The sequence below is a fragment of the Dipodomys merriami genome, unplaced genomic scaffold (assembly GCF_024711535.1).
Source record: "Dipodomys merriami isolate MVZ:Mamm:240054 unplaced genomic scaffold, mDipMer1.0.p SCAF_21, whole genome shotgun sequence".
Lineage (NCBI taxonomy): Eukaryota > Metazoa > Chordata > Mammalia > Rodentia > Heteromyidae > Dipodomys > Dipodomys merriami.
This window is the reverse complement of record NW_027203493.1, coordinates 8,492,684-8,562,328: the sequence shown is the minus strand read 5'-3', so window position 1 is coordinate 8,562,328 and position 69,645 is coordinate 8,492,684. Positions and strand designations below refer to the sequence as shown.

General features: G+C 48.9%; 4 protein-coding genes across 6 annotated transcripts in view; all 4 read left to right on the top strand.

Moving 5' to 3' along the window:
• The first annotated feature begins 315 nt into the window (after positions 1-315).
• Positions 316-739, top strand: LOC138833739 (E3 ubiquitin-protein ligase RBX1). The gene has a single exon (XM_070032035.1). It carries the CDS (start codon positions 323-325, stop codon positions 647-649), a length of 327 nt encoding a protein of 108 aa, XP_069888136.1. The 5' UTR covers positions 316-322; the 3' UTR covers positions 650-739.
• A 13,366-nt stretch (positions 740-14,105) lies between these two features.
• On the top strand, positions 14,106-21,725 carry Slc35c1 (solute carrier family 35 member C1). 3 transcript variants are annotated; one of them, XM_070032514.1, is made up of 3 exons: positions 14,106-14,444; positions 15,886-16,412; positions 19,862-21,725. In XM_070032514.1, the coding sequence occupies exons 2-3, from the start codon at positions 15,917-15,919 to the stop codon at positions 20,419-20,421; spliced, it is 1,056 nt and encodes a 351-aa protein (XP_069888615.1). In that variant the 5' UTR covers positions 14,106-14,444; positions 15,886-15,916; the 3' UTR covers positions 20,422-21,725. The 3 variants fall into 3 exon arrangements, with proteins under 3 accessions (XP_069888615.1, XP_069888616.1, XP_069888614.1); XM_070032515.1 differs by having other exon boundaries at positions 14,106-14,449; XM_070032513.1 differs by lacking the exon at positions 14,106-14,444 and having other exon boundaries at positions 15,512-16,412.
• Positions 21,726-31,427: 9,702 nt separating this feature from the next.
• Positions 31,428-64,069, top strand: Cry2 (cryptochrome circadian regulator 2). Its single transcript, XM_070032511.1, has 12 exons — positions 31,428-31,679; positions 39,735-39,843; positions 42,827-42,969; positions 44,792-44,976; positions 45,560-45,648; positions 50,896-51,036; positions 52,495-52,806; positions 53,057-53,208; positions 53,325-53,527; positions 53,795-53,887; positions 54,240-54,381; positions 61,772-64,069. The coding sequence occupies exons 1-11, from the start codon at positions 31,465-31,467 to the stop codon at positions 54,377-54,379; spliced, it is 1,782 nt and encodes a 593-aa protein (XP_069888612.1). The 5' UTR covers positions 31,428-31,464; the 3' UTR covers positions 54,380-54,381; positions 61,772-64,069.
• Positions 64,070-65,971: 1,902 nt separating this feature from the next.
• Positions 65,972-69,645, top strand: part of Mapk8ip1 (mitogen-activated protein kinase 8 interacting protein 1) — a 19,836-nt gene continuing 16,162 nt past the window's right edge. The window contains exon 1 of the mRNA XM_070032507.1: positions 65,972-66,228. Within this exon, the coding sequence (XP_069888608.1) occupies positions 66,128-66,228 (101 nt within the window). The 5' untranslated portion in view covers positions 65,972-66,127. The remainder of the gene's footprint in view (positions 66,229-69,645) is intronic.

Sequence of the window (69,645 nt, the reverse complement as noted above, 5' to 3'; positions counted from 1 at the left end):
TATCTCAATAAGCCACTAGAAAACTGGTAGTGGCACTGTGGCTCAAGTGGTAGAGCACCTACCTTGAGCTGAAGAGTGCAGGGACAGCGCCCAGGCCCAGAGTTCAAGCCCCACAACTGACAAAAAAAAATGCATGTGTTTCTGGATCACGGCCTCAGACCACTATGGAAATGTCAAGGAGGGGGAAGAGGAATACCAGGGTTTGAACTCAGGGACTGAGCTCTATCCCTTAGCTGGCCCTCTACCACTTGAGCCACAGCTCCACATCCCACTTTTGGGGGCTTCGTTGGAATTTAAGAATCTCTCAGGGTGTGTTTCCAAAATGGCGGCGGCGATGGATGTGGACACCCCGAGCGGCACGAACAGCGGCGCGGGCAAGAAGCGCTTTGAAGTGAAAAAGTGGAATGCAGTAGCCCTGTGGGCCTGGGATATTGTGGTTGATAACTGTGCCATCTGCAGAAACCATATTATGGATCTTTGCATAGAATGTCAGGCTAACCAGGCATCTGCGACTTCCGAAGAGTGTACGGTTGCGTGGGGAGTCTGTAATCATGCCTTTCACTTCCATTGCATCTCTCGCTGGCTCAAAACACGGCAGGTGTGCCCTTTGGACAACAGAGAGTGGGAATTCCAAAAGTATGGCCACTAGAAAAAGAATTCTTCCATCAAGCTTAACTGTTTTGTTATTCATTTAGTGACTAGCCCCTCTTTACTTAATTATACATTAGCTAGAACGGTGTCTTTTCTCCTTTGTCTTTTCATTTTGCTGTTCCTGCAATGATACTGAGTTCTGTGTCAAATAAAGTCCAGTTGGATACTAAAAAAAAAAAAAAAAAAAGGAATCTCTCAGCCTTTTCTGCCTGAGCTGGCTTTGAACTGCCATCCTCAGATCCCAGCCTCCTGAGTAGCTAGGATTGTAGGTGTGAGCCACCAGAGCCCAGGGGCCAGCAGCTTTTTCACAAGAGGTGTTTGCCTCATTTCCAGCCTAGCCCGCCAACACACATGAGCATTTTTACCTCACCAAACCTGACTGCAGCTGCATGCAGGGTTTAGATTCTGGGGGCGAGGTGGCCCAACCCTAGATGAGCTGCCCTAATTGTGCTTAGCCCCAGAAAGGGTAGAAATGCTGACTCACACCTAGACTGGCACATGGATGGCAAAGTCCAGCCTCTCCCACCTTGCAGGACACAGAGCCCACCTGAAGGCCTGAGCCGCCCCAACCCCTCCTCCACCACCTTCTCTCGCTATCTAGAGAGCAGAGCCCCTGCCCCCCTACCCCCCAGCTTTGCATCCATGCTGGGGTCCCAGGCAAACAGGGCTGCAGGATAAAGGAAGAACCATCTTAAGTTCCAAGCCTGTCTCAGACCATCTAACTGTTCTTTTGTCAAGAGCCTTGTGCCAGTGCAGCTCCTGTCCACTGCTTCTGACTCTCCTCTGCCTGGCCTGAGCCGGACCCCATGAAGGGAAGGGAGAGGAGGGAAGGGCGTGGAGGGGATGGAGAGGAAGACAAGGGAGAGTCCAGCCCTCACCCTCATCCAGGTTACCGGGTTTTGGTAAAAGTGAAACTCAGAAAGAGCCACCTGGAAGGTGGCCTGATTTTAGGTGTGATAAAGAAGAAGTTTGGAATGTGTTCTGGTCAATGTCAGTTAAACCCAAAACCGGTACCTGGAAAAAGGGAAGCTGAGAAGCCTCATGACTGTAGGGTCTTGGTTCCTGGAGTGACTGGAATTATAATCACCATTTTTGTCATCACTAACTGCTAGCTCTGCTTCTGTACATTGCTTCTTCGCCAATTGTCAAACTACCACTGGCCACCAGGGGTGGCTTGGTTTTGAGCTTGGTTGCTGGTCAGTCACTAAGGCTAATAAATGATTCCTAGCCCATTTGACGGAGTGTTGGTGACTCCTTTCACCGATCGAGGGCTCGAGTCCCACCGGCCCCAGGAAGTTGGGATACTTCAAGCACAGCCCAGGACCAGCTGTTTCCAATCCTGATTCCCCTGGCACGTATGGGCCCTTGAGTAAGCTCCTATCTGGGACCCCTCGCTCCCTTCACTTTCCACCTCTGTACAATGGGTACAGTGACATCACCTCTTTCGTGAGAATGGACGATTTCCTGTCATAGCGACTCACCCAAGTGCTGACAAAGTGCGGGAGGTGTGGAATGGGGCAGATATATATATATATATATATATATATATATATATATATATATATATATATATATATATATACTCTGAGGCCTGGGGCGTGGAAGAGCTTGGGTCTGGGGCTTTGGTAAACCTGCCCTGCTGCAAGTTCCTCCCCACCCGCCTCTGCCCCAGCAGAGTTAGAGGATGCAGAGGGAAAGTCTTCTGGCTGATTCCCCAGCAGGGTGAGCAACAAGAGGAACCCCCTGGCCGAGGCTGGACAGCAGACCCAGCCCTGACTCCTCATGTCCATCAACCACCTCTGCCTCTGAGCTCCTCTTACTGGAGGGGTAGATGGGAGATTAAGGTCTCTTTGTGAGAAAAACTGTCCTTTCAATGGACTAGCCACTAGCTCCTTTTCCCGAATAGTTTGTTGGAGGTAAGAGTCTCACAGGCTTTATTGCCCCTGCTGGCTTCAAATGGCAATCCTCAGATCTCAGCTTCCTGAGTAGCTAAGATTACAAGCGTGAGCCTCTGTATTTTCAACCATTTTTTGTCCCTCAGACTTTTAATTTTCTGTCATATCTCAATGCAGATCAATTTAGGGTGGTTTCCCTTGTATCGATTTCAGAACTTTTTTCTTCCTTGTGAAATTCTGGGGTAGCAAAACAAGTATTTTTCCTTTAAGTGATCTAAAGAGTTCCCAAATAAATGCTTCCTTGAGATACTAACGGTCTAAGTGGAATTAAATTATTTTCTTATGTTAAAAATGCTACTCTGCCAAACAATTCTGTAAAAGCTGGAATTATAAAAGATAATTTGAATCTCTATTTCCCTGTTTACTATTCTTATTTAAATTCATATAAACGTTTGTTGGTTCTAAAATAATAAAACATTCTTCCTAAAGTTATCTAGCTAATACACTCTCTTAATATTTATATGAACTATTTTCCTATTTATTTAGATATCTGAAACTTGACAATTACTTTTGCACACCAAATTAACAGCTTTCTGTTATCTTTAATTATTGTGCTATTTTTCTCTGGAATGACAAATACGTGTGTTCACCAACTGATTGAAATAATTTTAATATATAAAGCATAAAGGAGAGTTTTGGGCAAAAGTGACTTCTAAAATGCTTTCCTATGCTTGAAAATGAGTGTTCAGATATTAATAATAATTAAAAATGGTCTACCATGTTCCTGATGTAAGAACATTGGTTAAGTATGATATCACTACTTTTTTTTGGCAGTCCCAGAGTTTGAAAAATGCAAGGCCTTCCACTTGCCCAGCTGGTGTTCTACCACTTGAGCCACACCACACCTCCAGCCCTACGTTTTTTACCAATAGTTTTGAAAATGGAGTTTCACAGACTTTGGAGCCTGGGTTAGCTTCAAATCATCATCCTCCAGCCTCCTAAGTAGCTAGGATTACAGGCGAGACACACCTTTCATTGATCACAGGATCACTGATCATTCACAATTCAGATGTGTCAAAAAAAAAAAACACCACCTAGATGGACAACGGATCATTTGATTCTCCAAAGGCTGAATGAAGCCCAGGTGCGGTAGCTGGAACATGCATTGTCCCTGGAGGTGCTCTGTGACTCAAGCCTGGGTCCCTAGGTGGCGCTGTGGGCTGGCGGAGGAACTTTGGGGAGGTGGGTGCTGGTGGGATGTTCTTAGATCACAGGGCGTGAGAAGTGCTTAACATGTTCCTCCTTGAGTTCTTATCAAGAAGATTGTTCTGGAAGCAGCACCCTGGCTCTGCCCATCCTCTCTGCTCCCACTCCCAAGACCACTACAACCCACACCTCACCTCTACCATCTGCCACCCACCCTGATATCTTCATCTGATGGAGCAAGCACCAGTGCATGCCCTCAACCCTCCAAAACTGTGAGCTAAGTAAACCTTTTATCCTTATAACGCCAGTGGCCTTGGGTATTTTGTTGTAGTAAATAAACACAGACTAATGCACCACATTAAATATAAGAATCTGGCTGCACTGGAAGGCTGAGGCCACACAGTGCACACTGACTTAGCATAGGTCCCATCTAGATTGAGGTGTTTTGTTTGTTGCCAGTCCTGGGGCTTGAACTCAGGGCCTGGGCACTGTTCCTGAGCTTCTTTTGTTCAAGGCTAGCACGCTATCACTTAAGCCACAGAGCCACTTCTGGCTTTTTCTGAGTAGTTTATTGGAGATGAGAGTCTCACGGCCTTTCCTGCCCAGGCTGGCTTGGAACCGTGAACCTCCTGAGTAGCTTGGATTACAGGTATGATCCAGCACCCAGCACCTGGCTGGGTGTCTTTTATAGGAAAGTAGGCAGGGGTAGCCTCTCCCAGGATGCCATGAACAGCTCCACAGCCTCTAACTCTTCACTGAGTCACCAGATCTTTTAACACCATGTGCCCTGCTCTGTGTGATGCTCCAGGAACGCAGTGGTAAACAGGACAGGGTCTGGTTAGAGAGTAAGAAGTAGTTGTGTGCGGGAGATGTGAACACATGAATGACCTGCCCAGAGCTTGGCTGACCTGCAGGCACGCCCTTTGTCATAGGACCTTGCACGCTCCTCCCACTGACTCTGGGCTGGCCTAGGGAGCTTTTCCTGACTCTTAGATGTCTGACTACCACAAATAGGAACAGTCCCACACTAGCCCTCTGGAGGATACAAGGCTAAGGGAGGAGAGCCCAGTTGTGCCAGCTGAGGTCCACCAACCTGCAGCCAACTGACCCATCACATTTGTGAAAAGGGCCCAGCCCAGAGCAGTAGAACTTCCCAATAGACCCATGGATTCCTAAGTTAAATTTTGGAAAGGAAATAGGTAAACACTATACCTTAGTATAGTGTTTTACCTTAGTATAGTGTTTACATACTTTCCACATTTTCTTTTTTTCCAGGAAAGTTTTTATGCCCCAGAGAGAAGAGGCATAAAAACCTGTCATGGCAACACAGCTTGCAAAATGGACTTGAACTTAGGTCTGTCTGACTCTAGAGGATAAAGCTTAGGGAGTTATGTTCCCCCCCCCCCACCAATATAGGGGTTTGAATTCAGAGCCTTGTACTTGCTAGGTAGACATTCTACCCCTGAAAACACACCAGCCCTTTTTCTTTTCTTTTCTTTTTTGCTTTTTATTTGCTTTCATTCTTTTTTTGAACAAGATCTAGCTTTTTGCTCAGGTCAGCCTGAACTGGGATCTTCCTGTCACAATTGCCACATGGATGGGATGACAAATGCTTGCCATCATGCTCAGCTTTTATTAGTTGAAATGAGGTTTGATAAACTCTTCCCAGAGAGAGCAGTCCTCCAACTGTGATCCTCCTCATCTCTGCCTCCTGAGTAGCTGGGATTATAGGAGTGAGCCACAGTGCATGGCTTCGGAGGGTAAAGTGCTCATTGCTATATTATGCTATGAGGGGGAGGTAAAAGGAAAAACCGAATAAGAGAATTCTTCTGGATTCTGTGGCTCCAGAAGGAGGCACGTTTAACTCTGTTCTCTTACACATTCACTCATTCACTTACATAATCTGTAAATTTACCTTGGTCTTATGCTTATTCCATACAATTCAAAGCCTAGTGCAAGGCAAAAGTTTATCGGCATGGGCAAGTGAGGGTTGGCAAGCAGGAAAAGCATCCAGAAGATGCTGATTAAGTTTAACCCCATTACCCCCAATAGCACACCTCACCAACACCACATCCCACCTGCCGGGCTCACAATAAGACACAGAGGAAGAAATAAGCCATGCCCTGCACCTGCCTGCTGGGACCTGTTGCTAGTGCCATGGTATTTACACATCCTGGTCCATGCCTCCTGCAGTCCTACCTGCAGAACCCATCCCCTAGGGAGGAGCTGGTGTGTGGCAGGGATAACTACCAAGATTAAAGCCTGGCTAGGTCCTGGCTTGGACAGGTGGTGTTTCCTGGGGTCCTCCCTCCTTCTGATGCTTAAATTTCACTGGCTAGCTCTGAGTCTACCTAGTTAGGCCCAGGATAGCACTTCTCAGTCAAGACATGAGCTACAGCATTGGCTCCATAATTATTGGTCAGGTCATGTGACCTGAGTCAGTCCAATCTAAGTCAACCTGAAGACTTTATAAATTTTATATTAGTTTTTAATTTTTTGAGTAATTTTTGTGCCTGCCTTACCTAAGTTTTTACTTTTATTTCAATATTAAGGATCAAACCAGGATAAATTTTTTAATCGCTAGCTGTGTGCCGATGGCTCATGCCTGTAATCCTAGCTACTCAGGAGACTGAGATCTGAGGATCACGGTTCAAAGCCAGCCCAGGGAAGGAAAGTCCCTGAGACCCTTATCTCCAATAAACTACCAGAAAACCAGAAGTGGCGCCTTGGCTCAAGCAGTAGAGCGCTCACTCACCTTGAGCTGTATAGAGCTGAGGGACAGCGCCCAAGCCCAGAGTTCAAGACTCATGACCGACAAAAAAAAAAAAAGAAAGAAAAAAAATTTAACTGCTAAGCATAAAGTACAAGAACTATACAAGAACTATGTGATACTTCGATATATGCATACCTTGTATAAAGTTTAAATCATGGTAAATCTATCTATTTGCTGGGCACCACTGGCTCACATCTGTAATCCTAGCTACTCAGGAGACTAAGATTTGAGCCAATGAGACTCTTTATCTCCAATTTGTCACCAAAAAGCCAGAAGCGGAGCTGTGGCTCAAGTGGTAGAACACTAGCCTTGAGCACAAAAGCTCAAAGACACTGTCTAGGCCCTGAGTTCAAGCTTATATATATATACATATATATATATATATACACACACACACACATATATGTACACATATATACATATGTGTATATATGTATATATGTATATGTACATATATATGTATGTATATATACATATATGTGTGTATACATATATTCACATACACACATATATGTATATATATTTCTTTGCACTAAAAGAATTGAAAATTTCTTCTAGCTTTTTCAAACACAAGTGGAATTATGATTATCTGTATTAATAATACTCATTTCCTATCTCATTGTTAAAATCTCAAGAGCTTTGAGGAACAGTAGCTTTTTCCCCTAGCCAGAGTTAAGCCAGACTGATGTAAGGTCCAGTCTAGTTGAAGCCATTTTGCCACCAGATGGGGCCTAAGAGCAAAAGACAAAATTTAAAAAAGAGCCCAGCCCAGGATCTATGAAGAATTTGTTTGAGCTGCTGGATCAAATTCCACCTCCCAGCACCTCATCCAGCACAAGCACAATACATTGTTATTTTCAGCAGTCAATGGAACTTGCTCCAAAATAGGTCATATTTTAAGCCATAAAACAAGTCTTAGCAAATAGAGAAAAATTGAAATAATTCCTTACAGTGTATCAGATCATAATGGAACTAGAACTCTACAGAAAATATTCAAACACATGGAATGAACAACATATTATTGAATGATGATGATGAGAAAGGGAGAAATAAAAGGTTCTTGGAATCTAATGAAAATAAGAACATAACCTACCAGAACCTCTGGGAAATAGCAAAGGCAGTACTTAGAGGAAAAGTCAGAGTTATAAATGTAGATCAAAACCAGAATTCTCAAATAGCCTCGAACTTTTAGGGAAAAAAAGGAAAAAATAAACAATATCCAAATGGAAAGAAATAATAAAGATTAGTGTAGAATAACTGAAATAGACTTTAAAAATAGCTATACAGAGACTCAATGAAACAAAAAGTTGATTCTTTGAGAAAAAAAAATAATAAGATTGATAACCTTAGTTCCTTGACCATTAAAGGCAAGGGTAGATTCAAGCTAATAAAAAATTGGAGATGAAATTTTTAAAAATAGCACAACAAATACTTAAGAAATCAAAGTGTCATGAGAGAATAGTTTGAAAACATATATTGAAACTGGAAAACCTAGAAGAAATTTTTAGGTGCAGTTGATCCACAAAAATTGAATAAAGACATATAAAATACTTAACTGGGTCTATAACAAGCAATGAAATTGAAGCAATAGTCTCCCAATAAAGAAAAACCAGAACCAGATGGATTCACTGCTGAATTCATACAGTGGAAAAAGAGCTAACACCAATACCCCTACAAACTCCATGAAATAAAAAATAACACTTCTAAACTCATTCCATGAAGCCAGTATTATATTCATTCAAAATTAGAGAGAGAGAGAGACAATAATTATAAACCAATCTATTCAATGAATATTGATACAAAAATTCTCAACAAAACCTTAAAAAGATCATATACCATTATCCTGAAGGCAAGGATAGTTCAATGTATATTATTCAGGAAATATATGAACAAGAACAAGAACAAAAAGCATATGATCATCTCAACTGACACAGAAAAAAGTCTTTGACAAAGTTTAACATGCTTTTATGCTTTTATTTTTTTTAAACTGAAGGAACTAGAAATAGAAGGAAGATATCTGAACTTAATAAAGGCTTTATTACAGTGAAACTACATTTAACATTAAATAGTAAACCAATAGCCAACATTAAACATGTAAGCAGGGAAAAACTGAAATAATTTCCCCTGAAGTCAGGAGTGAAATAAGGATGTCCATTCTCCCCACTCTTATTCAATATGTTTCTAGAATTCCCGCCCAGAGCAGTATGGCAGAAAAAGGAAATAAGGCCCTACCACCTCCCCATCCCCACAATGAGGGAGGGCCACCCCCCTCTCCTACCAGCATATGGGAGATCCAAGTCTTAGCATTCAGAGATAAGGAAGAATAACCAGAAAGTTCAGCTCATACAACAGGACTAACTTGAGCTCGGAAGAAACTGCCTGAGTTAAAATCCAGCTGGAGTTGTGCAGGCTAACTTGCATATGAAACACCTGGCCTGACCCCAACCTCCCTACAAATTCAAGTTGTTACTTCAGTGCCTTTAGCTAAGGATGATTGATAAGGGCTATTCTACCTGGCCCAGCTGCTAAGCTGGGGGAAACATCCCTTCCACCACTCCTGAATGGAGATTGGTAAGGGCATATTCCAGAAATTTGGGGTTGGAACACTTTTCATAACTCTTCCCCTTTTTTTCTGGTCCAAGACAGGGACTCAAACTTGATAACTGATGCTTCCATTCATTGTCTGATACTCTACCAAGTGAGCCACACCTCCAGCCCCAACATTTTTGATAACTCTAGATCTCAACATACCCAGTACATCCAGCATCATCCAAGCTTAATCGCCTCACAGGAGCGGACCAAGCCCTCAAGGTGATGTGTTTCCTGATGGTTGCTTCCACAGAGGAGCCTCCTCACGGCTCATTCTCTACACCTTGCCCAGTCTCGCCAAAATTCCTTCCTCCATGTTTTGCCAACAAATCCTTATCCCTGACCATGGGGCTCATGCTTTGGGATTTGTCCATCCTAACTTTGGGTCTCCCACTCCTGAATCTTGTCTGGAAAATGGATCCTGGATTTGAAATTCTCTACCCACCTTCTGTTCACTCCCCAATAAATGAATGCCTTAAAAAAAATTGTTGTCCCAGCCTCAGCGCCCGTCCAATCTCAGCGCTGAATTGTCTAGGACAGCACTGATTCAGTGAAGACAAGGAAGGAAGGAAGGAAGGAAGGAAGGAAGGAAGGAAGGAAGGAAGGAAGGAAGGAAGGAAGGAAGGAAGGAAGGAAGGGAGGGAGGGAGGGAGGGAGGGAGGGAGGGAGGGAGGGAGGGAGGGAGGGAGGGAGGGAGGGAGGGAGGGAGGGAGGGAGGGAGGGAGGGAGGGAGGGAAGGAAGGAAGGAAGGAAGGAAGGGAAGGAAGGAAGGAAGGAAGGAAGGAGAGAGAGAAAGGGTAATAAAGATAGAATCATCAAAAATAAAAACTAAAAAAGAGAGGGAGGCTTCTTATTTCCATACCATGGAGTTCATTTCAATATTTTATTTTATATAAGTATGAAGAGGCACTGAAGCATTATGCCTTTGTGTTCCTCTCATAAGAGTAACCTCTCTTGGTTTCACTGTGTGTATCTAAAATCCTGTATATTTTATCATATCCCAGGGTATTTTAGATCTATTTTCTGCATATCAGAGAGAACATGTGCCATATGTCTCTCTGAGCTTGGCTTACCTCACTTAACATGATTTGTTCTAGTTCCATGCATTTCCCTACAAATGACATTATTTTATTCTTTCTAATGGCTGTGTAAAATTCCATTGTGTATATATGGATGGTGTGTTCAAATGTATGTCTTCAGAAGGGTTGGGGAGGGTACAGAAGTCAAGGGAAAAAGGGTGAAACAGTGCAGCAGGGGAGCTCGCTGAACACTGATGAAAGTGAACTATTCAACTGGTGGGTGGAGACGGGAGGGAGGGACTGGGAGAGAGTGAGGGAAGAGAAGGCACTGTACAAAAGGAAATATATCATTACCTGACTCATGTAATTGTAATCCCTCTGTATATCACCTCTATAACAATAAACTAAATTAATAATAAAAATATATAATGTGAGAGAATGAAGGAAGGTGTGACACTGCTCAAAAAGAAATGTACTCTTGGTGAGGGGAAGGGGAAGCGCAGAAACAGTGGGACAAAGGGTGAACTAATACAGCAGTCATACTCACTAGACATTATGCTGGAAATGAACTTTACAACTTGTGGGGGAAAGGGGTAAGGAGGAAAAAACATTTTTAAAGATATGTACTCTTTATGTGACTTATGTAACCATAACCCCTCTATATACCACCTTTACAATAACAGTAAATATATGAAAAATGTAATTTAAAAAAACAAGGAAGGAAGGAAGGAAGGAAGGAAAGCAGGAAGGAAGGAAGGAAGGATAGAAGGAAGGAAGGAAGGAAGGAAGGGAGGGAGGGAAGGAAGGAAGTCATGCAGGCAGGCAGATTTCTGTGATTGGTAAAGCACATCTGTGGATGTATTGTGAGGGCATTTCCAGACAAGATTAAATTAGGGGAGAAGCTCTGCTCTGATTATGTGCATGACACCAATACAAAGACGCTGGGATGGAATAAAGCAGGGGTAAGCTAGAGCCCTGGCTTGCTTTCTCTCTGCTTCCTGGCTCCTGAGATGTGAGTGGCTTTTGCTGACCCCTCGATAAGAAAACTAAAATGATGAAATGAGAACTAAAGTATATCCTTCCTCTCTTGTTTCTGCCAGAGACTTGTTACAGTAAGGAGAAAGCTGAGCCACAAAACCTTCCTCTAACATGCTCTGAACTCCGTGGTTCATCTATGCATAGAAGAGTCTCCAGCTGAACACCTATGGCACTGATGATTTGGAGTGAGTAAGAGAGAGGATTTGGGGAGGCAATTGGCAGAGTCTGCCATACAAGGTAAAATCAGGTGGGACAGTCAATCTCTGCCTGTTCCCAGGAGCTCCAGGGCCCTGCAGGTTTAGACCCATGGTCCTCTCTCTACCTTTGATCTGTTCATAGCATATGGCAGAAATGGTCACCAGCTAACACCATGAGTTCTCTCAGTCAAGGTTACACCCATGAGGGCCGCCACATTTGCTTCCTGCTTCTCCAGTCACACCTTTTGTTCTACCTCTTACCATATCCACACACCAGCTTAATTACTCTTGGCAAACACTTCACCCTTAACCTCACCCTCTAAGAATAGTTTAAGCAATTCACATGTCTAAAGACGAATTCAAATGCAAGGAGTTTGTACAAAGTACAAAGTACAAAGACTCCCAAGTCTTTGGACCTCTGAACCCCCATTTCCTGATCCCTCTCTTATGCAGTAAGAAGGATTAAATCTGGGGAATTTGCTGAGCTGGCCTTTTACAATCTCAGTCCAAGGGACTGAGGTTCAGTGTTAAGGGAGAGACGAGATGGAGACATGCTTAGTGCAGAGGCTGGTGGAGAAAGATGTTCCACACATCCAGCACTGACTCTCCCAGGATGCTCTGTCAAGTTTATTTCTCTTCCCTCAGGACCAAGGGGGCAAGGACCAAGTAGATAACTTGGGGTGGGGGCTGGGATAGTGTGGGTGGGTGGGTGGGTATGCACCAGTGCCAGGACTAGGGTTCAAATTCAGAGCCTGAGTGCTGTCCCTAAACTTTTTTGCTCATCACTGGCACTCTACCACTTGAGCCATGGCTCCACTTCCAGTTTGTAGTAGTTAGAGATACAAGTCTTTATAGACTTTTCTGCCCAGACTGTAATTCCCAGATCTTAGCCTTCTGAGTAGCTACAATTACAGATGTAAACCATCAGCACCCAGAAGTAGACTACTTAATTCCTTTAATGTGCCTTTCAGATAATCAACCAGGGCCTCTCATTGCCAAGGCTTCCCTGTTTATCATTCAACGTATTTGTTTTGATGAACTATCAGGACTAGAATGAAAGGGATGAGGGTTAGCAAAGCATGTCTCTTGACAAACAATATATCACCATCTTCCAAATGTGAAGATTCTCCAAGTAGGGTTCAAGAGACTAGCAGATGCTGTTAGTCTTTCTTTTCCCTATGATGAGCAGATGGCAGCTTCCAGATGGAGGGGATGTAGTCTGTCAGGAGGAAGCAGGAAGTCCCGCCCCTGGAGGAGGAGGAGCATCCCCCCCCCCCCCCCAGCATCCTAGAGCCAGGGCCAGGAGAGGGGCCCCTAAGCTCTCCCACTTCCCCATAGCCCTTCAAGGAGTTTGGCCCTGAGGATGGCTTGTGGGGTTAGCATGTAAGTGTTCAGGTACCTTTTATAGATTCTTTCAATTATGAAAATGTTCAAACATACACCAAAGTAAGAAAACTGTTACAATGAACTCCCATGACCTGTGCCCAACTTCAACATTTTGCTCATCTTGTGCCATTTATTGGTCGTTTTTTCTTATCTTGGTCGTTTATATTTGAGGTTGTAGCCCTGAAGCATGGAATTCTGGGGTTACAATATGCCAGGTCCAACCACTCACTCCAAAGACAGCAATAGTAATGGTGAAAAAACAGGAAAGGATTGTTACCAAAATGGTGACTATAGAAAGTAACTATTTCTAAATTATTTCTATCACTGGGCGCTGGTGGCTCACGCCTGTAATCATAGCTAACCTGGAGTCTGAGATCTGAGGGTGGCAGTTGGAAGCTAGCTCAGGCAGAAAATTTATTTCCAACTTCCTCCAGAAGTGGAGGTGTGGCTCAAGGTGACAGAGCATCAACTTGGAACCAAAAAGCTAAGCAACAGTGCTCAGGCTGAGCTCAAGCCCCAGTATTGTCTCTCTGTGTCTGTCTCAGTCTGTCTGTCTATCTTTCTTACACACACACACACACACACACACACACACACACACACACACACACACACACACACACACACACACACACACACACACACACACACACACACACACGGCTAAACTTTCCCCTAGAATTTTCTCTCCCCCGTCTTCGAACATAGTCTGGATCCATTGTGCATGAGAGTATGACTATCTTTTATTTTCTTTTCTTTCTCTTTTTTTGTTGGTTGTGGGGCCTGATCTCTGGGCCTGAGCGCTGTCCCTGACCTCTTAACCTCAAGGCTAGTGCTCTACCACTTGAGCCACAGCACCACTTCCAGCTTTTTCTGCTTATGTGGTACTAAGGAATCAAACCCAGGGCCTCATGCATGCAAGGCAAGCACTCTACCACTGAGCCACCTTCCTAGCCCAGCGACTATCTTTTCATGGCATAAGAAGTCTATCAGAGGGGCTGGGAAGGTGGCTCAGTGGTAGAGCGCTTGCCTTGCATGCATGAGGCCCTGGGTTCGATTCCTCAGCACCACATAAGCAAAAAGAAAAAAGCCGGAAGTGGCGCTGTGGCTCAAGTGGTAGAGCGCTAGCCTTGAGTTGAAGAGCTGAGGGACAGTGCTCAGGCCCAGAGTTCAGGCCCCACAACCGGGCCAAAAAAAAAAAAAAAGAAGTCTATCAGATATAAATAAATAAAATCCCCTGCTTCCTTTGCTCAGGGAGAGTCAGTCACAGCACAGCACAGGCCAAGGAGTCATAAAATTACCATAATCAAATTCAAAGTTTAAGGAAGCAGAAGGATCCCCAAACATTCGCTTTTCTTGCAAACAGGAGATTCCGGGTCGGTAAGAGTAGATCACTCTTACCTGAACCCTTCTTCCTGTTTCCTTGTTCCTCCCTTGCGAAGCTAGGCTAGAACTCCATCCTCTTTGTAGGGAAGGCTGCCTCCAATCCTCGAATCCAAAGCTACCGGAACTACAGCTAGACCTGCTGTCAGTTTGTTTTTTGACAAACGGTACTAAGTGGTGTGTGAGATACACATTACAAACAGGCCAGCTCCTCCATTGGGCCACACAAGCTAGAGTTCTGAGCAAGAAGACCCAGTGGTCTAACTCAGCTCCGAGTTTCACAAGGAAGAGAACCCGGACCACAGAGGTGAGGTGGGAGAAGGGGGTGAGGGGTGAGGGTCAGGGGCGCGGGCGGCAGAAGTGGGGAGGAGGATTGCCAACGTTGGGCAGGGACCCAGAGGGGTCAGCCCTGGGGATGGGGGTGAGACCCACCTCCGGTACTGGCCGTTCCCCCGCCCCCGCCCCGTCCTTCTCCAGGCGCAGATCGGAGCCAGTGACCCGGGATGCAACCGGGTTCTGGGACGTGCCAGCGGCGGGAACTGAACCCCGAAGCGCCAGGCAGGCTGGGGGAGGGGGGGCGGCCCGGGACAGCCTTCGAAAGAGGAAGGGGCCTTCTCCCACCATCCGCGGGATAAGTGACCCCGCCGCCCCTAGGACGTGGCAGGCGGGCCTCGGGAGCCCCGGGGCGCGGGAGCAGGAAGCTGTCCCCGGGGCGCGCGCCGCAGGTGCAGCGGGCGGCGTCAGGGCGCGGGGCCGGGATCCTGCGGACGCCGAGCAGGCGCAGGGGGGTCGGTATTTTCGGGGAACAGGGCAGGGCCCCCGGGCAGGACAGGAGCGCGGAGCTCGGCCCCGGCCCCGGGACGGACTCCGGGCTGGCAGCGGCGGCGCGGCCTCGGGGAGCGCGGCCGGGGTCTCGGGCTCCGAGGAGGGCTCTGGAGGCGGCGAAAACCGGGTCTGGAAAACAAGATCTGGAGTCCGAGGACTGGACGCGGGGTCTGGGCTCGGGGAGGGACACGAGCCGGGGGGGGGGGGGGGTCCTCCGGGAGCGGAGGGCGGTGCCCAGGCCTTCCCGAGCGCACCCCGGGTTCCGGGAGCTCCGGAACGCGGACCTGGACCGAGCTCAGGGTAGAGCTCCAGGAAGAGGGCGAGGCCCTGGCACCCAGGGAAACCCCCTCCCTCCAGGATGCCGAGGGTCCCCGTCACCCTCCGTGAGCACTAGAGCCAGAGAGCCGGAGCCCGGCGGCGAGCCGCGATTGTGCCCCGGGCTGCGACTTCCAGCGCGAGGCCGGGCGCGCAGGTCCTTTAAGACGGGGCGGGGGCGTGTCCGGAAGTGAGGCCTGGCCCCGCCCCCCCGGGAGGCGCGGACGTCCGGAGGTTCCCGGGCCCAGCCGGAGCCCGCGCCCGGGGCCGCGGCCCGGGGTCCCCCTCGTTCCATCGCCGCGCAGCCCGCCCTCCTCCGACGCCTGGCGACCCCCCTCGTCCACCCTGAGCCTGCACCCCCTCTCTCCTTCCCCTCCCTCACCTCTCTCTCTGCGACCCCTCCCTGGTAACCGCCCCCATCCCAGAGGAAGGGGGACCCCCCAGGGCTGCACCCCAAACCCCAGCTCCATACCAGAGGAAGGGGGACATCCTTGGGCTGCCCCCCTCCCGTGTGACACCCGGGGCAAGGCTGGCAGAGAGACGCAGCTGGCCGTCCTGCGCCCCGAGACTGCATTCTGGTGACCCTTCCCTTCTGCCGCCATGAACAGGGCCCCCCTGAAGCGGTCCCGGATCCTACACATGGCGCTGACTGGGGCCTCCGACCCCGGGGACCAGGCGGAGGGCAGCGGGGAGAAGCCCTTCCTGTTGAGGGCTCTGCAGATCGCTCTGGTGGTGACCCTCTACTGGCTCACGTCCATCTCCATGGTGTTCCTCAACAAGTACTTGCTGGACAGCCCCTCCCTGCGGCTGGACACCCCGATCTTCGTCACCTTCTACCAGTGCCTGGTGACTGTGTTGCTGTGCAAGAGCCTCAGCACGCTGGCCGCCTGCTGCCCCAGCACGCTGGACTTCCCGACCCTGCACCTGGACCTCAGGGTGGCCCGCAACGTCCTGCCCCTCTCGGTGGTCTTCATCGCCATGATCACCTTCAACAACCTGTGCCTCAAGCATGTGGGCGTGGCCTTCTACAACGTGGGCCGCTCGCTCACCACTGTCTTCAACGTGCTGCTCTCCTACCTGCTTCTAAAGCAGGCCACGTCATTCTATGCCCTGCTGGCCTGTGGGGTCATCATTGGTAAGTGACCCGCTGGGGCCGCCTGGGGATGACCCCTGCAAGACAACTCTTCCAAGAAATCTCTAAACTTCACCTGTCCCAGCCACCTAGGGCCCAGAGACAGCTGGCCAATAACTTGGTTTTGGTCACCCAACCAAATTAGGGACCCAGCCAGGGCAAACATAGTTAGCAATGGCAACAGCAAGAGCAACACAGGCACACAGATCTGAGCATTTCACCATAGTAACTCAGCTCACCCTAGAACAGGGTCGGATGGCTAGAATAGCCAGAATTTACAGAAGGGAAGACGAGCACAGAGAGGTGAAATAACTTGTCCAGGATCACACATCTAATTACTAGCAGAGATGGGAGTCTGAATGCAGTCTGGCTGTGTGGAGCCAAATGCATCTTTTAATAAAGATACCATCACTATCTGACCTTGATGAGGACAACTCCCACGTTTTTGGTTTTGTTTGGGGTCTGTTGGTTTTTTGTTTGTTTGTTTGTATTTGGGGGCAGTACTGGGATCTGAACTCAGGGTCTCTCCGGGCCTCCCTTGCTAGACTCTAGCACTTGAGTCACACACACCCCAGCCCTGCTGATTTCTGCTTATTTTGGAGATGGAGTCTAGTGAACTTTTCTGCCCAAGCTGGCCTCAAACCCCAATCCTCCATATTGCAGTCTCCTGAGTAGCTAGGATCATAGCCATGAGCCACTGGCAACCCTCAACACATATATTTTGACAGGCCTTAACCTTCTTCCCAGACTTGATCATCAGAAAATAATTGGGAGGCTGGAAATGTTGCTTAGTGGTAGAGTGCTTGCCTAGCATGCATGAAGCCCTGGGTTTGATTCCTCAGTACCACATATACAGAAAAAAAAACAGAAGTGCCACTGTGTCTCAAGTGGTAGAGTGCTAGCAAAAGAAGTTCAGGGACAATGCCCAGGCCCTGAGTTCAAGCTGCAGGACTGGCAAAAAAAGAAAAAAGACAGAAAAGAATTGGGCGGAGGGAGCTCATTGTGCTAATCATTCCACCTTAGCATCTCCTTTCTTTACCCAGAAGTCCTCTGGGTGGTAGCATTTAATGATCATCTCCTTACAAACTAGCTGAGGCTTAGAGAGGTTATACTAGTTGCCAGAGCCACACAGATAGAAAGTAGGTAAGCTAGAATGCAAACCCAGATGGGCCAGGCTCCCAGACCTGTGCGTCTAACCATTCTGTTCCGTTTTTGTACATTGGCTGTTAGAGCGAGGCTGATACAGGAGTATTTAAACTAAATTGTTCTTCTGACCACATTTTCGGTGCCTGATAACCACATATGGCTACGGGCTGTTACTGAACTCTTCCACTACTGCACACATCCTATTGGTCTGCTCACTGGGTTGGGGGCCTCTGAGTTTGGGCCTCGCTCCCTGGGACAGCCTCCTAGAAATGGGCACTTTTTCTGCACCTCCTCAGGTTTTGGCCCATACCACAGTTTGTCTGACTTGGCCTATATACTCTTGTCTGGTGTTGCAGTCCCAAGCTGAGTGTCCTGGTTATGGGGAGGTTGGGGCCCATCCACACTATCTGTCCTAGAAAATATTTTCCTTGCTTGACCAGTTGTTGGATCTAGGGCTGCTTGGTGTAGGCCCAGGATGGGTGGAGAAAGAAAGGAGTTCCTCCCCGCAGAACCCCGTACCACCTACACCTTCTCCTCATGGGGAACTGAGACCCTCTCAAGTACCCCAGGATCCCACTTCAGTCCCACCAGCTCTGCCAGAAAAACAGTGACGTGTCCTCCCTGTAGGCAAATGTGAAGTAAGTCCCCAGAGTAACCCAAGATGCTGATGGAGAGGTAGGATCAGGGGACAGTGCCTTCGCCAGCCATGGTGGCCTGCCAGGGCAGGGCCAGGAGGCAGGGTTGCCATGACCCCAGACCTGGCCCATCACTGCACGTTCTTCCTCCTGTGTGTGGGGGGAGGGGCAGGGACCTGTCTTCCCTCTGAGATCTAGATCCTTGAGGTCTTGATCCTGAGGTTCTGCATTCAGAGGTTAACCAGCAGGTGGCTGGGGTGGGAGGGGTCTCTGCTTAAGCAGGTGTGGGTGTAGTGCAGCCCTCTACCCTACGCGCAGCAGGTCTGTGAGTACCTGTGGAGTGGAGGCGTCTTCCAAGGCAGAGACAGAGGCAGATCCCTTTGTGTGTCCAGTGTCCACAGTGATTCTGAGGTAGGGTCTTGCTATATGGCCCCGGCCATCTCAGAGCTCCTGAGTTCAAGTGATCATCCTGATTCAGCCACCCATAGCAGCTGCGATTACAGATGCGTGCCACCGTGCCTGAGTCTTAGCTCTTTTAATACTTCCACTCACCTCCATCACAACCTCTGTTCATTTGTTAAACAGAGAAGTGGCTCAGCTCTTGCTGGCCTCTGGGCCGGGCTTCGGGGTTACAGGTCTAGAAAGGGGGAAGGGCCCTCAGCCCCTGCACTCCATGTCAATGGTATGTGGTGGCAATGGAGAGGAATAGAGAGGAGGGCTGTGTTGAGGGGACAGTAGAACATTCTGGAAAGGGGGAGAGTTTTCTGGTGTAGACAGTGAGGCTGATGAGATATGAGGGGACAGGCAGCCATCACAGGAGAGATACAAGGCTGACACAGGCACAGGACACCAGCGTGTGGAGCCCAGGGAGTGGAGACTTGCCATGGTACCACGGGGAACCACAGAGATGCTGAGCAGGAGGCAACCCAAGAGCAGAGTCTTAGACTGTCCCAGGTCTCAGGCCACTTCAGGCCAGGAGCCATTCTCATTGAATGCTCCAGGATGGTATCTAGGGAGGGAAAGCCAAGGTTAGCCAATGTCACCATCACCGTACAGCAGCACTCACCCTGGAGAACACAGTTACTGCCCAGGGCCCCAGGCAGGCACAGCTGTCTGTTTTACAGCCCTCATTACAATGATTACAGTTGTAATGAAAGAAGGTAACAGTCCCTACCGCCCCATCCCACCCCTCCCCTATTAGAATAGAGGCTGGGGGTAGAGGATTGAGGTCCTACTTGGAGCTGCTTCCCCAGCCCCTGTGTCTTGCAGGGAGCAAGGGGCCACTGAGACCTGGGATGGGGTTAAAGAGAATGGCATGGAGAGAGCTGCTGCACAACCTGTGAACTTTGGTATCAAAAATGTGTCCTTCTCCACCCGGGGCCAGTAGCTCACACCTGTCATCCTAGCTATTCAGGAGGCTGAGATTATGCAGATCATGGTTCAAAGCCAGCCCTGGCAGGAAAGTCTGTGAGACTCTTATCTCCAATTAAACACCCAAAAAAGCCAGGAGCAGAGTTGTGGCTCAAGTGGTGGAGCGCCGGCCTTGAGCAAAGAGGCTCAAGGACAGCACCAGGGCCCTAAGTTCAAGCCCCAGGACCGGCATGACAATCGATGTGTCCCTCCCCCTCACATCCTCTCACTCCTCCCTCTCCCACATCTCTCCTGCTACAGGAGGCTTCTGGCTCGGCGTGGACCAGGAGGGAGCCGAGGGCACCCTGTCCCTGACGGGCACCATCTTTGGCATGCTAGCCAGCCTCTGCGTCTCACTCAATGCCATCTATACCAAGAAGGTGCTCCCGGCTGTGGATGGCAGCATCTGGCGCCTGACCTTCTACAACAACGTCAATGCCTGCGTGCTCTTCCTGCCCCTGCTGCTGCTCCTCGGGGAGTTCCAGGCCCTCCGAGACTTTGCCCAGCTGGGCAGCGCCCACTTCTGGGGCATGATGACACTGAGCGGCTTGTTTGGCTTCGCCATCGGCTACGTCACAGGGCTGCAGATCAAGTTCACCAGTCCCCTGACCCACAATGTGTCTGGCACAGCCAAGGCCTGTGCCCAGACGGTCCTGGCTGTGCTTTACTATGAGGAAACCAAGAGCTTCTTGTGGTGGACGAGCAATCTGATGGTGCTGGGCGGCTCCTCTGCCTACACCTGGGTCAGGGGCTGGGAGATGAAGAAGACTCCAGAGGACCCCAGCCCCAAAGAGGGTGAGAAAAGTACTGTGGGGGTATGAGCTCGTTCGGGGACCCTGGGAATGAACTCAGGCAGGAATCCGTGGGCCCAGGTTGATAGGGCATGATCAGCGTACAGACCTGATACCTGATCAGAGTCTGGGGGCCCCAGAGGAGGCCCCCAGTCCTGTCAGAACACTGGCAGCCCACCCCAGGGCAGTAGCGTCCCTCCTTCCCCTCCTAGGCCGGCCTACCTCCACATCATCTCCAGGGAAAGGGACAGGATGGGACAGGATGCAGCCTTCAGGGGCAGTCTTCTTGATACTCGGGAGTTGGGGTGTCCCTACCACAGCCAGCGGAAGGGACCTGGGAAACCCCAATATCTCCAGGGTCCTGTAAAAGCAGGCAGCCCTTGGAGGGCAGGCTGAGGGAGGAAGGGGACTAGCACAACCTCTATAGCCATGATCGCCCCTGGCAGTCTCCCCTGCCCAAGCAGGCTAAGAGAAAAGGCTCGCCCTCTGCACCCCATATCTGCGGCTTTAGCACTTGGGGACCACATGTGTTTTATAGGGTAAGTAGGATGCTCAGTGGAGCATCTCCCAGTCCTTGGGCCTAGATTTTCCTGCCTGGCTCCTTTGTCCCTTAGGGGGTACAGGTGACACTTGCCGCCCTCTCCTGGTCCCTGGCACAGCTTCCTGGCTCAGGCCTGGTTGCTGCTTTTCACCCCTCCCGGTTGTCTCCCCCAAAGCCTTCATCCTCAGGTGGGACTATGGGGTTAGGGGACTGATTGCCCCATCCCTCCCACATCCCTGGTCCTGAGCTGCCTCCCTTGAGAAAGGGATCATCACATACCTTCTCTCCTAAGGCTGCACCCAGGGGACCTGCCTGTCCCCTGCTTAGCCCTCCCACATGCTGGGTGGCTGAAAAACCACCCAAGTTGATTTCTCCAAGTTCCTGAGGCTGCACGTTCAAGTTCAGGACATCTGGCCCTCTCTGTATCATTTGATGGAAGCACAAACTAATTCTAATTGTGAGGTCTCTCCCCCAACTCCCCCTCCCCCATCTAATCACCCGTAAAGGCTCCACTTCCTTGTGGGCAAGATCTCCTAACATGCGTTTCAAGGGGCCACAGCATCCAGACCATGGCACCCTCTATCACTCCCTTTTGTCCTCAGGGTGTCTTTCACTCCCCTGTCCCTCATGTCGACCATTGTCACCTCCTATCTTGTAGGGGGTAATTTTTGACGTTTTGGTTCTTATTATAAAAACCTGGGGCAAGTGGTCCCTCTCCTGCCCCTGCGTTCTAATGAAGTCGGGATGGCCAGATGGCTGAGCTGGATGTGATTTAATAAAAGCCTGAGCAAGACATCGTGTGTGTATGTGCGTGCGTGTACACATGTTGAATCCCGGGCCCCCATGGGAAAGCTGGTCCCCTCCTTTCCAGGCTCCCAGCTGCCTGCAGGGGTCAATCCATCTGCATCCTAGTACTAGCTGTCTCAGACCAAGTGCTGAGTGCTGTCACTGGCCCCTTCCCCATCTTACAGATGAGAACACAGCTCAGAGAGGCTCCTGAGATCTAGGGAGAGGTCTCGGCCTTCCACCTGATTACCCACCCCACACACACCCCCCACCCCTGGCCACCCCTCCCCCCCGGCCACAGCCACAGCCTCCTTTGGAGGACCTGCTGTCTGCCAGGAGCTGGGTTAGAACTTCTTGCAAAACCCTGAGTCAGGGCCAAACCTGAGCCTTGTTCTGACTAGTAGAAGACAGGGGAAAAACAGCCAGTGAGGAACTCACATAGATGAGGTCAACCACCACCCTACTGGGCAAACAGGACCAACACGCCAGCCAGCCTGCGACAGCCAGAAAAACAATGAATCCGTGTTTTAAGCCCCTAGTGTTTGGGGTTGTTATACAGCAGAGGATAACTAGCACGTTAGTCTAAATACATGGGATGGTGTTATTTGAGGGCAACTGGGTTGTCTTGTAGAATTTCAAGATCAGAGAAGATTCAGGAAACCAGAGTCCAAAGGCCATTGTAGCAGGAGTTCACCAGCCTCCAGCCAGACCACCCCACCCTCAGGTTCCTAGTGAAGGGTATGGCAGGGCTACAGCTCAGCAGCTCTTACTCACTAGGGTGTTCTCCCAAAGTGGAAAAGAAAATGATGCTTGCAAAGTTGTGATTTTCTTCTGGACTCTGTTTAAAAAACTGCCATTCAGCCGGGCACCAGTGGCTCACGCCTGTAATCCTAGCTACTCAGGAGGCTGAGATCTGAGGATCATGGTTCAAAGCCAGCCTGGGCAGGAAAGTCTGTGAGACTCCAATGAACCACCAGAAAACCAGAAGTGGTAGAGCACTAGCCTTGAGCTGAAGAGCTCAGGGACAGCACCCAGGCCCAGTGTTCAAGCCCATGACAAAGAGTTTGATCATGACATTTCTATACCTGCAGAAAATGTACTTTGACTATATTTATCTGCACCATCCCCCAGGATGGCTTGTGATTGGTCTAAATCCTTTCAGTAATCCTAAGCAAAGACAAGTATTTAATTCAAGCCAATTTTCCCTTGTAAAGGAGAGTTTGATAGGGCTAATGGATCTGCTGGAGCCATTTTGCTGCTATGAAGGCACACCAACACCTGAGGACAGGTAAACAGAAAGACTTCAGGAAACAGGGTGCCTGACCTTAGGCTTATTTCACTTAGCATTCTAACCCTTACTTTAGTTCCTTAATGCTCCACCCCAGGACCTTTGTATTTACTGTTTGTATATACTTTGTATATACTTCTACCTGCAATACCTACTGCCTCTTCAGAGCTCAGCCCAAACACTGTCCAATAGAACCAAATCTAGACTTAGATAGGGAGTGACTTTAATTTGCAAGACTATTGCATGAGGACTGTAGTTAATAATAGTGTGCTTGTAATTTGCGAAGAGAGTAGATCTTAAAAATTCCTACCACAAATAAAAAGGTCACTAGATGAGGTGATGTGTACACTAATTGGGTTACTGTGGTAGTCATTTCACAACATACTCATAAATCAAAACCACACTATATACTTTATGAAATGTTTATTTCCTAATTATATCTCAATCAAGCTGGAGGGAGGAAGGGAGGAGAGCTGGAGGGGAGAAGGAGGGGCAGCAGAGGATCACTTCATCATCAAGCACTTACCCAAAGTTAGACAGCATATTACAGGAATACCTTGACTCATCTTGAGTGTGTGTGTGTGTGTGTGTGTGTGTGTGTGTGTGTGTGTGCGCGCGCGCGCGCGCGCGCGTGCATGCACATGTGCATGCACGTGTACACGTTCACATGTGTGCTGATTCTAGTGCTTAAACTCAGGGCCTGGGCACTGCCCCTGAGCTTTTCTACTCAAGGCTGGCATTCTGCCACAGCTCAACTTCTGTTTTTTTGGTGGTTAGTTGGAGAGAAGAGTCTCACAGACCGAATTGAGATCCTAGCTCCCCCCACCCCCCACCCCCCCACGCCAGGAGCTAAGATTACAGGCCTGAGCCACCAGCACCCAGCCATTACTCACACCCATGCCATCAAAGCCACTGATAAACACAGAAGGGGAAGCTGTTGTGGGGAGACTGTTTGAGAGTAAGCCTCTTTTTAAAATTATTTTGGAAGAAGTACACTCCCAAATGATAAAAGGGAGAGGGTAGTAGGCATGTTCTCACGTGATAAAAGGGAGAGGGTAGTAGGCATGTTCTCACGTGCTCTGTGCTGTGCATGACCGCATGTGTTGTGGTTTCCACCCCTGACAGTGCAGCACATTGGATTTCACCAGCATTACCCTATGCCACGTGCTTCCAAGGTATAAGGGCTGTGACACAGCGGGTGTCAGGGACTTTCTTTATAACCTCAGAGACTGCCATTGTACTACAGGAGATCCATGCGTGACTTTAATTACGCAGCCCCGGAAAGAATGAAGTGCCGGCACATGCTACATGCTAAGTGGAGGAACCAGACCCCAAAGGACAAATATTTTATGATTCCATTTGGATGGTGTCCTAGACCTGGCAAGCTCATAGAGACAGAGGCTTGGCTTCAGGGCTTGGCTAGGGAGGAACAGGGAGTTGCTCTGTAGGGTGATGAAAACATTCTGGGAATGGAGAATGGCCAGGGTCACACAACACTGAACACCCTTCATGCCGCTGAGTTGTACGCACTAAATTGGTCAATTATATGGTACGTTTACAGGATTTGACAGGCTCTTGAGTTGGATCTTCCTTTTTAGTTCTGAACACTGCACATTAATGTTGTGTTTAGAAACTTTACATTGTGGACGTATGCATTTATAAGTTGTGTGTGTGTGTGTGTGTGTGTGTGTGTGTGTGTGTGTGTGGCCTCTTTCATTACACTCACCATACATACCTATAGGTTGTTCTTTTTTTTTTTTTTTTTTGGTCAGCCATGGGGCCTGAACTCTGGGCCTGGACACTGTCCTCAGCTCTTCAGTTCAAGGCTGATGCCCTACCACTTGAGCCACAGTGCCATTTCTGACTTTTTCTTCTTATGTGGTGCTGAGGAATTGAAGCCAGGGCCTCATGCATGCGAGGCAAGCACTCTACCACTGAGCCAACTTCCCAGACCTAGGTTATTCATTTTTACTACTGTATAGTAGTCCTTTGCTTAGTTACACCATAATTTGTTTATCTAGTCTACTTGAATGGGCATTTGAGTTGCTTCTGATTTAAAAATCTCACTAATACTCCTGTGATCATTCCTGCTCCTCTTTTGGTGCACATGAGCATAGATTTCTTCTGCTGTGCTGTTAGGTATTGGCACAGATTTCTTTTACTATTCAATGAACAAAGTTCACAGACAACAGGGGATAAATGCAAAACATTTTATTCAGAAGTCTGTCAATGGAAGGCTGGTGCTGCCCCCTCCCTGGCCTTCCTGCGTCCTCTCTGCTAATGGTCTCCTCTCTCTCTGAGTCTAGGGGTGTTTAATACCCTAGGATATACTCTGATTGGTTGTCCCTATGCAAATGAGGCATAGGACAACTGACCAATCAGATAAAACCTGCTGACTTGCTGTGAGTCAGGTCCATTGCTTATATTCCCTCCTCTACTCCTAGCTAAGATTGTTCAGAACTAGGAATACTAGGGAAGGGATATTCTATTTTCTGGGACTGAGTTTTTGAAACAATTGTGCATTTTCTGCTTTCTGATCTCAGCTAACCAAGCTGCATCAATGCATCAATGCATTCCACGACAAGAAGTTCTCCTGGGGCCCTCTGCTCTAATTAATCTACCAATCTTTTAAACTTTCTAACTATATCTGCCTATTAGTATGTGCTAGGTGTAAATTTGGTTGGGTGTAGGGTACAAGGTTCACTATTCATAAGGCACTAGGTTCTCAAATTTGGCACATATGTCAATTTTATTAAGTGGTTGTACCAGTCATGCTCACATCTATAATCCTAGCTTTTCAGGAGGCTGAGATCTGAGGCTCTTTGTCAAACTCAGCTCCAGCAGAAAAGTCCTTGAAACTCTCATCTCAAAAAATCAGCAGAAAGCCAGAACTAGAGACATGGCTCAAATGGTAGGTAGAACACTAGCCATGAACAACTAAACCCAGTGAGTACAAGGTCCCAAGTTCAAACCTCAGTCTCAGGAAAAAAAAGAAATTATTAGTGTTACAAGTATTTTGTACCAGCCTGAAGTTTATTTTTCGCCTTGTTAATGATTTTTATAGAAAATATTCTTAATTCTAATGCAATTTATCAGTATTTTCCTTTGTGGATACCTTTTCATGTTTGGGGCAAGAAATCTTGCACCTAAGGTAATGAAAAAATTCACCTGTTATTTACCTTTCACAGTAAGCAAATGATATACCTGGAATTAACGTGTGTGTACTTGGCAAATGGAGCCAAATCTTATATTTTTACAGTAGGAAATCTGACAGATCCATTGTCATGACAGGAAAAACCACCTTTCCCCTCCTCTCTACAAAGACATTTTTTTTGGGGGGGGGGTCCAGTCATAGGGCCTGAACTCTGGACCTGGGCACTGTCCCTCAGCTCTTCAGCTCAAGGCCAGTGCTCTACCACTTGAGCCACAGTGCCACTTCCAGCTTTTTTCTTTTTGCTTATGTGGTGCTGAGGAATCGAACCCAGGGCCTCAGGCATGCAAGGCAAGCGCTCTACCACTGAGCCACCTTCCCAGCCCTACAAAGACATATTTGTCATGTGTGAGATGCTCAGATTTTGCAGGTCTGTTTCATGATTCTGAAGTCGATCTTATTCCAATTCCATCTGCACCTGTCCTTCTTATTCTCACTTCCATTTTACAAATGAGCAAACGGAGGACCACAGAAGTTAGAGAGAGCTTCTGTATTTTAAGGAAGTATTTAATTTAATGGATCCTGGCGGAGCTAGAAAGGGAACTCAGAGAATTATACAGTCTATGCTTTCAAAAAGCTTTATAGCTTCTCAGTCTGAATAGTTCAAAAGAAAAACATGCTTGTCCATAGCAGGCTTTGGGTGTAGTCTTGCAAGCAGACCCAGGCCCTCCACAAGGACTGCACCCGGGACTGGAGCTGCCCCTTCCCTGTCTCGCCACTAGAGGGCATGAGTAGCTTAACCTGGCTGGGGAAGGGCCTCTCTGTGTTGTACTACCCTTCCATCACTCATCAAATACTTACAAAGCACAAGTCAAAGCCAGTGCAGAAAATTTGATCCAGTCTCCCTACAGGACTTTTATAACAACAACATAAAGACAAAATGGGACTTACCTGTTTTCTTTAGAGAAGAGAGTCAGCACCCACTTCCTGGCTAATTTGTCTCATCCATAATCCTTTCTTGAGCCTTTCACTCTCTAGTGTGATTTTTTTTCCTTCTACTGTAGTAGAACTCCTCATGACAACCTCTTTTCAGAGGTGCTTGTAAATATGGAGATAAACAGGGATGAAGTCATCAGTTCTGATTTTCCTAAGGAGAAATAGCACAAGCAAAAGCTGAGCACCCTGGTTCATACCTGCAATCCCAGCACCCTGACAGGAGGATCATATTCCTGGCCAGCTTGGGCTACACAGTGAGACTCTGTGGAAGGAAATGGGAGAAGGGAGGGGAAAGGAAGGAGGTAGGGAGATAAGACTATAGTACCTGATTGTTTTAACTCTTTAACAATCAATATTTGACTTCCAAATTTTTTACCCTTTTAAAGGGTAAAACCCAAAAGTGGACTTTGCACAGCAGTATTCTATCTGGTGCTAGATTCATTTCCTGCTCCCTGTGTGAACTCTGTTAATATGCCTAAGCAATAGGCATTCAATGAATGAATTCATCTTTATCAGTTTAGTGATAAAACTCAAAGCAGGCAGAACAAAGACAATACACAGCAATTGAAATGTGCTCAGCGTTAGGAGGCTTGAGAAAGGAATGGCCTGGGACCTCAGCTTTGATGAAAGCTGTTCATTTAGATGCAGATGGACCAAGTCCAGAAGGCAACTTGAGGACAGGAAACAATTGACTGGTGAGATTTGGGGAGACTGACTACTTATCTTGGTTCTTTATGATTGGTGTAATTTTGAGGACATGAAAAATGAGTAAAGTCAGGCGCCTATGGCTCACACATGTAATCCCAGCCACTCAGGAGGCTGAGATCTGAGGATCGCGGTTCAAAGCCAACCAGCCTGGGCAGGAAAGTCCATGAAACTCTTTTTTTTTTTTTTTTGTCAGTCATGGGGCTTGAACTCTGGGCCTCAGCTCTACCACTTGAGTCACAGCACCATTTCTGGTTTTCTGGTGGTTTATTGGAGATCAGAATCTCACAGACTTTCCTGCCTGAGCTGGATTTGAACCATGATCCTCAGATCTCAGCCTCCTGAGTAGCTAGGATTACAGGCGTGAGCCACCAGCACCCAGCTCCATGAGACTCTGATCTCCAATAAACCATTAGAAAATCAGAAGTGGCGCTGTGGCTCAAGCGGTAGAGTGCCCGCCTTGAGCTGAAGAGCACAGGGACAGTGCCCAAGCCCAGAGTTCAAGCCCTACTACCGACAAAAAAAAATGAGTAAAGCCTTTTAATCACTCATGATACCACAAATTACATCTAAGATTTTTTTTTGGGGGGGGGAAGTCCGGTCATTGGTCCTAAACTCTGGGCCTGGGCGCTGTCCCTCAGCTCTTCAGCTCAAGGCTAGCTCATTCTACCACTGGAGCCACAGCACCACTTCCGGCTTTCTTCCTTTTGCTTATGTGGTGCTGAGGAATCAAACCCAGGGCTCAGGCATGCAAGGCAAGTGCTCTACCACTGAGCCATCTTCCCAGCCCTACATGTAAGATTAAGTCTTAAGCATTACATGCAACAGTGCAAACTCTGACAGCAAATCCTACTGTTCAGATAACAGACACTTACATAGTATAAGCACTTACAGTTTTTAAGGTACTCTTATCATCCCTACTGTATCTATTAAGACGCTGGGTGCTGCTGGTTCACACCTGTAATCCTTGCTACTCAGGAGACTGAGCTCTAAGACTACAGTTTGAAACCAAACTGGAGATTCTTTTTTTTTTTTGGTCGGTTGTGGGGCTTGAACTCTGGGCCTGGGCGCTGTCCCTCAGCTCTTCAGCTCAAGGGGAGCGCTCTACCACTTGAGCTACAGCGCCACTTCTGGTTTTCTGGTGGTTTATTTGGAGATAGGAGTCTCACGGTCTCTCCTGCCCGGGCTGGCTTTGAACCAAGATCCTCAGATCTCAGCCTCCTGAGTAGCTAGGATTACAAGCGTGAGCCACCAGCACCCAGCTCAAACTGGAAATCCTTATCTCCAAAAAACTACTCAGAAAAAGCTGTGGTTCAAGTGGTGGAGCGCTATTGCGCCTTGAGCACAAAGAGGCTCAGGGACAACACTCAGGTCCTGAGTTCAAGCCCCAGGACTGGAAAACAAAAAAAGTGAAGAACAGAGAGGTTAACTCACTTTCCCAAGGATAAAGCATACTTGCTTCTTAGCAGGTATCTATCTTGCACAGCAAAAAGAGGTAGAAGAAGAGAAATTATAGTGCTTCAACAGAAAATAATGGGAGGTGGCATTGATTCATTCAGCATCTGATTCATAAATAAGCTTAGAGTCAGGTGTAGAGACTGAGTGTAGGGACTTAGAATCTCTGCCAATCAGAGACTCTGATCCCTTTCATTCAAATAATCCTCCAGTGTTAAGTGCCGAGCCCTGAGATGGAACATGAAAATACAAGTATAAATAAGCCATGGCCTCCATGCTGGGGGGGGGGGTGGCACTAAGGGGATTACCTAATATCAAATTAATAATCTAATGGGGCAGATGAACAATGATGCATTGGGGATTAAGAGGAGCGCAGATTGAGATAGGCCCAGATGGTAAGAAGCTGACATCTATACTAAGCAATGACACAGAGTAACATGAAATTAGGAAGGGAGTGGGGCAGGCCATGTGATCCATGCTAAGGGAACAGCTTGTACACAACCCAGGAAGGGAGAGGAAGCCTAGGTTTGCCAATGACACTTGATTTAGAGTGGTGTCAATGCCACTAACTTGCTGACTATAAATCCCTTCATTGCTCATTCCCAAGTCCTGGAGGAGTTGTAATACGGATCACCATTGGACCAGTTGAAAGAGATTGTCTTCCACTCAGTAAGGCCAACACTGTTGCCCATCCTCAACACTTTGCTGCTGGAAAGGACATTCAGTCAATAGACTCCAGAAGAATGGGGGGGCTTCCCTCAGGAAAGCGTGGGATACAGTACCCACCCTTTGTCTCTGCAATCCACATGGAATTCAGTCCAGGGCTTTTGCACAAAGTGCCATTAAGTTGCTAACACAGATGGAAAGCAAATTCACCCTTATAATTACCAATCCCTACCTCCACATTTCATACCAGCTTGCATATCTTCTGATGCACTAGTAAATAAGGACACTCTTGTCTTCCTTAAACACTGCCACTTGCATATGCTAAGGATCTTAATGCACAGAGAGGGTTAAAAGCAAATGCAAGCTTTGTTTGTATGTATGGCAGTCCTGGGATTTGAACTCAGGGTCTGGAACTGCTTTTGTACTTGAAGTTAGCAGCTTACTACTTTGAGCCATATTTCCATTTCTTTTTGGTAGTTCATTGGAGATAAGGGTCTCATGGACTTTCCTGTCTCGATGACCTTGAACAACAATCCTCAGATCTCAGCCTCCTGAGTAGCTAGGATTACAGGTGTGAGTCACCTCTGCCCAGCAAATGCAAGCGAGTGTATGTGTTTGTGTCTGTGTGTATATGTTGATACTGAGGGTTAATCTCGGGGCCTTGCACTCTTGTATAGCTTTTCCACTCAAGACTAGAGCTCTGCCAGTTGAGCCACAGCGCCACTTTTGAGTTTTTGCTGGTTAATTGCAGATGAGTCTCATCGACTTTCTCCTGCCCAGGCTGACTTTGAACCATGATCCTCAGATTTCAGTCTCCTGATTAGCTAGGATAACAGGTGTGAGCCACAAGCTCCCAGCTGAAAAGCAGAAGCTTTGGAATCAGAAGACTCTAGGTGGAATCCTCCTATTTGTTTTGTGATTCGAGGAGCAAAACTGTCAAGTAGCAATCTCGTTGGGGCTTGTTGAATGAAATCACATTCATTCACAAGACAGTTTAAGAAACCATCATGATCTCTGGCCTATAAAATGTGCTCGGTAAATGGCGGGCGAGTGGGTAGCTGGCGACAACCTTGTGGCCCATAGTGATACAGAAGGCAGGCTGTCAGTTCTCTAAGTCACTAGCTGCAGTCACAGCAACCTTGGCCAGCTGACTCCAGGCCCTGAACAGGCTGCGTGTAAGGGATCCGCAGTCCCCAGCCTCGGCCCACGCCCAGGAGTGCCCGCCTGCGTCACTCGCCGACCCGCCCCGTCTAAACCCGGCCGAGAGACACATGGTGGGAACGTGAGTGGGCGGAGCCGGAGCTGGCGCCGCTGGGCCAATCACCGAGCTTGAGGCCCTCAGCCAATAAGAGAGGTCCTACGATACCCTGGAGGCGGGGGTATATGGAGGAGCGGAGGCGTCATAGGTCACTGGGCGGGTTGTGGGCGTGGTTCGAGGTGCCAACGAAGGCGGAGCGGCGGCGTCCGGGCGCATTCTGGACGGCGATGGCGGCCGCTATGGTGACCGCGGCAGTGGCGGTCCCGGCGCCACCGAGCGGAGCGGATGGCGCGTCGTCTGTGCACTGGTTCCGCAAAGGCTTGCGGCTCCACGACAACCCGGCGCTGCTGGCGGCCGTGCGCGGGGCTCGCTGCGTGCGCTGCGTTTATATCCTCGACCCGTGGTTCGCGGCCTCCTCATCCGTGGGGATCAACCGGTGGAGGTGAGGAGACGCGTGAGGTCGGAGGCCTGGGTGGGGTGGGGGAAGATGGGGCGGTTGACACCCCCTCCCCTCCGTCCCGAAGGGGCGGGGCAGGGGCCAGGAGATGGCTAGTCACCGTCCTGGCGCCCGCCCGCGGTGGGCCAGGCCCACCTCGCCCCGCGTTTTCTGGCCCCCTCCACGCACCCGGCGTCGGAGATCCCCGTGTACCGACGTCACGATCCGTCGTTCTGACCTCCCTAGCCTTGCAGGCGTGAGGCCGACGAGCCCTACCTAGGACTGGCAGCCCGCCAGAGACGGAACTGAATGGGGACTCCCCTGGTCGTGGGCTCTTCAGGGATGTGCTCTGGGAGGGCCAAGAGAAAATACCGTGTGAGGGCAGGGGTGGCTTCCGATCACAAGCCCATGGCTACCCCGTGAAGGTCACCCCTGAGCCTCTGGTTTGTTTAGATCCACCTTTTCCCTCATCCTGGCTTCCCTCCCCTCCCAAACCTGCTTCTGGAAGGGCCTACTTTAGTATTAGGTAATTCCCTCCACTCTCCTCCTAGAGCATCTTTAGGTTGCAGTACTTGAATTCCAGAACAATCCATAACCCATTGTAAACAATCTTCAGCAGCTTGGACCTTACTAGAAAACTTTTATTATTTTAAGTGATTGTACCAGGGATCAGACTATTAATACAATGCATCCTGTCAGTGTCACCTCGTCCCACATCCTCCCCCCCCCCATAGAAAATGTTTAAGAGGGAACCAAAATGTCCCTCCCTCCCCCCTGTTCTCCCTATTCTCATGAGATGATTTTTTAAATAGTCATTATAAAGGTGATGTACAGAGGGGTTACCATTTCATAAGTTAGCTAGTGAATACATTTCTTTTTGGACAATGTCACCCCCTTCTTTTGCTCTCCCTCAGTTTTTCCCTGCTGTTCCTACCCACAAGTTATATAGTTTCATTAGACTATTTTTATAGGACAGGCCATTGTAGGTTAGGGTTTCATGAACTGTGCGCTCAGGGTAAGGAGCAGGAATGTTTCACTACTCCCAGGAAGCAGTTCATAGGAAAGATGAAACAGATAGGTTGTTGGTGTGTTCTTTCTGTAACCAGTATTCAGAAGCAAGGAGTCTGAGGTTGTTGGTGTGTTCTCTCTGTAACCAATATTCAGAATCAAGGAGTCTGGATACATCGTGTACCCATCACTCTAAAAGGCTCAGCAAGTAATGTCTGGTTTGTTTGCATTGTTCTGAGGGCTGTTTGCTCTCAGCCTTGCTGCACAGATGGGCAGGCTGATTCCCAGGATACAGTGGCTCTCAACATACCATTCTTCTCCACAGTGTGTGCCCTGCCGGGAAAGTGAGTGCTCCTAGCAGCAGGTCTATTAAGTGCCCCCTCCTGCCCCCTTTCTGTAGAGGGAACAACTAAAGATAGCCCTAGACAGAGCCTGTCCACATGGTTTTCAGGCTGTTCTATGGCTCTCTTGCTCCAGTTTCTATAGATAGGAGGTTGGTGTTGACAAACAGGCTCAAATGACCATCTCCAGTGTGGACATTAAACCAGGCCTCAGACTTTGTCCCCTCTTGGTGGCAGGGTGCCAGTGTGAACAGGGTCAATAGAATGTGGCTTTCCGCTGACTGCTTTGTCATGAAGGTGCTGCTTTTACTGGGTTTGGGGAAGCATTACATAGGATTGCCTCTATCTTTGTGATAGAGTCCGACTCCACAACAAAAAATGTTTGCTGATTAAATTGCAATTTACTAGGACCTAAGTGTTTATGGATTTTTGTGGGTCACCTTTTTATAGTTGTGCTTTGAAGAGCAAAGAGGAAAAAATGAATGGTGGCAGCTCAGATGCCTGGATTAAATCCTGATGTCAAAGGCTGTGTCAGAAAGCAAATAGTAGAAGGGTGATTATTTAGTGAGGGTCTAGTATGTGCCAGACACTACTGTAGGTACAGTAGTGATCAGGCAGTTATGTGTCTTTGCTCTAGATCTAGAACCTGCATTTTAGTGAAGAAAGAACAATGTAAACAACCATAATGCAGCAGAAGAAAATAAAATGGAGGGTTTCTCCACCTTCCTGCCCATAGAATCATCTAAGGATCTTTCAAAGACACATAGGCCCCACATCCATTTCTGATTGAGTTGTTCTGATCTGGGCAGTAGAGTTTTGAAAGGGCTCCTTGCTACTGAGTTTGAGAAGCACTAGACTACTAAGCTGATCCAAGCCAAGCCGAGCAACCTGGGAAGTGTGTTGCTACAACGCCTTGGCAGGACGTCTCATTAGCTTTGGCATTCAGGAGAAAGAGGTGAAATAACACAAAACAGATCGAATATGGGAACTGTTCCTGGGCCTGGCCACAGACATCCCGCCAGCCTCTCTTCTCCAGCTCATAGGTGTATTGAGGGCAGAATTGCCTTGCTGTTTTGAGCATAGGGCTGGAGGTAGGTGGAGAGTGAGGGTTCCAGCCAGCTGCACTATGAAACTACAATATGTATAATTTGCTGTGACTATTCTGCATCCTGGGAGTGGTCTGGGGAATTATTAATTGTGCCACCAGGTAATGACTGCCTGAGTTGCTATCTCAGAACAGCTTCTCTAGGAAGGTGGGGGGGGGGGGGGAGAGAAGGGGACATCTTCCAGAAGCAAGGGGAATCAAAATCTGTCATTTCTATTACCCTCCCAAGCATCCTTCACTATGGCGCAGTGGGATTTTGTTTGTTGTTTTTCATTATTTTTGCAGATGGAATTGAAATAAAATAACATTGTTGGCATGGTCTAAAAGAGGCTGGAGGAAGGCAACCTCCATGTGGGCATTTATTGGCACAGGCAAAGTCTAGCATTTTACTTCCTTGGTAATAGAGGGACATTTGTGGGCTAATTGTAACTATGAACCCCAAGAATGTCTTTTCGGTTATCAGTTGGCTAAGCCCTGTGCCTTTCCCCCCATGCACTCCTTCCTCAAGCTTGCCACATCTAGAAGGAGATAACTACAGTGAGAAGGAAAGATGCAAGGAAAGATGCAAGCAGTTTCTAGATTTTAAGATGGGTACTCAAAAAGAGGCCCTTGCTGCTTCGAATTGCCTTTCTCTGCCTATGTCAAGCTAGACAGATGCTTGCAACTGTTCTCCTCATGCTTTGTCGAATCATTTGGTTCCTGGCTCTGTGTTGCACCTCTTTCAGGAACTTCCAGGACAGAGGGAATTAGTGAAAACAAAATGTGTTCTCTTTCAGCTCATTTCTCTTAGAATTAGTAAATGAGGCAAACTGGGAACTCCTGGGTGTGTCTCCCCCCAAATGCTGGGAGCTAAACACTGCCGAAAGAGGACAAGGCTTCCTTGGAACTTGTTCAGCAAGAAGCAAGGCAGAGGACTGAGTCTGCTGCTAGGGAAATTTGTATTTTCCCAGCTATTCACTCTGATACCCAAGAAAGGCACTTTACTGTTCCACAGCCAGGGATGGTTCCATTTGCCCAAGAGGGATGAAAACCTTCATCTTTCTCTTTGAAATTAGAAAAAAAAAATGTGTTTTCATCTGAATGAGACTTAGAAAGCAATCCCAGTGCCATGCATTGTGACTGTAGGTTACATTTTTTCATGGGACTTTAAGCTTTCTTAATTACTTAGAAGTTAACTTCTATTAATATCCTATGTTGCCACTCTGTGCCAGCCAGTGGTGTCACCATTATGGTTAGATAACCTTGGCTTGAAGAGGAACTGGGTCAAGGACGATCACCCAATTCACCATCATCCTTTCTCTTCCCATGACCCACAAATGAGACATTTCACAACAGAGAATCTGCTGTCCCTTGAAAAGGTATTCCCTAGGTTTAAGAACGTAGAGGATCTGCTTTTTTATTCTAAAGGGCTAGCGTTATGGAGTCACTGAGTTACAGAGCCCTTTCTGCATTTTAGAAATCCCAATTTGGTATTTCTCTAATTCTGTCTGCCTCTGGCTCTATGGGCCTTACATAATGTAATTCCATTGCACATGTTGTCTAATCCAAAGGGTGAGCTTTAACTGTTCACACAGGACCATTGTGGCCTGAATTTGGGCCATGTGAGCTCAGCTTGGAGCAGCCAAGGATGAGGTGCCAGCCTTCCTCCTTTCCCCCCCCCCACCTCCCACCAATACCCAGGCTGTTTTCCTTTGGAGTTCCCTGCACTAGAGTGCAGAGGAGCTGGCTGTGTGTGGTGGAGGCTTTAAGGGAGGACAGAGGAAGGCCCAGAGTTCTTTCTCTTTGAGGGTTGAATGCCTATACCTGCCCCAGTAGCAGTGTTGTTCAGTTCTTTTGGTGTTATGCAGCAATGTTAGTGGCAGGCTTGAAAGATGATGCCAGAATGATGCCTCTCTTTCTCTGGCTGCCTGGAGGCTGGCATTGTCCATGGGGCCTCCTCAGAGCTCCGGCCTATAGCTAGCAGGGTTTAGACCTGTCTGGAAAGATATACTGAGGTCTGGGATTCTGCATTCCAGCCAGCTCCTGGGAGTTCGTAGCCCAAAGCAGCATGCTTAGCCTCAGACCACACTTGAAGGAGCAAAGATCTGACAGCAGGGTATTGGTTGAGTTGGGCTCACATGGCACCACTCCCTAACAACTGAGCCCTGGGATGGCAGCACCACTTCACTACTTACTGCTCAAAATTAGCGGATTCTGGGAGCTAAGAACTAAAACACTGATGTCCTAGGTTTGAATTCTGGCCACTTGCTAGATAAGTGATGCCAGTGGTTACTTAATCTCTTCATCTGTAGAATGGGAAAGTTAATAGCACCTAGTTAACAGGCTGCTTCCAGAAGAAATGAGGTGCTGGGCACCAGTGGCTCACACATGTAATCCTAGCTACTTAGGAGGCTGAGATCTTAGGATCTCAGTTAAAGCCAGCCTGGGCAGGAAAGTCCATGAGACCCTAGGACTGGCACAAAAAAAGAAAAAGAAAAGAAAAGAGAAATGAAATGAAATGATGTAATGTTTGTAAAACAAGTAGATGAGTGTCTGGGTTCTCTGTGAATAAACCTTAAATGGGATTTATTGCCATTATCACCATTAGCATTGTTTGTTGCTGCCGCAGCCTAAAAGTCTCTAGTCAAAAGAAAAGCCTCTCAGATCGGTACTTTTAAAACCCTATAGGAATTCTCCTTTTAGTAAATGAGGCCTAAAAATAGAGTTCTATAGAAGGCAGATTGCAAGGTTCTGGAACCTAGATTTTATTTCAGCCTTAGTTATGGCTAGAGATGGAAATCCTATGCAGCCTGGTGGACTGTGAGAGAAGAGGACCTCCCCACAAAATAAAGGGGACATTTCTGGGAGACTGAGGGCCCTCTGTCCTAGTGTTGTGGAATTTTAAGAACATTCAGGCCTAGGGGAGGCTGGTGCAAGTGTGGCATGTGCAGATCGTGCAGTATTCAGAGCATGTCTGCTTTTTTTTTTTAAATTGTGAAAATACAGTTACATGGGCAAGATAATGAGTACATTTCTTATCAAGCATTGTTGCCTCCTCCTTTGTTTCCCTCTTTCCCATCCCTTCCCAGCTCCCCCACCCCTGCCAAAGTTGTAAAGTTCGTTTTCAACATAACAACTTGTACATCTCTTTGTTGCAATGGGTCCACCGGCATTCCAATTTAAACGATTTGTTTTTGCCCTTCCCCTCCACAAATTATACCAACATCAAATACAGTGAAAGCAGGGGTTATACCGTCGGGGAGGGACATACAAAGCAACAAGGAAATCATCTCATAAATATGCTAGAAACAATCGTAAGAAAGAAAAAAACATTTGAATCCTTATCTTGGGGTTCCTTTCACCTAACATCAACTTATCTGACTGTTTCTGCTTGTCTCAGACATACACTGGTTATTGCAAATAAGGGAAACCATGGGACCTATGTTTTTTCAAAAACAGAAATTCACAGCGGCGGCGCTTTTGGTTTGCTCACAGCACCTTTCAACCTGTCAATCTCCTACCCCCGCCCTTCACAAGCCCCCTGCATTTTCTTTACCTAATACAGTGTTCTAGGCTGGGCCCAGGGCTGGGCTGCTGTTGGAATGTGGGCCTGCCACATGGTGTCACATTGTGTACGTCAGAGGCAGCCGTGGGGGTTGGCACTGGTGGCAGCTTGGGAACACACGCTGCTTCCTGTAGTCAGGGAATGCAGCATGCCTGCAGAGGAGCAGAGGACCTCATTGTGCCCAAAATAAAATGTAGTGCCTCCTACTTTGGAGAGTAGGAAAGTGCTGGGAATGAGGAGGAGAGGCCATGGGGTGGGAGCAGGCTCTTTGAGGAGATCGTGGCAGGCACAGGCTTGAATCCTGAGGAAAATGAAAACGCAGTGGGTCACCCCCATGAGCTGTGTCTGTCAGAGCTGCAGTCTCAGCCGTGGAGCAGTGCTGACATGCCACTCAAGTTTGTAGAAATGGGACACAGAGGGGAAAAAAAAATATGGGTTTCAAAGTCTGACTCACATAGGTTCTTATGCCAGCTCTGTCTCTTTTAAGTAAATTACTTTTTTCTTTCTCAGTTTCCTCATCTATAAAGATACGGGGATAGTATGCCTTCTTTCAAAATGTATTGAGATAATTAAATGAGGAAATGCACTTAAAAAGCATAACAGAGCTGGGCACTGGTGGCTCAGTTCCTGTGAGACTAGCTACTCAGAGGCTGAGATCTGAGGAAAGTCCATGGCACTCTTCCTATTGACCACCAGAAAAACTGAAAGTAGCTCTATGGCTCAACGTGATGGAGTGCTAACCATGAGCAAAAAGGCACAGGGACAGCAGTCAAGCCCTGAATTCAAGCCCCTGGACTGGCACGCACACACACACACACACACACACACACACACACACACACACACACACACACACACACACACACACACACACACACACACACACACACACACACACACACACACACACACACACACACACACACACACACGCATGACAGATGCATAGTGAAATTGATAACCTCGTTTGCCTCTGAGAAGGAAAGAAGAGAGGACACTTTCCTGTGCACCCTTTTGTCACTGGAGTGTTGAACCCCATAACTAGTTATCAGGTTAAAATATTTATTTAATTTCAAAATAAGACTTTTTTATCTATGTCTTTCTCCTGGTGACCCAGCTTTCCTGAAGGGGCTTTGAGTATCTGTAGTCTCTCCTTCCCCCACCTGTACACTAGGTATCATCTATCCAGAAGCATCTTCTAAGGCCCTTGTCCCTGTTTGGATTAGAACCTGGCTGCCACAGCAGTGGGAAGACCTGGAGAAGAAGCCATCTCCAATCAAAGCCTGGGGCTGGGGGCTGGGATGTAGCTCAGTGGCAAAGCGCTTGCCTAGCAAGTGCAATGTCCTGGGTTCGATCCCCAGTACCAAAAAAGAAAAAGACAAAAAAAAGCCTGGGGATGGTACCGAGGCTGGTAGGGGATGGGGGTGGGGGGCTGGCCCATTAAACAAATGTGTAGCCCAAACCATGAATGCAGACAAACCGTGGCTGTGAGATGGGATTGCTTCCATGCCTGATCCACAGCTGGTGTTCTCATCTTTCGTCCTCTAGTTCTCACAACTACCTGGTGCCAGCCCAGTAGTTCCATACAGTACCCCAGGCTCGAGGGAATGCGGACTTGTCTCTGATCACTTAGAAACACAACTGTGGCTATAGCTTATGTTTACTCCTGACTTCTATGTGCCAGGCTGTGTGCTGAGTGCTTTGGTTGTTTGTTTTTTGTTTTGTTTTGTTTTTCCAAACCTCTGCTTTTCTTTCCTTAGCAATTGTATGAGTGCTGGCATTTTAGCACTTCCATAGGCTCTGATGTTAATTCCATATTACAGATGAGAAATCAAGCCTTTAGAAGGTTAAGTCTCTGCCTGATGTCACACAACTAGGAAGATTTCTACCCAGGCAGTGCTGGCCCACACCCATTCCTCCTGGGCCAGCACCCAGGCCTCCAGTCTCCAGGCTCACCACACCACTTGTTTGCCATGAATAGCAGGGCCATTTGTCTGTGCTTTGCTAGGAAGCAGTGCCTCTTTATTCCCTTATCACTAACAAACCCTGTGTGCTCTCGGCAGGTTCCTTCTGCAGTCTCTGGAAGATCTGGACACAAGCCTAAGGAAACTGAACTCCCGCCTGTTTGTGGTCCGGGGACAGCCAGCTGATGTGTTCCCAAGGCTGTTCAAGGTGAGTTTGCAGGGCAAAGTGGAGACGGGAGACCCTCTCCCTAGGCTTGCCCTCAGGCTGAGGGAGATGCTATGGTGAGCAAGGAAATGGTAATGTTGCCACAGGTCTGGCCGCTCCTGGCTACTGAGGAAGTGGGAGGCAAAAGCAAGCCAGTTGGCTTGCCAACAGAATGGAAACTGTGTTAAGGAAAGACATTTTTTGTGAACCAGTGTCTTGTTGGAAAGTCTCCAGCTCAGTGCAGACAGGCAATGTGGTAAGTCATTCCAGGCTAACTGCCTCAGCCCTCCTTAGATATTTGCTTGGCTCCAGCCAGTAAAGTTTATGAGGGCTCCTTCTAGCCAGGACTTTGAGGGTGGAGTTTCCTGTTTATCAAGGGGCGTTTCCCACTTCACTTTGCTCTGCTTATTTGGGGAAAAAAAGTCAGCCTGTCTGAGGGAATGACTGATAAAATCTTTACTTGATATAGGTAGGCTTCTGTTTATAATATTGGGGGCCAGCTTTTTTTTAATAAATAAAAGTTTTATTTGTACCATATTCCCATCATGTTTTGCCTTGGTGAAATTGATGCTTGGTGTGTTCAGAAGTGCTTTTGAAGTAGTCAGGGGCCGGCTTCTTTAAAAAGCATGTTGAGGCCAGGTGCTGGTGGTTCACACTGTAATTCTAGCTACTTGGGAGGCTGAGATCTGAGGATCCCAGTTCAAAGTCAGTGAGACTTTTATCTCCAATTAACTACCAGAAAACCAGAAGTGGCACTGTGGCTCAAGTGGTAGAGTGCTAGCCTTGAGCTGAAGAGCTCATGGACAGGCCCAGAGTTCAAGTTCTACAACGGACAAAAAAAGAAAAAAGAAAGAAAGAAAAAAAAGCATGTTGTAAGCTGGGTGCTGATGGCTCATGCTTGTAATCCTAACTACTCAGGAGGCTGAACTGAGTATTGTGGTTTGAAGCCAGCCAAGGCAAGAAAGCCTGTGACTCTTGTCTCCAATTAACCACCAGATACCAGAAGTGGAGGTATGATTCAAAGTAGTAGAGCATTAGCTTTAAGTGAAAGAACTCAGGGACATTGCTCAGTCCTGAGTTCAAGCCCTATGACTTACAAAAAAGAAAAGATGTTGTAAGTTCCAAGTAGAGGCAGAAGAATTCACAGAGGGTTGGTTTTAGGGCATTCTCCATCCTCAGCAGCACACAATGGCTTTTATGCCCCCTTTGCTCCAGCTCCATGACAGGCTGGAAAGTCTGACGTGAAGGCAAATAGCCTTGTAAAGATATCATCATTCACTTTCCCCTCTCTATGTAATTACATGCACATACAGATCATTCAATATTATAGTTACTAATGTTCATTGAGGGCCAACTATGAGTCAAGCATTGTTCCAAACACATTAACTCACCCCTTTCAGTAGCTCAATGGAATGTGTATCTCTCCCACTTTTATAGGTGAGGGGACAATAATACATTCATGGTCAGGAAGCTGACCCCATAGCTGGGTGTTTACCCACCATATGATACAAATGCATTTGCCAGGCTGTAGATGTAGCTCAGTGGTAGAGTGCTTGCCTAACATGCATGAAATCCTAGATTTGGTCCCTAGCACAGCCACAAAAAAGTGGAGCTTTTTGTTTTTGTGATTTTTGCTTTTTTTTTTTTTTTAATCCTTTCACATTGTTCCTATCTCTCCTAGTAATTCAGAGCCAACCCAAGTCTGGAGTTTTTACTTAATGGTATTTACTTAATGGAGGTCCTACTATGTAGTAGGCAGGTGAAGGGCAGTTTCATTGCCATAGGATAAGTGTGAGGGAGATACAGGACCAAGGCATAGTAGGATCATTCTGAAGCATAGGGTGTTATTAATACCTATTATATTATTCATCATGTTATATGCATATTTACTAGCAGCATGTATGAACTGTTAAGCATAGAACATGGCTTATAAAGAATAAACAGTAGGGCTGGGGTGGTAGTAGAGTGCTTGCCTTGCATGTACGAGACCCTGGGTCCAATTCCTCAGCACCACATACGCAGAAAAAGCCAGACGTGGCACTGTGGCTCAAATGGTAGAGCACTAACCTTGAGCTGAAGAGCTGAGGGACAGCACCCAGGCCCAGAGTTCAGGCCCCACAACCAACAATAATAACAATAATAATAATAATAAACAGTAAACATTTACGCTTGAACTATGGATTTTCAGTCTCCTAAGGACCCACTTCCACCCAATAGGGCTGAGTCAGGACCAGACCAGCCTGTGCATGGCCAGGGCATTTGCCTTTTAGGTTGCAAGCTTTAAGGAAGACTAATCACAGACTGGTTAGAATATTTTTCTTCTAGTTACAAATTATAAGGCTTTCTGTAGATTGTCTTGTAGCCTTTCACTGGGTCAGCTTTCTCCTGGTGTTGCTGAGAAATTCGTTCCAAAAGTAACTAAAGACTTAGAAAAGACTTCCCTTCTTTACCTGAGTTGCTTTGTTTTCTCCGGCCTCTGGACTAAGGAGCACTCCTCCCCCAGCTCTGAGAGCTGGGACTTATTAGCTCTGTTTGCTTCTGGCCTCAGGAGTGTTGCTGTGGAAACCATTAAGACACTTCACATAGCACTGAGCTGCCAGAAAAACTAGGCCACAAGTTTGCAGGCTGTGAGAAGCTCTGGGAGAGGTTTGCAGAGCAGGCAGGAGGTGGTGATCCTGTCTCCGGCTGTATCCACTATGAGTCACTGCTCTTTCTGGGCCTGGGGCTCCCCCGGGAGGGTTGTATTTATAGCTTCCCTCTGTATTCTCCCACCTCAGGGGTGTAGTGAGTACACAGGGCCTCCCCCCTGACTGTACTACAGCCTCCCCTCACTGGCTGCCCTCCTCATACTATGATGTTTGCTCTCTAGTTCTGGTTATTGTTCCTAAATTGTTCTGTAGCCATTGTGTTCACTCTCAAGAAGGGACTGTACGCTATATCCCCCCTTCCTCCCCAAACATGAGTGTAACAGATTCTGTCCCCACAGGAATGGGGGGTGACCCGCTTGACCTTTGAATATGACTCGGAACCCTTTGGGAAAGAACGGGATGCAGCCATCATGAAGATGGCCAAGGAGGCTGGTGTGGAAGTGGTGACTGAGAACTCCCATACCCTCTATGACCTGGACAGGTAAGCTGCAGGACATAGGCTCAAGTTGCCCATTGTAGGATTGTTGACTTGGGCCCCTGTTGAGCAGATAAGGCTGCTTGGCTCATGAACTCTGGCATTTTCTAGAAGCTGGAGGTATGTGGTCAAGAGTTGGGGCTTGAAGAACAAGTCACAAAGCACTTGCCTGATTTGGATGACAAAGAAGCTTGTTAGGATCCTCTCAGGATCTTCATAGACCTGCTGCTGCCCCATAGTGCCTCCTGCTCCCTTCTGCCTTGCTCCTGACCTTGGTGCCCTATGAATGAAGATTTAGAAAGCAATACTTTCCTTGTCAACCTGTAGCCACTCTGGTCCGTTTTCTCTGACTTCTGAATTGAGGATAGCTCCTCCTGTCCCCGCCTTCTGTCTGACATCAATGGACCCCATCTTCCAGTAGACCTATGTTCTCATGGGCCCAGTTTCCTAACTGGGGCTTCCCTGGATATCTGGGTTTCCAGGCTATACATTCTGATGCTGATGGGGGCGGTACGGGGGGAGCTCCCCTGCCAGAGAGCTGTTGACCCAAAGGAGAGCCCCTTTCCCTCTGTGCTTTCAGAGTTCAGGAGGAACCTTCTCCTCCCCTTTCCCACTGGAGCTGTCGCCTTTCTTCTGCTGTTGCTGCTGTTACCAAGCCAGCAGCCATCACTGCCCCCCTCCCTGCCCTGCTCTCCCAAACCAGGGCTGGCTGCCAAGAGACCAGGTCACACAGCTGTGCACGTGAGCATGGGCCCTAGGAGGAGAGGCTTGGTGTGGAGCTTTTCCTCCTGCCACGTGCCAGAGGAGGAGAAGGACTGCAGAGGCAGCCTCCAGCCTCTGTCTCTGCTAATAGAGGGAGTGCAAAGAGAACAAACCAGGAGATGAACTTCCCAGCCAGCCAGGCCTTGCATAAGCTGCTTCTTGGCCAACAAGAGCCCCAGGAATCTGGCCGCAGCCATTCCAATTTATCATTATATAAATAGCTACATTCTCTTCTTCACCTTTTTCTTGGGGTGTGGGGGTGGGGGCGGTCAGTCGTGGGGCTTGAACTTAGGGCCTGGGCATGTCCCTCAACATTTTCCCTCCAGACTAGCACACCACTTCTGGTTTTCTGGTGGTTAATTGGAGATAAGAGGCTTGCCAACTTTCCTGCCCCAGCTGGCTTCTAACCATAATTCTCAGATCTCAGCTTCCTGAGTACCTAGGATTATGGGAGTGAGCCACCAGTACTAGGTTCTTCTTCACCCTTAAACTTTCCTTCTTGTATGAGTGCAGTGACATTCCCTGTACATGAAAAGTACTTTGTATACTGCAAAACTTTCTGAGGCTTAGTTGTTCTATGACCCCAGCCCCATTCTGTGACTTAGGACCATCAACTGGCCACTACCTCTCTCTTCTAAACAAGGGATAACAGGAAGATGATCTTCTAAGAAAGGAACATTTTCAGCTCTTAAAGAAGTTAATCCAAGGTCCCATGTGGGGTCAAATAGGTCAGGTACCTAGAAGGCCAGTGGGATATTTCTGTGATGCCAGAGATATGGTCGGTCTCTGTCTTCAGGCGGGCTGTGCGTGGACACCAGCGAACCTGATGTCCTGGCTTTGGCCCTGCCTTGCTCCATTACCTGAGGCACCTGCTCCAGCTCTTTGGGCTTCATTTTTCCTCTCGGTAAAATGGAGACACAGCCTTCCTGTCCTTTCCTTTCCTTTCAGGGGTAGGACCTGTGAAAGCAGAAGAGGAAGGCACTGTCAAAGCTTCACAGTCTAGGCTTTGTTTTGGGTGGGTTGGGACCCAAAGCATGAGTGATCCCAGTGTGTTTTGAACCCCCAGGATCATTGAGCTGAATGGGCAGAAGCCTCCCCTCACCTACAAGCGCTTTCAGGCCATCATCAGCCGCATGGAGCTGCCCAAGAAGCCAGTGGGCTCGGTGACCAGCCAACAGATGGAGAGCTGCAGGGCTGAGATCCAGGAAAATCACGATGACACCTATGGCGTGCCCTCCCTGGAGGAGCTGGGTGTGTGCATCCCCCATAAGCCACAGCTTCCAGTGTGGAAAACATCTTACTTCTTTGTCAAAGTGGTGTCTGTTATCATAGAAAATCCAGGAAATCCAGAGCAGCAAAGGTGGCACTTATATCACTGTTACCACTAACATTCATCCCCCAAGACAGTCACTATAATTTTGCTATATGTCCTTTCTGTCTTGCAGTTCATATCTCTATAATCTCTAGCTCATACTCTTATTTGTGTACGTCCCCCTTTTAGACAATAGAGGGGCTGTCTGGTACTGGTGTATCCACAGGCTTCTCAATACCAGGATGACTCCACCCTTCCTCTACTTTTCCCTGCCCCTTCCCATCTTTTGATCTGAACCTAGTAGCTTTTCCCACCTGAAAATCATAGTCACTGCCAGATAATCTGAACCAGGCTGGTTCACAGTGGCCTAGAATGGTGAGGGGGGGGGGGGGGATGGGGAAGTTGAGAGAGAGGAAAAAACTGGCAACGGTAGGGAGAGACCCATGGTGACCTAGAAGTGAAGGTTCTTCTCAGTTCCAAGGATGAGACCTCTAGCTCTGTGACCTGCTACTCCTCTTGCAGGGTTCCCCACGGAAGGACTTGGCCCAGCTGTCTGGCAAGGAGGAGAGACAGAAGCTCTGGCCCGCTTGGATAAACACTTGGAACGGAAGGTATGGCCCCATTTCCAAGCCACAGAACTGCAGATACTGCACCCATGCAGCAGGTTCGTGTCAGGTCTGTGTCCCTTGGTGTCCTGAGCTCTGCTAGTGAAAAGTGAAAACTCCCAATGACAAAAATAGCCTGGCTGTTACCATTGATAATCCTTACCTCCGGCTGGTCCTTGAGGTGTTCCTGGAATCAGGGCCTGCTAGCATTTTCTCCTTTAGTCTTATCTGCATCCCTACAAGGCAGTATTTCCAATTATGAAATTGAGGCTTAGGGAAATTAAATATCTTGCCTGAGGTAAGCAGCAGTGAGAAATAGTTCTGTATGATTGCAGAGTTTACTCCATCTTTCTTTTCAGTTCTGAGTCAGCTCCCCTTTACAAAAAGGTTTCTGGTTGGAAAAGTGCAAATGATCAGTCATTTTATGTCGATGTCTTCCGTCTTTTGCTGGATCTCCTTCCAGGCTTTGATTTCCATTTGCTTGGTCCCAGAGAGCAAATAGCCCACCTCCCAGAGCAGTGGGGGTTGGCAAGAGAAAAGGAGCCTGAGGCCCCAGAAGTACTCCTCAGCAGTGTGTCAAGGCCCTCATCACCCTGCAACTAGAGGAACAGAGTAGCTTCTCCAGGCGGAATTGCCTGCTAGCCCCTTTTTCCCTGCCCCTTCATCCAGCTTGGAGACTGAACCCTTAAAGGCACAGCGTTTTCTATTCCTACTCATATGGTAAGACATTTTGCTCAGCAGCCAGATGATTACACAGGAACAAGGAGGTCAAGGCAGGCCTGCTTGTGAAAAATGTTTTCCCAGCCTTGAAGGTACCTAGCCAGAACTGACAGCTGTGCTAATGGTCTCAGCCTCCCTGAACCCAGCAGCCTCAATGTTCCCATCTGGAGGTTTCAATCAGCTGAGGCCAAGAGTTGAGGTTCAACATCCAGAGGCTATAAAGAGGACCAGCTTTCTCTGCCTGGAGATGTAGCTGAGCCACATGCATGCCTAGGATGGTCAAGATCCTAGGTTCAATCCCCTGAGACAGAAACAAACAAAACTTTTTTTTTACAAACTAAACTTTAACCTGGGCTGGGAAGGTGGCTCAGTGGTAGAGCACTTGCCTTCCATGCATGAGGCCCTGGGTTCAATTCCTCAGCACCACATAAGCAAAAAGAAAAAAGCCGGAAGAGGCGCTGTGGCTCAAATGGTAGAGCACTAGCCTTGAGCTGAAGAGCTGTGAGACAGCGCCCAGGCCCAGAGTTCAGGCCCCACAACCGGAGCCCCCCCCCCCAAAAAAAAACCCATTTTTTTAGAGTATTATCCTCTGTCACAAGTCAGGAGTCTCTTTTTCACGTATTAGTGGAAGGATCCTTCTGTCATGGACCTATCAAGACCCAGTGGTAGCCAGAGAAAATACTATGACCTATACACCTAGGAGAAGAAAGGGTGCCTTGTGGATAGGAGTTGAAGCTTTGTGTGTTACCTTTGTAGATCTTGAAGTCTGAAGTGAGCAGCTACCTGTGCCAGGATATTCTAGGTATTAGATACATTGCTAAACAAGGCAGGCATAGAGAAGTTTCTAGGAGCACAATCTGTTGGAGATGATACACATTAAACAGGGGATATCAGATGTTCATAAGGTTATGGTGGCAAAAAGCGTAAGTATCCTTTTTGCAAAGTATCCTTTTTAAAAAGGAAGGTTTTTAATGCACCTAATCAGGAGTTAACGCATTGCTTTCAGGCATAGCAGGATTCAAGTGTCCAAAGAATGCTTGGCTTTGCTTTCCTCTGTGTTAGCTCATTCTCGATAAGCTTTCCTTGATCAGAAGCAAAGGTGGTCACTATTGTTTGTTTTCCAACAAGGATTGCCCCTTTTCCAAAAGCTTCAGGGAAAGTCCTGAGGTAAATTTTAGTTGGCTTGGCTTGGATCATGTGACCTCTGACTCAATCATTATGTTCCTAGTGGATAATCACTAATTTAAGGAAGGCAGTTTTCTACAAGAAAATTAGATTCTGTTACTAAAAAGAAAGTGGGGCTGGGGGGGGGGGGACGAGGAATGGGGAGGGAGGCTTGGGGGCACTGGTGGCTCACACCTGTAATCCTAGCTACTTGGAAGATTGAGATCTGAGGATCATGGTTCAAAGCCAGCCTGAGCAGGAAAGTCTGCAAGATGCTTATGTCCAATTAAGCATAAAAAAAGCCAGAAGTGAAGCTGTGTCTCAAGTGGCAAAGAGCTAATCTTGAGCAAAAAAAAAAAACAAAAAACCCCAAGGACAGCACCTAGGCCTGAGTTCAAGCCAGGACCTGCACTCACACACAAAATGGTGAAGGCAAACTATGATCTTTACCTTGAGGCTGTTCAGTAGTAAGTGAGCACTCTGAAAAAAGAGAAGCCCCCAGTAATGCCAGTAACACCATAAATAGACACAAACAAGTATTGTATTCCCTTTAAACTTCCCAAAAGGCCAAACGCAAGCCCAGTCCAGTCCCTGGTACTACCCAATCAAGGTGTATTGGAGGCAATACACAGATGGAGGACACATTAAACTATACCATGAATCTGCAGTCAGCAAAATCCCGTCTGGGAATCTTGATAAGTCCAGTAGACTGGGTTCTTCCACAGAAAAATGGCAGGAAGTATGTAGATGGCAAGAACTTAAATAGTGTATGAAAGTTTTGGGTTTTTTTTTTATATTTTATTTTATTTTATTTTATTTGAGAACATACTGTACAGAGGGGTTACAATTACATGGGCAGGATAATGCATACATTTCTTACCAAGCATTGCAGCCTCCTCCTTTGTTTACCCTTCACCTCCCTTCCCAGTCTCCCCCCTCCCCCCCTGTATGAAAGTTTTTTAAATAGCCAAGGCTAAACTAGTGTTCAGGGTGCACATCTGTGTGGGCAAGGCAGCTACCTGAAAAAACACGAAGGGACCAGGAATGTAGCTTAGTGGTAGAGTGTTTGCCTAGCATGCATGAAATCCTGCGTTTGATTTCTCAGTACCACATAAAAGAAAAAGCCTGAAGTGGCACTGTGGCTCAAGTATAGAGTACTAGCCTTGAGCAAATGAAGCTCAGGGACAGTGCCCAGACCCTGAGTTCAAGCCCCAGGACTGGCAAAAAAAAAAAAAAAAAAAAGGCAAAACACTAGAAGATTAAAATTGTCTTCCCAGCATGCTTTGCAAAAGTAAAAAAATTAGCTGAGTACTGGTGGATCAAGCCTGTGATGCTAGCTACTCAGATTGCTGAGATCTGAGGATCAAGGTTCAAAGCCAGCACAGAAAGGAAAGTCCCTGAGACTCATCTCCAATCAACCAGCAAGAAGCCAGAAATGGAGGTGTGGCTTGCCTTGAATGAAAAAGCTAAGTGAAAGTGGAAGGCCCTGAATTCAAGCACCAGTACTGGTACAAAAGGAAAAAAGATTTGGGACTCAGTCCCAAGAGCAGCATGAGCACTCTGGCCCCAGTGTGGAGGGTAGACTAGAGGGAGCTCAGATAACGCAGATGGGGAGCAGTCCAAAGCTGTCACTGTTGTCCAGTGTAGATATGATCTTAGTTAAACCAGATTGGTTGCAGTAGAGAATGAGAATAAAAGGATATATTTGCATAACATTTGGTCAGTAGAAGGTGCTTTTTCTGAATAAGGGAAGCCAACAGAAGTGTGAGTTAAAGAAAAGAGTGTTTATGCAAGGCTGGATGGACCATCAGGACTAGACCTGCAGACATGGTGATTGTCTGCCAAGAGATGGTTTTGGGAGCTATGGGACCAGAGGATCTAGGGAAGAGCCCAGGGCTCCAACATTGAAGGGGTGGGCAGAGGAAGTGGAGCCTGTGGTAGGCATAGCCAGCAGCTAGCCAGGTGAGAGGCCCCCAGGAAAGTATCTCTGGAGGGTCATGGGAGTCACTGAGGTCCAAAGAATAGAGGAATGAGATGGTTTAGTAAGAGCAGGATCCAGGGCTACTGAGAGCTCCACAAATACAAGGGCAGTGAATGCCTGCAGGATTCAGTGACATGGAAGTCACTGGAGGCCAGTGGGCACAGTGAGATTGAATGGTAAAGGCTGGAGCCAGCCAGCCAGGTATGCTGGAAAGCAGAGGTAGGGCAGGGAAATGGAGACTAGTTGGCTGTGAAGTAAGAGACCAGGGCCTCGTATGGAGTCCCACAGCATACCACAAGTCCTTTTGTTTTGGTGGTTGGTTTCATTTGGTTTAGTTTGCCGAGAGGAGACATGAGATCATTTTTTATGTTCTTGGAGTGGAAACTGTTAGGACAATTATGCAAGAAAGGAAGAGAGGAGGGCTCAAAGCCAAGTGGAGGCCTTGGCCCTGGGGATCGTCCTAGGAGGGGGCGGGGGAGGAGTCAGGAGAACTTGTAGATTCTCTGGCCTTCAGTTGAGGTATTTCCCACTTGGTTTCCTTACTATAAGGAAGGAAGAAAGGTCAGTGATCTAAAGGCGGGTGGGGTGGGTGGAGGTCTCTGGAGAGTGTGGAGAAGGGGAGGAAGGGAAAGTAGTTATTAGCCATAAATGTACGAGACTGAACTTGGAGTCAGAAGCCAAGTTCTGCAGCCCTGTTTCTTAGAATCCCCTCCCTTCTCTGGAACCTCAAGAGGGCATGGGAGCCTTTGGAGCCTGGCTTCTTGTATTCAGAATGGCTGCTGCTCAGAGAACAGTGGAGATGGAATAAGAGCATGCGGCAAGGACAAGTCAGGAAAGTAAAGCACTATGCCAGTGGCTGTTAATAAACACATGCCCAATCATATTCTGTGGCAAGCGGCCCCAGAAGTGACTGTCTCTCTGTTGGTCCCCAGAAATGGGTTGTGAGTTCCTGCCTTCCCTGGCTGCTGTTGAATAATGGCGAAGAGTTTGGGATGTCTATGACATCACCTCCACCCCCTGGTGACAAGAGCTGAGCTAGGAATATTTTTTTTTTCTTCTATATAATTACAGAGTTTGTTCTATGCTAACAGAATTTTCTCATTTAAGTCTCAAGGGATGGGAAATTCTGTTCTTATTTAACAGATAGTGGCTGAGGGGCCAAAGCCCATTTCCCTGGCAAAGTCAGGCCAAGAGCATGGCCTCTTGTTTGCCCTGGTAGTGGTTCCATGTCCACCTTTGCTACCATAAAGAGCCAGTGAGCGCTATGCCTTTCTGTTCTTTGACTTCAGGAAAACCCTCAAGCACCCAGGACCTTGTTTGTTTGTTTTTTTTTTTCCCCTCTGTAAAATCTAGGCTTTTTGTTTTGCCACCTTGCTTCCCCATTGCAGGCCTGGGTTGCCAACTATGAGAGACCCCGGATGAATGCCAATTCCCTGCTGGCCAGCCCCACAGGCCTCAGCCCTTATCTGCGCTTCGGCTGCCTCTCCTGCCGCCTCTTCTACTACCGCCTGTGGGACCTGTATAAAAAGGTGAGGTGTACAAGAATGACTCAACCACATTCACTTGCAGCCTCATTCACTCCATCCTGTTGGGCCTGCCAGTTATCCTGAAAAGAATCTTGGGTTGAGAGTCCTATAGGTGCTTGGTCCAGAGTTAATTTTCAAGAAGTGGCAAAGCCAGACACACACAGAGTCACTGATCTAAACAAACCCAGAAGGGGATGCAGAAACACAGCCCTTGTGGTTCTGAAAGGGGACCCCATGAGTGAAGTTGTTCATCAATAAGAAGGTTGGTCTGGAAAGGCTGCATGCTGGGCTGGGCCATGCAATTCCCCGAAGAGAGGACAGAAGGTCAGCCTTGGTATTTCTCAGATGATTGTTGTTGTTGTTGTTTTTTCCTGGGGCTTCAACTCAGGACCTGGGCACTGTCCCTGAGCTCTTTTTCTCAAGGCTAATACTCTACCACTTTGAGCCACAGCTTCACTTCTGGGTTTTCTGGTGGTTAATTAGTGCTAAGAGTCTCACAGACTTTCCTGTCTGGGCTGGCTTTGAATTGTGATACTCAAATCTCAGCCTCCTGAGTAGCTAGAATTACAGGTGTGAGCCACCAGCACCCAGCTTTCAGATGATTGTTTTTGCCTGCAGTGTGTGTGTGTGTGTGTGTGTGTGTGTGTGTGTGTGTGTGTGTGTGTGTGTGTGTGTGTGTGTGTGTGTGCACATGCACATGCACATACACTGGTACTGGGGCTTGAACTCAGGCCTCATGCTCTCTCTGGGCTTTTTTTTGCTTAAAGCTGGCACTCTACCACTTGAACCACACCTCTACTTTTGGCTTTTTGCTGGATAATTGGAGATATAAGTCTCACAGACTTTTCTTTCCAGGCTGACTTTGAACTTTCATCCTTAGATCTCAGCCTTCTAGGTAGCTAGAATTACAGCTGTGAGCCACCAATGCATGCTTGCATCTACATTTTTAATATTTTTCCATCTTTGTTAGTATCAGGATTTGGTGGCATGGAAAGCACTACCAGTTTGGTGGGTAGTCTTGTAATTGTAGGTAATCCTGATTTGCATTGAGGCCCCAGGTCCAGACTGTATATAGTTCATTTAGCTAAAATCTAGATTATATTTTATGCATGGTGATGTATAAACTCCCTTTGACTTTCTAGAAAGTATACCTGACTGAGGAATGCTGAGGTCAAGGGTCATTGCCGTTCTTGGGGAGTTGGATTTCTATGGCAGTGTCCTGCAGCAGTGTCCCTTCCCACGGCTGGCTGTAATCACTCATGCTGCAGAGAACAGTAGCCCAACAGACAGGGCCAGGGCATTGTCTTATAGACACACATGTCACTTTTTAGGGTAGTTCTGTATAGCTAGAGCATTTGGCATCCCTTGTTTGGGGGTCTCCAGATTTCTTTCTTTCTTTTTTTTTTGTGGAAGAGACCTGGGAGGCACAGTGCTAAGAGCTATATTGCGCTCACCCCTCAGGTGAAGCGGAACAGCACACCTCCCCTGTCCCTGTTCGGGCAACTTCTGTGGCGAGAGTTCTTCTACACAGCAGCCACTAACAACCCCAGATTTGACCGCATGGAGGGGAACCCCATCTGCATCCAGATCCCCTGGGACCGCAACCCTGAGGCCCTGGCCAAGTGGGCCGAGGGTAAAACAGGCTTCCCTTGGATTGACGCCATCATGACCCAACTGAGGCAGGAGGGCTGGATCCACCACCTGGCCAGGCACGCTGTGGCTTGCTTCCTCACCCGCGGGGACCTTTGGGTCAGCTGGGAGAGCGGGGTTCGGGTGAGTGCTCTCAGAGCAGAAGCTCGCCTATACTCTATGATCAGGTCCAGCCAAGGGCAGCCCCCTTTTGGGCTGGAGGAAGGGGTGGGAGCCCTGGGCCCAGGAGATCTCCACATCCTTGGTGGCTGGCCCTCTGCACAGGGATTTGGCTCCTTGGGGTGCTGCAGTGACTTGGGAAGAACCATAGCAGCAGATTCTTAAGGAGGCTGGTTGTTCCCCATCTCCCTCCCCTTCCCCCCTCCCACCCCAGGTATTTGATGAGCTACTGCTGGACGCGGACTTCAGCGTGAACGCCGGCAGCTGGATGTGGCTGTCCTGCAGTGCTTTCTTCCAACAGTTCTTCCACTGCTACTGCCCTGTGGGCTTCGGCCGCCGTACGGACCCCAGTGGGGACTACATCAGGTGAGGATGCAGGCCAGGCTCTCTGGCTCCTGACCTCTGTGACCTCCTCCTAGGCTGGGATGATGCCCTAGGCCTTTGGAAGAGGGTTAAGGTGTATCTGGATGTGTATGTTTCAGGCGGTATCTGCCTAGATTGAAAGGCTTCCCCTCTCGATACATCTATGAGCCCTGGAATGCCCCAGAGTCGATTCAGAAGGCAGCCAAGTGCATCATTGGTGTGGACTACCCACGGCCCATCGTCAACCATGCTGAAACCAGCCGGCTCAACATCGAGCGAATGAAGCAGATCTATCAGCAGCTCTCACGATACCGGGGACTCTGTAAGGAGCCATTACCCCTCTCCCACCAGCACCTGCAGAGCAGAGGGATAGATGGGACTTTCGAGGTGTTTGTAAAGGGAGAATCAGTGTGGTCTTCAGGCTGAAAAGTTGACTTCCTGGGACACTGGCCATGAAGTTGGGCTAGATTTGGCCTCCCTGGGGAGTTGTGGGGTAGTAGAAGAGATACAGCCTATCCTCTTGTTTCTCATGCCTTGCAACCCTATGTAGTTCTTAGGGCTGTAGTCTGACTGCACCCATCTCCCCTAGGTCTGCTGGCATCTGTCCCTTCGTGTGTGGAAGACCTCAGCCACCCAGTGGCTGAGCCTAGCTCAAGCCAGGCTGGGAGCATCAGCAGCACTGGTGAGTAGAGTAGCAGCCTCTGGCCCACAGTCTCCTTGGCCTCCTGTGACCTTCTGTGGCCTGTGCCACTACTGGAATCATTCAGGGCTGAGGCCAAAAGGAGTACAAGCAGAGTGAAGCTTCTGTTTCCCCCAGGAGCCAAAAGACACTAAGGGAACCAAATAAGCTCATTTCAGATGACAAGGGCCTTGGGTGAAAATGGTTTCCAGCAGTTAGTGTTGAAAGGACAGTTGGGGCAGATTTGAGGAGCAGCCTGCCTGAGACTCACTGTCCCCAAAGAACTGTCAGCGCATACTGTGGGGACCTGTGCCTGTCTGTCCCATCTGTGACCCTTCGTCATGCCTTCTCACAGGCCCCAGACCACTTCCCAGCAGTCCAGCCTCCCCCAAACGCAAGCTGGAAGCAGCTGAGGAGCCGCCTGGTGAGGAACTCAGCAAACGGGCCAGGGTGGCGGAGTTGCCTGCCCCAGAGCTGCCAAGCAAGGACTCCTGAGCGTGAGTGGCAGCAGTTTAGAGTCCTCCTCAGGAAGGAAGGTGGGAGAAAGCTGGGGCGTGGTCTGCAGGAGGCTAAAACAGCAAACTAGATTAGAACCTGGTAGGGGGCTTCCTGGTGCTTAGGGTTTCAGCTCAGAAATTCCATGCTTCTGCCAGGCATAGTGGTGCATGCCTATAATTCCAATTACTAGGGAAGCAGAGGTAAGCTTGCACATTTAAGGCCATCCTTAAGCAACATTCTGTGTCAAAATAACAACAAATTTTTAAAAAGGCATGAGGCACCAGTGGCTCATGCCTAACTATTCAGGAGGCTGAGATTTGAGGATCCCAGTTCAAAGCCAGCCCAGGCATGAAAGTCCATGAGACTCTTTCTTACCACCAATAAACCACTCAGAAAACCAGAAGTGGCACTGTGGCTCAAGTGGTAGGGCATTAGCCTTGAGCTGAAGAGCTATGGGACAGTGTCCAGTCCCAGAGTTCAAGCCTCATACCACCAATTAAAAAAAAAGGGGGGGGGAGGGGGCTCAGTAGCTAGGTGCTAGTGGTTCATGCCTGTAATCTTAGCAACTCAGGCTGCTAAAATTTGAGGATCATGGTTCAAAGCCAGCCCAGGCAGGAAAGCCTATGAGACTCTTATCTAAATTATAACTACCAGAAAACCGAAAGTGGAGCTGTGGCTCAGAGTGGTGGAGCACTAGCCTTGAGCAAAAAAAGCTCAGGGACAGCACCCAGGTCCTGGGCACCACCAAAAAAGAAAAATCTATCATCCTGATTGAAATACCTTCCAAAACTTAAAAGGAAATTTAAAAACCAAAGCCATTTGATATGTTGGCCTACCAAAGAGAAGAAAAAGGAATGTTTTGGTTGTTTGGGGTTTTAGTGCTTTCTTCCTTAATGGGTGGTCAAATCCAACAGGAAGAAGTTAGGTGGCAGTATAAGCTCCAGTCAGCATTCCCCTGCAGGCTGTGTTATGTAGGTAGCCACTAGAAGGCAGCACTGAGCTTCTGGATGTGGAAGCGGGCTGTGCAGTGCTGGCTCAGTCACTGAGGACCAGAGGCCCAACCTCCCCTCAGCTGTAGCTTTTATATCCACTCCTCCATTACGCCTTTTCCCACACCAGGGCCGCAGCTTTGCACTTCTAAGACAGAGATCATCTTTACATCTTTTCTGGAAGCCTCCTGAATGTCATAAAAACCAAAAAAAGGAAAAACAAAACGAACCTACCCTGTCTTTTCCTTCACTGACACAGGAAAGGCCTTTTATTATGCATCTCTTCAGGAAAATGTAGACTGCTGTCCTATCTGAGTCATTGTGTCAGGCTGCTCCTGACACGCCTGTCTGCGTCAGTAGATAGGAGGGGCTTTTTTTTTCTATGAAATTTTCCTTCGTCAGGGCCATCCTTTTGAGTGTCTAGTGTTGTTTGCTCAGCAAGACCCACTGCCTTGACCAGGCTCTCTGACGTGGACTGCCAGTGGACAGATTGTACTATCTTATCCCTGGGAGCTGGTACTATACACAACTGTAGATAACTACTCCCTCAGCTATCTGTCACTCAGCTCTTCGATACCAAGCAGAATGCCTTCAATATAACTCTGAAACTTGCCAGCCAGTGCTCTGATTTCAAGTAAGATAAAAGAACTGAGATATGGGCTGGGCATGTGGCTTAGTGGTGGAATGTTTGCCTAGCATGCATGAAGCCCTGGGTTTGATTCCTTATTACCACGTAAGCAGAAAAAGCCAGAAGGGCTTCTGTGACTTAAGTGGTAGAGTGCTAGCCTTGAGCAAAAGCAGCTCAGGGACAGTGCCCAGGCCCTGAGTTCAAGCCCCAGGACTGGAAAAAAAGAAAAAGAAAAAGAAAAAAAAGAATAACAGAGATGTTAGATGTATGAGTAAAGATTGCTTAGTAGCTAATGGTATCCAGTTCAGCATGAAATTGTTGTCAACAGAAGTATGAGGAACAGGGGGTAGAAAACTAAACATGACACAAGTTGGGTGCTGGTGGCTCCCATCTAATTGGAGGCTGAGATCTGCCGGTCCTTGATCACAGCTGTCCTGGACAGAAAAAGTCCAGGAGACTTTTATCTGCAATTAACCTAGGAAAAAAAATCCCAGCTGGTAGAGAACTGAGTTTGAGCAAAAAACCCAATGAGAGCTCAAGGTTCTGAGTTCAAGCCCTAGCACTGTCACAAATAGTAAAGTGCCGCAGTCAGGTGAAACCAGTGTCATCTTGCGCGTGCTTCTGTGTTGTCTATTCAGTCAGTGCTGGGCCACAGCACTGCTCTGAGGCAGAAGTTGATGGAGCTTTATACTGATAGGAGGGGACCTCTCTCCTGCCCTGTTTAGTCATGTGACTTTGAGAGGCTGTAGGCATGAGGGGTGAATGACCATTCTTTTCCAACCTGAACATTCCATCCTGGGCTTTGAGGTCTCTTAGCTCTGAGCTCTATGGCTTTGTGATTCTGGAAGTCCAACTCTTCTGGCTTGTGATACGATATAGGATAAACAGTCATTTACAGTTGAAACTGGTACCGTACAAAAACACATCGGGTATGTAGATTTAATGCTCACCTCCAATCCACACCAGCGAATGTTCTGCATCTAGTTTGGTTTTACAATGTTTGCTAAACTGAAAACAAACCAGCTTCCAAAGAGCTCTCCTGTCAGCTGCTTCTCCATAATCCCCAGAGCTGCTGACTCTTCAGGATTCCGCTGGCCTTGAATTGTGCACAGATGGCCCTCATTGGTCCAATTATTTTAGCATGGAAGGACAGCCCACATGTTCCATTTGTCCTTCTGCAGGTACATGGTAACCCGTGGAGAGAAGTCCCGCTGAGTGTAGAAAGTTCATGGCCGAGGAGCCCCTTTCTCCTCCCTGGCCTGCCCAGGCCTCACCTGTAGGATCTCTTCACTGTCACTTTGACACTTGTTTAGTTGTCCTCCTGGCATGTGACAGGCCCTGACAGTCTATCAGATTCAGAAAAGAGCCCAGCCTCTGTGCTCTACACTCAGGCCCACGTCTGCACCCAAATTCCTGCTACTGTGGCTGTGAGGCCTCCCCCTCACCCCGCTAAGTGGTCCCGTCTCTCCATCTCCATTCCTGACCTAGAAGTGAGAAGGAAGAGCTCAGTGTCCACCAGCACTGAATACAGAGTTGCTCTCCTGGACTCTTTGGTGTGGTTGAAAGCATAAGACTAAGTTGAGAACAACAGCTTGTGCTCCAAGGAGCTCCATGCAACTCTGGACTTCCTGGGTCCTGGTTTGGAAACCAATCGCTGGCCCACTGCCTTTCTCATACTCTTACATGGTGGGGGAGGGGAAGCCCTGAGGGCCAGATACAGCCTTCAGAGCCTCTTGCAGTCCTCCCATGACTCCCACTTTATAGATCCTATTTGCACAAGCTCATGTGTGCATGCTAGCACACACCCCTCAGGCTGGGGGCCTGAGAAGGGCATGGCCAGTTGTTGCCTCTTGGTAGCATCTGAGGAATGGGAAAGGCTGTGAGGGCAAAGGTACTAAGAGACTGTCCTAACACTGGGAGCAGAGGTAGGCAGTCATTAGCTTCCTTGCCATTTTAGCTGCCGCTTTTCATGACAGGTGGAGATAGAAGGACCACCAAGAGGCTGGCTTTTCAGTGCCCGTTTTATGAGTTGATTTCCCCTCCATGTCATACCCCTGGCTGCCTTCCTTTGCCTATAGTGCTACTTCATCACTGTACTGCAAGGCTCATTTGATTTCCCTCACCCCTTTTTCTGCAGACACCTGCCCTAGCTTGAAAAGAGAAACACCGTTGACTTGCTTTCTTCTAAACCTCTGTGTTCTCTGATAGTGGCTTTGAGCAGTGAGTGAGACGTGAGTGACTAGGGCTTGTCTGAGGTCAGCCCACAGCACTTGCAGTCCAGAGCCTGCCCAAGGTAACAGAGCATCCACCTGGCTGCTCCTTAGCGCCCGCCTCGCCGTTGAGACATTGGTTCCAAACTCTTTGTGGGTTCCCTGACTTTGGAGAGGCCAATGGAAGGGGGAGCCTCTCCCCCAGAACATGCACATGTCCACAATGGTGTGCCATTCGGCAGTAAAAGAGAATGCAGTCTTAGAATTTGCAACCACAGGGATGGAACTGGAAAGCATCCTGTTAAGTGAAATAAGCCAGGCCTAGAAAGACAAAATGCCCCATGATCTCACTCACATGGGGAATGTTAAGAAAAGGTTGATCAGAGAAGCTGGGAAGAATTGCAGGGTGAGGGTGGACAGGGAGCAATTGACCAACAGGACTAAGTTGTAAGTAGATAGAGATAAAAGGTTCTGGTTGGCCTGTAGACACTAATGTACTATGTATTTCAAAAACCTAGAAGAAGGGATAAGCAACATACAGCCTATACATATGCCACATATACATGAATACATGGCATCCCATAATATACTATTACAATTTGTATGTACTCATAAGCCAGGGGCCATTGGCTTACACCTATAATCCTAGCTACACAGGAAGCCAGCCCAGGCAGGAAAGTTTCTTATCTTTAATTAGCCAGCAGAAAGCTGAAAGTGGAGGTTTGGCTCAAGTGGTAGAACACCAGCCTTGAGGGGCTGGGAAGGTAGCTTAGTGGTAGAGCGCTCGCCTCGTATGCCTGAGGCCCTGGGTTCGATTCCTCAGTACCACATAAGCAAAAAGAAAAAAGCCGGAAAGTGGCACTGTGGCTCAAGTGGTAGAGCGCTAGCCTTGAGCTGAAGAGCTTAGGGACAGCACCCAGGCCAGAGTTCAGGCCCCACAACCGGACCCAAAAACAAAAAAAAGAACAAAAGCTAAGGGACATCCACCCTAAATTGGAGTCCCAGGGAATATATATGTATAGAGGTATGTATGTATGTGTGTGTGTGTGTGTTCCATCCCCATATCTCCATGCCAATAACTGTAGAGTCTTCACAAACTGTTCTTTCTGCCTGTCCTTAACACTTCTGAAGATTTGAGAACAAGCTCTTGTTCTAGGGAATAATCTACAAGCAGCTTTTGTCTCTTCTAAGTTCTGAAGATGGAGACAACTAGAGCTGGAGGACCCACAGTGGCATATGCTCCAATAGGAAATTACTGTATCTCTCTCAGAGAGTACTTGCCTGTGGTTTCACAGGGCCAGCTCTCTGTAGAACACATACTCACTGTCTGTGTGCTTCAGCACACTAACAAGTGTGTTTATTTGTAGTGAAAATATGGCTATTACAGGACTTGCTAAAAGGGGGAAATGGTTGAAAGTAGGAATGAGGCCTTCAGAACTGACCCATAGGTTCTCACTCTTACTTTGGCTGTCCATCTCACCTAGCTCCAAAGAAAATTATCATCCACATACAGTTTGCTTCAGATTTAGCATGTGCTGGAAGACTGATGTAGGAGACATGGCTCCCATGCCTCTGTGTATGTGTGAGCACATGCACACACCCCAGTCCTGGGGCTTGAACTCAGGGCCTGGGAACTACCCCTGAACTTTCTTACTCAAGGCTAACACTCTACAACTTTTGAGTCACAGCACCACTTCTGGTTTTCTGGTGGCTAGTTGACACTAAGAGTCTCACAGACTTTCCTGCCCAGGCTAGCTTTGAACCAAGATCCTCAGATCTCAGCCTCCTGAGTAGCTAGGATTATAGGCATGAGCCACTGGTGCCTGATGCCATGCTTGCGAGACTTTTAAGAACATTTGTCCTTTTGTTGTAACATTTTAACGTCCATTTCTGTTGCTTAGATATTAGTCTTTATGCCACTGTGTTGTTTCTTCTTTCTACATTCTCTAAAAGTCTTAGTGAGGAATGCTGCATATAAAGATTCTTACTAATTTACAGAAACCATAGCAACACAGGTTTTGGAATTAGAAAGACCTGGGATCCCTGTCTTGGCTCTGCCACTTATAAGTGAGTGTGTTTGTCTTGCTGAAAATGGAGGCCATATCTTCAGGGTTAATGGACTGCAAACTGTATTGGTTTGTAACAGCTTCCTTAACAAAGTACCTCAGACTGGCAGCTTCCACAGACACAACTGTGCAGCTCATGGGGTCTCCATTTGGCTTGTAGATAGGTGCCTTCTCCCTGTGTCTTTACATAGTCTGGGTCTATATCTCCTCTTTGTTCTGGTTTAGGGGTTACCCTCATCCTTTCTTTTTCTTTTTTTTTGGGGGGGGGGTACAGTCATGGGGCCTGAACTCTGGGCCTGGGCGCTGTCCCACAGCTCTTCAGCTCAAGGCTAGCGCTCTACCACTTGAACCACAACACCACTTCCGGCTTTTTTCTTTTTGCTTATGTGGTGCTGAGGAATCGAACCCAGGGCCTCATGCATGCAAGGCAAGCGCTCTACCACTAGCTACCTTCCCAGCCCCTCACCCTCATATTTTCGTATTCTGAAGTACTGGGGCTAAGTCTTGCATATATGAATGGGGACATGAGTCAGCCAGAGCACCATTGTGGAACACCGACCCACAGCAGGCCAAGTGAGTCTGTGAGTGTTGCATGCCCCCCCTTGCCAGCATTAGGCTGTAGAGACTTAGAGTCTCTGCAGGCTCAGGCATAAGAAACCTCCTTACACAGGCAAGCCAGTCTCAAAACCTATTCTCACCGATGAGGCCGTTTCTTCTCTTGCCCCAGATTCAGGATCTTAATACACATTTAAAATGAGTCATGCTGGTGTCTGCTCACCTTTCTGTCCCCTCCCCCAATCTTCTAGCTCTGTGATAGGTTTGTTTTTTTTTAATCTGTACATAGAAATTTGCTTACCACTGGGCACCAGAGGTTCAAACCTGCAATCCTAGCTATTCGAGGCTAAGATCTGAGGATCATGGTTCGAAGCCAGACCAGGGAGAAAAGTCCTCATGAGACTCTTATGTCCAATTAGCCAATAAAACTGGAAGTGGAGCTGTGGCTCAAGTGGTAAAGCGCTAGCCTTGAACACAAAGAGACTCAGGGACAGCAGCCAGGCCCTGAGTTCAAGCGCCATAAACAAAGGAAAGAAGGAAGGCAGGGAGGAAGGGAGGGAGGCAGGGAGGGAGGGATAATTGCTCACCTGCTAAATCTAGACTCACTCATGTCTAGCTTCTGTTGATTCTCCATCTCCAGAAGCAGCTGATGTGCTCCCATCATATGTGAGCAAGTGTCACCCAAGGCTTTAAGTGATTGTTACATAGCATTGTCCTCTCTGCTGCACTTGGCCCTGGCGATTTGTCCACAGGGTGCTCATCTTGTGCTCACACTACATAGATGCAACTACCTGTTCTCAAGAACTGTGGTCTGGGCAGTACAGGATGAGCCTCCCCAGCTCCCATTCTGAGTGTCCCCAGAGAAGCAGCAGAGGTGCTCATGTCTCCGGGCAACTGAACGTCCTCCTGAATGCTCCTTTGCACTTGTTTTTCTCTTCCAGCTGCAGAGTCCTAGCTCCGTGAGCAAAGCCTGGGTGCCCAAGCAGCCACCACAGAGTGCAACCTACAGAGAAGCCGATTGCTGACCAAGAGAGAGCAAGCGTGTGTGTGCGTGTGTGCAGAGGGAGGAGTGGTGTGCTGTGTGCGTGTGCATGCATCTGTTTACACTCTCATGATCCTGAGTGCTGCCTCAGCGGGGGGAGTACCTGGAGCACGCCTCCCAGTGGGCACTTCTTCCTAGCCTACAGACTTGAGCCCAGAAGTCATGGCGCTAATCTTCAGCCTAGACCTGCCCTGAGAGCCCCCTTGTTCTAATAGGACATGGCAGTAGGACCTTAGCTGGGATTCTGGCATCCGCTCCCATCCTCACATCCCACTGAGGAGTCAGAGGACTAGATTTGGGCTCTGTCCAAAGTGTGGGATTCTAGAGGCATCCACTGAGTCCCCATTTTCTGACCCTGGGAAGCTGGTTTGCTGGAGTAGGCAGATTTGTCCAGACTTAACCACAATCCCTGTCATCTTACTCTAAATCCCTGCCCCTGGTGCCACAGACTTTTCCATGGGCATTTGTGATAAGCACGAGGCTGTAGATAGAGCTGGGAAGGTTCCTCCATCATACAGCGTGTACCCAGGTACCTGTCATGAGTGTGCCAGCACTACAGAGACACCCAAGACAGCACACCCCCTTTTCAGGCTTTGAACCTAGGGAGAGAAGCAGAATCTCAGCTCTCACTGTTCCTTCCCCAGAAGCTTTGAGGTAGTCTCCATCTAGCCAGGAGCTGCAAAGGGCAGGGTCAGAGTGGGTACCTCTGCCCAGAGTAGACCAGATCCTGATGGTTTATGCCCCTCTGACTCCTCTGGCCACACTCCAAGGCACCACAGTGCCCCAACATAGACAGCTGACACCAGTCAGGAAAGAGGGCCAGGCTTTGTTCTATAGCCTTCCATGGCCTGCCCTTTACTTCTCAGCACCCAAGCTGCTATGTCAGCTATCCAGTAGCCAAGGTCTCAGGCAGAGGGGTGGGCACTGCTGGGGGCAGTTGGCAGAAGAAGAGAATATATCCAGCACACCCTCCCTCCCGAAGCAGCAGTGGGAGGTCCGGTCAGAGAAGCAGAGCCTTGTATTCCAGGAGGGCCTGTCCTCCCGCCTCTCCCTCCCACGTCCACAGGCCCATGTGGAGAAAGCAATCCTGAAAAGAAAGGACTGTGGTCAACCAGAGAACCAGAGCAAGTCTTCCTTCCACCCCCGTGGCCTGCACTTGAGCCACTCTGTGTGTGTGTGTGTGTGTGTGTGTGTGTGTGTGTGTGTGTGTGTGTGTGTGTGTGTGTGTGTGTGTGTGTGCGCGCGTGTGCGTGTGTGTGTGTGTGTGTGTGTGTCTGTCTGTCTGTCTGTCTGTCTGTCTGTCTGTCTACGTCTACCCATAAAGCTCAAAGGCTAATTCCTGTTTAGATTGTTCTCACATATAACATTAAGCTGGCCTCTGGGCCTTTTCCTCTCTACCTCCCCTGTGACCTTTCCTAGCCTCAGAGCTGTTCACCCCCTGGCCCTCTTTGTCCTCTGTCCTCAGCCAGGACCAGGGGCCAGGCTTCTGTCCCCTACAACTGTTCAGCATATTGTCAGGGTTCTTCCTGAGATGTCCCCAGGTTTTTTCAGCAGAGACCTGCTTTTAGAGTCCAACTGTTGTGTTTGTCATCTCACCTAGTATGTCCCAAGACCATGTGGGGAAACAAACACAGGTGATGGGGTGGATTCAGAGCATTGTGGTAGGGTCTTCCCTCTGCCCTCAGCTCCTGCCAGGGAGGAGTCCGGGGGTCTTGCCAGGGGGAGAGGACTGCACATGAAGGGTCAGCCTGTTGAGGGTCAGGGCTGAGGGCCACATTCAGTTCTTACTGAGAAGTGCCTTCAACCCCTGGGATGACTTTCCTGCCTGTTCAGTGATGACACTCTTCCCTGACAAGCAAGTTGGCAAGGCCACCCCACCCTCCACTATTGCTGGAGTGCTGGCCTGTTTCCAGGATGGCTTCCAGTGGAACAAAGCAGTCCTGTCCCAAAGCTATGGGGCACAGTGTACAGGGGCCAGGGGCTCCAGCAGCTTCATGCCTCCCTTTTAGCCCAAGTGACTCTGGAGCTGCCACAGGACAGACAGTACCCCGAATCCTGCTCCAAGGGCCAGCATGGGGAAGAGATGGTCGCAGAAAAAAATGCACTTTATAGGGTTTTTTTCTTCTATTGCTGCGAAAGTGTTTCTCCCACAGTTTGTGAATATTCATTTGTTTTATAAACGTCTGATCCTGTCTAAGTTAAGCTGTGTTGTCAGTCTCATGAGGATCTGGGGACCAGGGGCTGAGGGATGTTTCTGGCCAGACCACCTTGCTTCTGCTGGGGCTGGAAGCCTCTTCCTCCTTGGAGACAGACTTAAGGCCAGCTCCCAGTGGCAGGTCCAGAGCTGGGGTCAGTTGGGAGAACAGTGCAGAACACACTGGGCTGGACCAGGTTTCTGAGCTCTGCTCTGTGGCTGGGCCTTCAACCCACCCTTCACCCTATGTAGCCACTGCATGCAGCAGTGCGGTAAGGGGCAGGTGGAAATCTGCCACAGCCACACCTGAGGCCTGGGTGCTGGCTTTGTCTTAGGCCATCTGGCCAGAGTTCCATGTGCATGGCTGTCCTGCAGGGAAAGGGACCAGGCAAAGCCAAAGCCATTCAAAAATCCCCAATCAGCCCTGCACAGAGAGAGGAAGAGGAGGGGCTTGACCCAGCTCCTCCTTGGATCTGCTATGAAGTGTGTGCTGACCTCCTTCCCACCAAGATCTGAGCTGGTGCACGACCCCCCCCCCCTGCTTCTTAAGGCATTTTGTGTGGTTTTGGTTGAACCTGGGAGAATAAGGTTCTGGAAGAAGGAGCTGTCTTACACAGAAATGTACACCTGACTCCTGAGTGCTTCTGAGCTGACACAAGCAGCCATTCTCATTAGCCATGTTAATTAGGCACGACTGCTTTCTTGGGAGGAAAAGGCAGGCACCACAGTAGCAGATGGTTCCTGGGAGGGCCTAGTGTGAGCCGCTTGAGCCAAAATAGAAAGTAAAGTGATACATCACCCCTTTGGGCCCCAATGGCAGGGAGAAAAGAGTTTGCCACCACCTTAGGTTCTGGAATGTTCTTGGGGCTGGAGCAGGGGATTTCTTATTCCAGGGCAGGTCCCTGTGGTTTACCACATGGAGGGAAAAGGCCAGTGTGGCCAGCTGGCAGTTGAGATTTGCAAGCTGGACTCCTTTGCTTTGTCTCCCTGTCCTGCCTTGTCCTATGGAAGGTAGGAGCTATGTGATTCAGGAGGCCAGGGAAGCAGTGAGGTTTGGCTGGTGAGAACCTGACCAGGGGCAGAGGGCCTTAAAGGAGAGACCAGGAAGAAATGACAGCAGCAGGGATGGAGGGAACAGAAGCAACCAAACAAATCCCAGGATGTCACCCAGAGGACGGGAGGCAAGGTCACAGGTCTTAAAATGCAAGAAGCCACCCTGGGGTGTGTCTGGGTATGAGGGGTGCCCGCCCCGCAGAACATGCGTTTGAGGGACAACACTGGGGAAGGAGGCGCCAAGGGTTGGGAATCCAAGGGCAGGGCTCAGCCATGAGTAGCTGGCTGGGGGTAAAGGGGGACCCGTCTTGAGAGAGCACTGGGTTTGGGATAGCAGCCCTCAAAGGGAACGGGAACGAGGCAGGCGGGGATCCGGAAGCTGGTGGTACCCAGCTCTAGATCACGTTGTGTGTTTCTATTAAATTCCGTCCCCACCACCACCTTGGGCTCATGGTTGCCCCCATTTCGCAGCTGGGGAGCCGAGCCTTGGCGCTGTGAGGTCACTGGCACGGGGCCACTGCCTGTCCCCTTCACCTGTCTGCTCTCACCTCTCCTCCCCACCCTCCTTTCCCACCCACCTTCTTTGTCTCTCCCGTGGGGGGAGGGCGGGGTCCCCAGAGTTACCTGACGTTGGACGCTAAGCGACCCCTGAGGCCAAGCCCACCAGCGGGGGTCTTTGCGGGGCGGGGGCAGAGTCTGGGTTGGGTTTAGGGCGGGGGAGGGGGCTTCAGCACCTCGGAGAGCTCCGGGGGGCGGGGCCAGACGCAATCGGGGCGGGGCCACGAGACCCCGGCCGGCCCGGGGGCGCGCGCGGGGCGCACTCGTCGGGCTCGCGAGCCGCGTGCGCACCGCAGCCGCGCCTGCCCCGGCCCCAGCCCCGGCCCCGCGGCGGCGGCGGCCTCCTCGCCGCGCCCCCGCCTCCCGCGCCGCCGCCGCCGCCGCCGCCGCCGCCGCCGCCGCCGCCTCCCGCGCCGCGCTCCGCCCGGATGGCCAGGGCTGCGCCCGAGAATGGCGGAGCGAGAGAGCGGCGGCCTGGGCGGGGGGGCCGCGTCCCCGTCCGCCGCCTCCCCGTTCCTGGGGCTGCACATCGCGTCGCCTCCCAATTTCAGGTGAGACTCCCCGGCCGCGCGCGCCCCGCCCGCCGGCTCGCGCCTCTACCTGCGCGGCCCCTCCCCGACCCGGACCTGGGGTCCCGACACCCAGCCCGCAGCTCGAGCATGGGGGCTCTCCCCAGGACCGTCAGGCCTTCCCGCCGCCCCGGCCTCTGCCCCGGACCCCGCAGCTGCCGCAGAGTCGGGGCGCAGCTCCTTCCGCCACGCCACGTCCTGCGGGGTCCGCAACCACCCGGGGGCTCGGAGGCCGCCTCCCCACCGCCCCCGCTCCGGCGCTTCGGCTGGGTCTGGGGTCCGTGTGGAGGTCCCAGGACCGGCAGGAAGACCGGCCAGCCCGTCCAGTCCCTCCGCCCACGCCCCCCACCCCGGGCTGAAGGTGGTCCATTAGAGGTGGGGGCTGGCTGGGGTGGTCCGGGGTCCCAGAAACACCCCGAGACCCAGGCATAGCTGCTAGGCCCTCATGGCCTAGATCCTCCGTGGATTTGGGCTGTGCCCACCTGGTCAGGTGTGTCTCAGGCAGGTACAGACTGCTCAGCCTAGACCAGGAGGCAGGAGGTCTGCCAGGTAGAAGCTAAGGATGTTGGGGGAGGGGCCCTGCTGGGTAACTACTGAAGACCCTGATCTGAATGCCCCTTCCAACCCCATCTCCCATCGGGTCTTAAGCCAGGTGGACTTTAGAAACAGGTGATGGGGGTGGGGGGAGATGACTGTCCTCCCATAATTCTGCCCCCACCCATAGATGAGGACGAAGAGGTGTGTCATTGACCCCAGACAGAGCCCAGGAGAAGAAAGCAGAGATGTACCCATTGTTTCCCCAAGTCTGGAGTTGGCGCCTTCCCCTCCCCTGGGGCCCCAGCCCCGGCCCAGCCCCAGCTGGGTTCTGGCGCCAGCTCCTCCTGTGATCTAGGGGGTCTCTGGCTCCCAGGCCCTCAGGTGGGCAGGGACCTCTGAGGGTCTCTGATGGCATTACCAGACCCAGAAACCTCCCCCTGAGACCTGGACCAGCCTGTGACCCCAAGGGAGGGGGTGCAAGGAACCACTGCGGGGCTTCTCCACAGTCTTTGACTACCCAAGGTGTACATGCCTTACCAGAGGCCTTGGTGTAGGGGAAGAATATCATGGTAAAGGCTTGGGTCCAAATCCTAGCGCCTTCATGTGTGACCCAGTTTTTTTGTCCTTGCCAGTCCCATCTGTCAAGTGGGCTCATTAATATTGAGGAGATGGTGCCTATCAAGTCACTAACAGCTCTCGGCTAGATGATGTCTGGACAGCTTCTAGTGTTCACTCAACCTTCTCAGGACTATGCACCTTCCTAGGGTGTACAGAGGTCAGCCCATTGTAGAGATGAATCAAAGGAGACTGGGAAAAGGCAGCAGTTTGCCTGAGGGCCTGGAGAAAGTTCAGCTGGGTCTGGACTGGAACCTGGTCTATGTTTGCTCAGTCCTCTCTCCCTCCAGGCCTACTTCAGGCCCGGGGCAGTCCCTATACCCACTCACCTCCCAGCTGCCCCCTACCAGGCATTTATCATGCAGGTTTACTGAGAGGAACTGAGATGGGGCACCACACAGAGACTGCGTGGTCAGCTCTGTTCCAGGCAGGGTGAGACAGGGATTAGACCAAAAGGCTAAGGCGTGGGCCAACCTCCAGGGCGCCAAGGCCAGGCCTGGCTGTGGGAATAATAAGGGCCAGTGTCTTTGGTCTGCTGCAGCAGCCCCCTGCTGCCCTTTCTCTTCTTCCACCTCTCACAGCCCCTGGCCCAGCTCCATATATCCCTGGTTGCTTGTACGGTCTTGTGGTTCTTTTGTAGGGGTGTGGATCTGACTGGCCTGGATTTGAATCCCTGCCCATCATTTTCAGCTGTGTGCCCCAAGACCAAGCGCTTAACCTCTCTGCGTAGTCTTTTTATTCTTCAATATACTAGCTTTAGTTTCTGAATCCCTGCTCAGGGTGTTCCTAAGACTCAGATGACACATGTGTGAGTGCTTCAGTGAGTGTGTGTGTGTGCATGCGTGCACACAAGTGCACGCATGCACACTCACATACTCCCCAGCCTGCAGTACCACTTTCAGTTCCTAGAAGATACAGGGGTCCAAAGCATAAGTTTTGCTCAGCCTAGAGTATCATTTAAGGAAGCCAGGTGCCAGTGGCTCATGCCTGTAATCCTAGCTACTCAGGAGGCTGAGATCTGAGGATTGCAGTTCAAAGCCAGCCCAAGCAAGAGAAGTCTGTGAGACTCTTATCTCCAATTAACCATCAGAACACTGGAAGTGGAGCTGTGCTTAGGTGGTAGAGCATTAGCCTTGAGTTTGAAAAAGCTTAGCGCCCAAGCCCTACAGCCAAGGTGGGAGGGGGGAGAGGGGGACAGGAAGAAAGAAACATGAGATCAGAGAACAGAATCTTATCATACCTTATCATCCATGCTTTTCAGAGGAAGAAACTGAGGCCTTGAGATGTTAGGGCAAGTAGCAGAGCAACGATTTGAACTCAAGCAGTCCAATTTCAGAGTGCCCCTCAAAGGCAAAGCCCTGGACTGTTGGAAGAGCTCCCGTGGGTGGGGTGAGGGAGCAACCAGAGCATCTGTTGGTAGTTGGTTTGAATAGCTATGTGCAGATTGGTTTTTTCTGATTATAGAAAACTGCCATGTGGTGACTAGTGGTCATAGCTGGGTTTGGAGTGAGGAACTTCCAGCTCTTATTTGACATACTTCTGTATTACTGGACTTTTTTTTTTTTTTGGTCAGTCGTGGGACTTGAACTCTGGGCTTGAGTACTGTCCCTCAGCTCTTCAGTTCAAGGTGAGCCACAGCTCCACTTCTGGTTTTCTGGTGGTTAATTGGAGATGAGTCTCACAGACTTTCCTTCCCTGGCTGGCTTTGAGCCTCAGTCTTCAAATCTCATTCTCCCGAGTAGCTAAGATTACAGGCATAAGCCACCAGCACCAGGCCGACTTCTTATTTTTATAGTGAACATGTGTATAGGTTACTTGTGTAACTTGCAAAATGATAAAATGAAATTTAAAAATTAAAGCGAGAGGGACCAGGAGAGAGTGAGGGAAGGAAGGACACTGTATGAAAAAAAAAGTACTCATTACCTGACTCTTGTAATTGTAATCCCTCTGTATACCACCTTTATAATAACAATAAAGTAAATAATTTTTAAGCTGGAAATGAAGATGTGGCTTACCTGGTAGAGCACCAGCCTTAGTGGAAAATAGCTTAAGGACAGTGCCCTGGCTCTGAGTTTAAGCCCTAGTACTAGCAAACACACACATGCACACACACACACACACACACGAACACAACAAAAAAAGCAAAACATGTTGGTTGTGAAGGAAACTCTAAAAAGGGAAATTTAGAAGCATACATAATGATACAGTAGCACTGGGGCAGGTGGGATCAAGGTGGGGACAGGTGGT

Bases quoted from the DNA above. Each gene is read 5' to 3' on its own strand.
- LOC138833739 (XM_070032035.1), top strand. From the start codon at position 323: ATGGCGGCGGCGATGGATGTGGACACCCCGAGCGGCACGAACAGCGGC.
- Cry2 (XM_070032511.1), top strand. From the start codon at position 31,465: ATGGCGGCCGCTATGGTGACCGCGGCAGTGGCGGTCCCGGCGCCACCG. The intron at 52,807-53,056 runs GTGAGTGCTCTC...CTCCCACCCCAG, and splicing joins GCTGGGAGAGCGGGGTTCGG to GTATTTGATGAGCTACTGCT. The intron at 53,209-53,324 runs GTGAGGATGCAG...TGTATGTTTCAG, and splicing joins CCCAGTGGGGACTACATCAG to GCGGTATCTGCCTAGATTGA.
- Slc35c1 (XM_070032513.1), top strand. From the start codon at position 15,878: ATGAACAGGGCCCCCCTGAAGCGGTCCCGGATCCTACACATGGCGCTG. The intron at 16,413-19,861 runs GTAAGTGACCCG...CTCCTGCTACAG, and splicing joins GGCCTGTGGGGTCATCATTG to GAGGCTTCTGGCTCGGCGTG.